Below are 72,089 nucleotides of genomic sequence, written 5' to 3'. Positions count from 1 at the left end.
GGAAACAGTCAGTGGTTAACCTAATCAGCTCCTGTAATTCCACCAAATTCAGCTGAAACTGTTTTCCTTCTGTAGGAGGAAACCTGAAGCTTAATAGCAAGCATCCTGATTTTTAAAATGTGATTGAGAATAGTTTTGGCTCCGGTATTCAGAGCAAAACCTAAAAGCAGTGTCAGGGCATTGGTTACTGCTGGTGCTCAGCAGCTGGGTCCTTGTGCTTCCTATGTGTTGTGATGCCTCCTGCTTAGTATTATGTAATAAAGGGTGATTCTTTGGCTTAGAGTAGTTGGAAATTATATTGCTGGTTTAAAAAGAAGTACAAAGGCAAGTTTGCAAACTAAAAATGGAGATTGAACTGAACTAAAAGCTTTACTGGTTGTCAGTGAAGTTTGATTTTTTTGTATATATGCATACGCTTAATGCCTCCAGAGCTTGCAGCCTAGAAAGGTCTCTGATCTATAAAGGCTTGTCCTCTATAGAACTCAGTGGCCCTGTGAAGCTCCAGCTGGTGGTGGTGCAGGGGAACCTGGGCAGGCACCACGTGAACCGGCAGCTTTTTGCCTGATGATGCCATTTCATCTGATCAACTCCAAAAGCCTTAAGACACACTTGGCAAAGGTCATTGGAAGGATTGGACATCTACTTCCACTTGTGCCTTTAAAACTCTTCTTTGTCTAGTGTCTCTACATGCACCTTATGAAAAAAGTTACTGGGAAAAGGCATAAATCAGCTTGTTTTGGGAGGCCGGGGTGCCACAGGCTTGGTATGTAACGGTGCTGCTGGCAGTCGCTGCTCTCTGCCTTCTCCAGTGCCCTGGTCCCACCGCAGCCCTGGCCTCATTGCTGAAAGGCATTTCTAAAGAAGTTTTTTTTCCCCCCACTTGCAGTGAACAGACTCCTGGTTGCATCCTGTGCCTGCTGAAGTAAGAGTCCGATGGGGCCCCAAATGTCAAGTTCTTAGGGCTTCTTTCTCTGCTTGGGGGAAAGGCCAGATGTTTGCAACTGTAGAATATAAAATGTAAAAGCACTTGGTTGTCACATACTATTAGCTGTTTAAAGCATGACATCTCAGGAAATGCTTCATTGTAATCCTCCAAATGAAGAAATCTGAAGTGAACTTCAAACTGATTGCTCAGTTTAGGTCTCGTGTTACAGGGTCAGATAATGAACTCAGAGTTGTACCTGCTCTCAAATTAGTTTAAACTGAAGTCAGACAGTTCAAATCATTATCCTGTTTCTCCTTTGCTTGTGCCATAGTATCCTGTTTGGTCTGAGCCTCTGGTAACCCATCTTCACAAGATGAAGGTCCCCTTAGAAAAGGGGAAGAGGGAGACTTGCATCTTACACCACCAGTAATAGCACTAAGTGATTGTAATGGATGCGACTGTGTGAATCATCTGCTTTTGCTTGCTTTCATACTTGAGACCAAGGGATGAGCAAAAGGATAAAGAGAATTAAGAGGTTTGCCTTAAATTTGTCAATCCCTTGTACAACATCTGCATGTTGTTTTGCTTCCTTCCCTGCCACTTTAGTGAGGAACAGATAGTTCAGTTCATAAAGCAGTGCTTCTATAATGTGCTTCTGGTGGATTTGTTCCATGAAATGCAAGGGAAGGATTCATGAGTACATAAAATAACAGCCTAATCAAAGAAATAAACAAGAACAAGCCTGTAATCTTCACAAAACTGGGGGGGGGGGGGGGAAGTGCTTCTGATGGACTTGCTCCTACTGTTTTCTTTGTAGCTGTTTCCAGAGCTCAGACCATCTGTTCCTTGTTGTAGGTTAGGTGAAATGTGCTGCCAATACAAATAGCTCTGCTTGATGTCTGTTTGCATAAATTATTTTGAAAGCTTCATGATGAATTTTAAGGATTACTTACAGGGGTAGGACTCTGTGGAGGAGGAAATATAAATTTGATGATGCATGTTGGAATCCATTAATTTGTTTGGAATTTATTATAAAAGTGAACATCCTATGCATTTGTTGAAGGGCAGGGGAGGGAAACAGTTTCATCTTGAGCCCAGAAGGCTATGGTGATGATATGCTAAGTTGGCCACATTGCAGTAAGTGTGATCAATCTGCCTTCACATCTTCTAAGCTTTGTTGCCTTTACTTACCCAACCAAACTCTATTCAGTATATTCAACTCAAAATTTCAATTAAATGAAATCTGTTTGGGTTTTGTCTGCCTTAGGAGTCTTAAAATCATTTTTTTTCACCCTCTTGGATATTGGACAGTTGTGTGGGATCAGTGGCCTTGAAATGAGTGACAAAGATAAGTGAGGTATGTGGAGGGGAGTTATACTGTTGATGATGTGGTGTACTGTGACTTGGGATTGGCAGCAATGTTGTGCCATGTATGCTATAGCACATGGGATGATAATTCCTGCTCCCCAATGTGGCGTATGAAAGGCACGGACTCAGAGCATCTTCATGCAGCAAATCACTTTATTGCCTATTGCTCTAGCTTTTATACCATTCTAGCAAAAGATATTTTTAGCCTATTGCTCTACCTTTTATACCAAGCTAGTTTTAGCACATCATGTTTAGTTCCTGGTTTACAGTTTTGTTTTTTCCAACATTCTTCGTCGTTTCACAAACAGTCCCAAAATAACCAGTTCCTTATATTTCTGTTCTCCTGCTCCTGTCCAGCTGGGTTGCTCTGCTTAATCACACAGTGTACTTTGCTGCTTCTTTAACTCTTTCTTCTCCAGCCAAGCAGTTACTTCTCTTTGGCAATAATCAAATAGTTTCCATCCTCTCCCACACCCCAAAACTGGTGATCTGAAGGCTGACTGAAGATGGTAGAGGAAATGTACATAAGGAGGAGAGAGAAAGGATTTGATTAAAGCCATCTAAGTCAGTGACAGCTTGTGTAGCCAGACTTCTTCATTCTGGCCTTGTATATGTGATGGTGCTGCTTGATATGTTTGCAAGCAGTGGGCTTGGGGCAGGTTATACAGAAACAACTCTTTTCTTGCAGTTGTGTACCTCCTCTTAGCAGAGATTAAATTCTGGTGGTTTATCGTTAGCCTTACTGCTTGGGAAGTTTGACTAGTTGAAAATCAAATGGCTACCTTCCTTCCCATCAGACCTTTGAATCTGGATTTTGAATAACTGGGCAGTCAGTTGTTCCTCTTGTCTCTATGAAATTGTACATTAAAACCACAAGCACACATGCACACACATGTGCTCCTTTGCTGCTCATCACAGCTTTGCAGCAGTAATTCTCTGGTTTTAAGTGAATTGACCTGGCTGCTTTAATCTTCAGGTAATGAAGCCCCAGTTTATAATTTGGACCAGGAGCTTATGGAGATTTAGAAAGAGGCACAGAGCTTTGCTTTACTGTGTCAGTTAAAGCATTTATACTGATGACAGTTAAATTGTTGAGGACTCTGTTATTCATTTACATCACAGACACTAAGGTCCTCTGACAACCTACTGCAATTGTAAGCCAGATGTGCCTAAACATATCTATTGTATGTTTTACTTAATTTCAAACACTTCTCATGACTTTGAACTCAAACCTTTTGTCTCTCTTGTCATGCTACAGTATTTAGTGATATTTTATTGCATTAGTTCACAAAATCCTTGAGTTTTTCAGTTGTCCTAAGCTAATGAACTGTATCTATACCCAGTCGCTAATACAAGATCTTATTTTGTAGGTAGCAGAGCTATTAAACATAAATCAAGGTTTCCAATAAAGTATTAGGTTTCTGCTGCATCTTACAAAAGGATAATCTGCAGTTTTACCTGATTATTATATCTTACAAGCTATAGTTAAAGCTCGTTTGGGGATTTACTGCATTCCATACCCAGTAATTTCATAGAAATCCATAATGGTTATTTTGTACGTTCCTTTCATTTAGCTCATAAAAGAAACCACATAGTTTGCTAGCTGTAGAAACAAGAGCCATCCCTATTACTCCTTTTGGAAGGATGCAATAAGAACAAAAGTATTTCTTCATTACTTAACCTGTGTATCAAAAATGAGGCAGTAAAGAGAGATCCTGCCTTAATAAGACAGAACTAATCTGGCTTTCTACAGGGAGAAAAGCAACACTACTTTGTAGCAGAAATCTTTATGTATTCTTTTGGAAAATAGGTTCAAATAGGATAAGTTTTGGGGAGATTTAGAATCTTGTTGTCATACCTTGAGGACTGAACAGGTGACTCCTATTCACCTTTAGAGCAGGGACTCTTCCTTTTGGAAGAAAAAGGCTGATTATTTGGCATGTTCCCTGGTCCCAGCTGTGGAAAGCAGTTGAGCACGGGCTTGGCTTTTGGTACATCCTTCCAAAGTGTCTCCAATCCCTACTGCTATTTTAAAGTACATGCTTAAGTCCTTCTGAAGCAAATGTGATAGTGGTTAGGGTGTCCTGAAGTATTGTTCTTGGTAGGAAAGCACCGAAGGATAAGATTCAGAGCATGTGCTTTCTCAGAGTATGAGGCAAGGGCTGTAACTGCACTGTTATTTTTGTATTATAGCAAGCTAAGAAACGTGCATCACAACTTGATCTCATTTTTACCTGTGTAAAGCTGGAGGATCTTTACAACAACCTTTTGTAGTTGGCTTAGAATTACACCTTGTGAAACAGAGCGCAGCGTGGCTTGTTTCTTGGCCAGAAGGTAAATCCAGTTGATTGGAGCTGGTCAGGAACTTCTGATAAAGGATTTTCTTTGGAAATGCTTATGCAATGAAACAAAGTTCTAGTGAAAATGGATCTGTCTGAGAGTATCTTGGGTCTACGATAAGGGAGGGAGCAAGATGGGGCTGTTCACCCAAAATAGCTGCAGGGATATCCCCTGGGATATGGGAGTCTCAGGCTCAAGTTCCCTCTGTGGGACTTGGAAAAATTTAGTCTCTCGTGACTCAGGCTTGTGGTTAGCCTTGCAGTTATAGTGAGGTGAATGTGTCCCATTGGTGATGGAAGGGTGAAATGGTTTGAAGCTTTGTACTGGAATGCAATGCAGAGAGAAAACCAACTTAGAAACCTCAAACACTTCCTTATGAAACAGCGTTCTTGTTGGTAGCTTGTAGAACAACTGGCTTTTCTTTCTTCAGACTTAGAGTTTACCCTGGTTTTGAGGTGGTGTTACCAGGCACTGTAATCCTTGTAATCATCTGCTGTTGCAGTATCTATTACGTTCTTAAACAACGCAGTGTATTAAAATGAGAACTCCAAAGAGTTGATCTGTGGTGCTATTGCAAAGGAGCAAGAAGAGAATCATGCTTTTATGTAGGTTTCATGACCCTGTTTTGCAGACCAAGTTTGGCCTGATGTTTTATTTGGGGAGTTTTTATTAGTTAAGCTTGCAATTGCATCTGTGTAGTGGTTGGAGTCAGGCTTGCGATATCAGATGCCTTTATATGAGGTGATAACACCAGAGTGACCTTACAGAGACCCTGTTTCTTCAAAGAAAAACAATGTTAATTGTTGACTGTACACTATCAATCATTTGAAATACAGTGCTGTCTAAACATATGGGATGTCATCCTGTGTCACTGAAAGAACAGAAGCAAGCATGGTGTATTTGCTGATCAGTAGGTTTTCTTTCAACATTTCCTCAGCTGAAGGGAAAACCCAAATCCCACATCTAAGATTCACAAGTAAACCACTAGAAATAACACTGCTAGAAATGTGATCATCTGAATGAGAATTTAGACAACATCACTTAAGGTCATCCTGGCTGGTACTGCAGTGTGCCATGGTCTGTGCAGTGAGGCTCGGAGTTTGTCTGTAATTCAAGGCATCTCCTACAGCCCTTAGACTGCTGGGGTGCTCCTCTCCACTGAGATGCTGACTTGGGGGCCATTGTGTTGGCTCTGGGGATGACCCCAGCTCTCCACTGGATGTCAGTGTTCCCCAGGAATGCAGCTGCCCCAGCGCTTATCTGGCAGTGGAAAAAAAAATAAAAGGAGGGGGGAGCTAAAGAAAACTAAAGAACAGAGCAACCTTGACTTTTTAAGAAAGCCACTTAGAAACAAGCTTTGTGACTGTTCAGCCTTAATTATAAGGCAAACCTCGGCAGAAAGATCATGTTTACACTAAAAGACATCTTGCGCAACTTCTGGGCTCGCATGCCAAAAAGAGTTGGGTTTGGTTTCAGAACAAACAAATGAACATTCTTCATTTCCCCACAGTCTTGATATTTTGATATGCTGCAAAGTGAGTGATTCCGCTTTTGTCTCTGACAGTTTTTCTTTTTTCAATAGCCACAAAAAAATATTTTTTCAAATTGGTGAAAGCAGAAGTGTGTCACTAAATGATTGATTCCTTGCTGGGTTTCAGTCTTTGATAATTAAGCTTAACACGATGTCTTCTCCTCACTAGAGAATGGTATTGTACCATGAAAACTTGAAATCAGAAAATAAAAATCTTAACCCCCCCCCAAAAAACAAAACAAAAAACAAACAAAAAAACCCCAACCCCTCCCAAACCAAAACAAACACCCCACACCACCACCCCCCCAAAAAAGCCAAACAACTGCTTCCATCTGTTGTGCAGTTCAGAAGGGAACATAGCAGTGGAAGAGGCCCAGAGCATGGAAAATGGGAGTGGTGAGCTCTTTCACAGGCTCCACCTTCCATGCTCACAGAAGTGCCTCCATGTGAAGTTCTTGTTTCTTGAAGATCTGTCTCTATTTGAACTTTTTTTTTTTTTTACACTGAAATGGATTCACAAAGAGGGAATGAGGGAATTTCAACAAGGATTTCCCTGAACAACTGAGTGGGATTTGTAGCACATGTCCAGCTGTATCTTTACAGACTCTAGTTGAGAATGTGTTGAGTGTGTAGTCCTGCATCTCAGTCAGAACATGTTGCTTTTTGATTCTCCTCCTTATCCCTCTGGGAGCAGGGGGAGAAAGAAGGTGGGAGTGAGCGAGTGGCTGCATGGTTCTGAGTTACCGGCTGGGCTTAAACTACGACAGGAGTGTATTTGAGGGCCCTCTCACCAATTCAGAAAAACCACCCCCGAACCTGAAGTGCGTTTTCATCCTGAGCTTGCTCAGCAATGTTAAGGAGCCTTGTGTTTCTTAGCAAAATTGCCTTCTTCCAGGCTGTGACAAGGTTAGCTCCTTTAGTCAGACTTCAAGGTTTAGGCTGGAGGTTTTAACTTAAAAAAAAAAAAAAAAAAGATGCAAATGTGTGAGAGGCCTGGCCGACCTGAGAATTACAGGGGAGCACCAGGGTGAATGTCCTGGTGTTTTGAGTTAAAGATATTTTGCCCTTTAAGTCTCAAAACAATAGTAGAGCACCAGGACCAGGGTTTGACCTTACAAAAACTGTAAGACAAGTCCCTATGCATCTCATGGGAAGCTTTACCTTGATAAAGGCTTTTGACTTGTTGTTTAACTCAGTTTAGGCAGTCAACCCAAGCTAAGGCTGTAGTCTTTTGCATTACAGAGCCACTTCCAGAGGAATGAGCCCCTCCTCTGGGGTCAGGAGTGACCAGCAGTGACAAACTAAGCCATGAACTGACCTTGCTGTGTGTCCCCCATGAGAGAGGTGATGTGCGTGCAGGAAGAAGCACTGGCAGAAAGAAGTCCTGAACTGGGAGAAACTCTGAAAGGTGGGTAAAGCTTGGGACTGACTGTCCCACATACCTGTGGCTTTCCAGAGAAGCTTGTCTACAACTGGGGTAGGTTCTTACTGTGACACTTAATTGTGCACAGCACAATGTGGAGGTAAAGCTGTGCTGGAGTTATGTGCTGAATAGGGATTGCATACCTTCCCCTGGAAGTAGCCTGTCTTGACATAAAGCAGTGAGCCCAGGTCATTAATTCTATTTGTATTTTGGGACAGAATGTATGGGTCTGACTTCTCAACTGTTTAAAGACATGAGAGAGTGCAAGCCACCTTTATCCAAAAGACATCCCAAACTCTCTCTGAGACTGGGAGCCAGATCTGATTCAAGAAAGGGGTTCTGAACAAAATTGGAAAAACCTGGGCAAAATTTTCTTTTGGACAAAGTAGCTGAGGTTGCTTCTCGGTCTGAGAGCCAGGAAGTGAATTAAACCATTTTCCTCTTGCTTTTGGTTGAAGGGCTGAGGTGCTTTTGTTCTTTAGAAGCTCTGCAACCTCTGAGCTCCTGGAAAGCTGAACCAGAGGGGCTGACTGATAAATGCTTCTGAAAAAACACATTACTTCATACTATTCCTTAAGGTTGTTAGTGCTGTCCAAGCTAAGTTTCTGTCTTGTCTTCTGTAAACTCCTATGAACTGTCATGTAAAAAGCCAAATGGAAATGTCTGCTCCATGTTTTTATCCCCCAGTTTATTCATTGCCTTGTTTCCTTGCTTAAACTGTCATAATATAGTGGTCCAGGAGTTATGGTATTTAATGTCCTGCAAATGTAGGCAAGCAAACCTGCAGGTAAATGGGTTACTGTGTTAGGTTGACTTTTCTCTAGTGATTTAAAGCAACTTGTGCACTTGTGACCTATGATGAATTTCAGCAGAGGCTATGGTGCTAAAAAAGTGAGATCATGCAGCTCCCAGTGGAGTTGCAGTCAGAGCTGTTTGAGTTGCAGTAGGGAAGACTGAACTTTGACGTTTATGTAGGATGTAAAGTTATTTGACTTGCTCTTAGTCTTGCAGATTAAATTATCATACGCAAGTAAGAGAAAATGGCAAACAACATAAATATGAGATGCTTGCCTGTAGCTGTAGTGATAAGTGTCAGTCAGACAATCCAAGTCACTTCTGCAGATTGCTAAAATACTTTCTGAATTGGATACAGCTGGGGAACTGTCTGATAGGAAGATGAAAACTGGCCCATCCTGTAGTGCCTGTGTGCCTGTAGTCAAATGTGCTGAGATTGTCCCCTTTTTCCCCACAACTTTTGAAGTGTCAAATACTTGTAAAGCTCTGAATGTGCCAGACCTGAAGGGATATAAACCTGGAGAACTATGCTGTATTCACTAAATTCCAATGATAATCTGAAGGATCAAACCCTGAAAGGAGCAGATTGATATAGCCTGATTGACTGCCTGGATGGATGCAGCACTTGCCTGCTGAGAAGCCAGGCCACAGAAATCCTGTTTAACTTACATCAGTGGGCCATTGGCATCTGGGCTGCTGAGTTTGGATGTGATTCTCTGTGAAATGTAATCTCTACCATTCACTCCTACAACATGTTTTCTTTCCTTGTGACCACCACACAGTGTTTATTTGATTGTGCTGAAAACCCACATCTTATCTGGTCTTCTAAATTTTTCCTTTTGAAAGAGAAAACAGAGGAAGGGGGGATCAGAGCAGGGAGAGAAAGTGGTTTTGTGGATAAATATCCTATTTGCATCTGCACAGTTAGTCACAGCTCATGTTACATTTCAGCAGCCTTTAAAATGTGAGTCTGAAATTATTTCATTTTTAGTGGAGGTGCAGTTTTGGCTCTTTTCCTCCCAGAAAGATACTCAAGTGGCTCCACAGTGGGAGGTTTACTGAGTGCAGGCAGTGCATACATGAATTAAACAAGTAGGCTTAACTTCCTAAAGTCTTGCAGGACTGTTAATGGTTAAGCCTTGCTAAGAGACTGTGCTTTCTTCCTTTACCAATTTTCTCACCTTCATCTAGAACAACAACATTTTTACTTCATACAGTCACTAGAAAACACAAACAAAACAAACAAACAAAAAACCCAACAAAACTTGCTTTGTAAGTGAACCTTTACTATATTGGCTCTTGTGGCTGACCCTAGGTTAAAGGATAAAGGCTCAAGCCTGCTTTTATGTCAGCATTTCCACTCTACAGGAACTCCTGGAGATGCCTTGGTGGGAATCCAGTGATAAAACTGGAGCTCATTTCTCACTTACAGAAAGGAAAACAAAACCAAGGAAAGAATGTTTCCTGCTATTCTTTGGTCAGTCGATAAGCTTAACTGGCCAGGCCTGCCTGCTGTGCATTGATTGTACCTACTAATAAAAGAGCTATTGATTGGCACTTCATTTAGGACTGGCTTGCATGGACTATAGTTCCTGCTAACATTATTACTGCATCAACCTTTTCCTGTTCCCCATCTCTTTAGTGCTATAAATTGTCAAATGCAACCAGTGTTTTCAGTATTCTTGGACTCTTGGACAGTTTTCTTTAAGTTTTTGACCTCCTTAGTATCTCTAATATGTGTGAAAATGCCTAATGTGATGAATCATAGAATCATAGAATAGTTAGGGTTGGAAAGGACCTTAAGACCATCTAGTCCCAACCCCCCTGCCAAGGGCAGGGACATCTCACACTAAACCATGTCACCCAAGGCTCTGTCCAACCTGGCCTTGAACACCGCCAGGGATGGAGCATTCACAACTTCCTTGGGCAAGCCACTCCGGTGCCTCACCACCCTCACATGGCATCCCTTCTCTCCAGCGTATCAACTGAACCACACAGGTTGGTGTCGTCAGCAAACTTGCTGAGGGCGCACTCGATCCCACTGTCCATGTCGCTGACAAAGATGTTGAACAAAATTGGTCCCCACACTGATCCCTGAGGGACACCACTTGTTACTGGTTTACAACTGGACATTGAGCCATTGACCACAACTCTTTGCGTGCAGCCATCCAACCAATTCTTTATCCACTGAGTGGTCCATCCATCAAATCGATGTCTTTCCAATTTAGAGACAAGGATGTTGTGCAGGACAGTGTTGAACGCTTTACACAAGTCCAGGTAGATGACATCAACTGCTCTGCCCCTGTCCATCAGTTCCATAGCCTCATCATAGAAGGATACCAAATTGGTCAGGCAGGATTTCCCCTTAGTGAGGCCATGTTGGCTGTCACTTACCACCTCGTTGTTTTTCATGTGCCTTAGCATGCTTTCCAGGAGAATCTGCTCCAAGATTTTGCCAGGCACAGAGGTGAGACTGACTGGTCTGTAGTTCCCTGGGTCTTCTGTTTTCCCCTTCTTGAAAATGGGGGTTATATTTCCCTTTTTCCAGTCATCGGGAACTTCACCTGACTGCCAGGATTTTTCAGATATGATGGACAGTGGCTTAGCAACTTCATTCACCAGCTCCTTCAGGACCCGTGGACGGATTTCATCAGGTCCCATGGACTTGTGCACATTCAGGTTCCTAAGATGGTCTCGAACCTGATCATCTCCTACAGTGGGCCTAAGGTCTTCATTCTCACAGTCCCTGTATCTGCCTTCCAAGACTTGGGCAGTGCAGGAGGAATGGAGATGCTGATTTGTTATGAAAAAGTTGCTGGAATCGCCCTACATCTTATATTTTAATTTGACCTCAGAAATCAGAGAAATTGATATTCCTTGACATCTATTTAATGTGACTGTGGTTAGTGGGCAGTGGTGGCAGATTAATGGAGATAAATAGCTGTATCTGGCAACTTGCACTATCTTGGTAACCTTGCTGTTACCAGGAGTGTTTGGCATGCAGGCTCCTGTATATGTGGAAGCCTCAGATAAAGTAAAGATGGGGAATTGGTTAAATAAACTTAGGAGACAAAAAACAAATTTCCCGAGCAGTCCAGGACCATGAAAGCATGGTACTTGGCTTCTTTGCTACCAATGCAAGGTCTGTCCTGGAAGCAGAGGTGTAGTTGGGATGAGGAAGAGTCTTGCTTGTTAAAGCACAGAGCAGTGGTCCTGTGCCCATCACAAGAGCAGATCTGGGACCTCATTGGTAAGAAGTGATGCTCTTGATCACAAGACAGTAGGCTTTGGGGCTCAGGCAGGTAACTGCCACAAAACGTCCCATTCCCATGGATGAATGATAGGATTTTCAGCATCCCATTGTGTCGTGGTTTAAGCCCAGGTGGTAACTCAGAACTATGTAGCCACTTGCTCATTCCCTCCCTTCTTCCCCACCCCACACCCCCACGGAGGGATGGGGAGGAGAATCAAAAGAATGTTAATCCCATGGGTTGATATAAGAACAGTCCAGTAACTAAGGTATAATACAAAACTACCATTAGTACCACCACTAATAATAATGATAAGGGAAATAACAAGGGGAGAGAATATAAAACTAAAAGGGGAAAAGGAAAAGAAAACAATAAACACAAGTCATGCACAATACAATTGCTCACCACCCACTGACCGGTACCCAGTCCGACCCAAACAGCGATCTGGGCCTTCCAGGTAAGTAGCAGCAGTTTATATACTGGGCAGGATATGCTGTGGTATGGAATACCCCTTTGGCTAGTTTGGGCCAGGTGTCCTGTCTCTGCTTCCTCCCGGCTTCCTGTGCCCATCCTGACTGGCAGAGCATGAGCCTGAAAAGTCAGTGATGGGGGTAAACATTACTTAGCAACAACTGCAAACATCAGTGTGTTATCAGCACTGTTCCCATACCAAAGTCAAAAACACAGCCCTGCACCAGCTACTAAGAAGGAGAAAAATAACTGTTACAGCTGAACCCAGGACAGTATCCACCCCTTATTCCATACCATTCACATCCTGCTGAGATCCCATGTTTTTAAATATACCATTGCTTTCATCTTACATATATATATACAAAAAGAGAGAGAGATCATTCCTTAGTCCATGGACCAATCCCTATAAAGTTTGCTGAATTCATTCAGTCCATGATGTCAGGCTCCATGTCTTGTAACAGTCTTTCAGGGCAGGAGAGACGGTGTGTAGTGTTGGATTGTTGCCTGCGGATGACACCACTGAACTCGTCTGGTCATTGCAGGGCATGTCTGGTTTCATCAAAGTTCATTCTTTGTCAGGATGATGATGGGAGGGAAGTCAGGGTCAGTCAGTGGTGACCTGAGGACAGTTCTGCTGATGGCTTTTCCCGTGACTCTATTCTCTGCTGATGATCATGACAGCACATACTGGCTTTTCAAAGCCCAGAGTGGTAGAGATGGGCATCTAGCTGGTGGGCTATAGAAGTGTTATATAGCAGGCAACAGTATATAATTGAGTTCATTGTCTCTTTTTCCCCAAAATTAAATCCCCTTGAGGTACACATCGGACTTCCCCATCTTCCCGCATTACCCACCAAGGATATTGAAGTGCCAGAGCAAAAACAATCCCACAAGTGGGTTTACCTTTACATGAAGCAGGAATAACCCAGACTGTCTTCCCCAACAAATTCTTTATGTGTACCACAGGAACATTATCCCCCTCTACGGTTTGTAAAAGTTCTGATTGGGCTGGGACAGCCCTGTTGGCAGATCCCCTAGTGTTGACTAACCAGGTGGCTTTTGGTAAATGTGTATCCCAGTGTTTGAAAGTCCCACCATCCATTACTCTCAGTGTAGTTTTAACAGCCCATTGTACCATTCGATTTTCCCAGAGGCTGGTGCATGGTAGGGGATGTGACATACCCACTCAATATCTAACCTAAACTTCCCCTGGTTAAGTTTGAAGCCATTACCCCTTGTCCTACCACTACAGTCCCTAAGGAAGAGCCTCTCTCCACCATCCTTGTAGGCCCCCTTCAGATACTGGAAGGCTGCTATGAGTTTTCCACGCTGCCTTCTCTTCTCCAGGCTGAACAGCCCCAACTCTCTCAGCCTGTCTTCATACGGGAGGTTCTCCAGCCCCCTTATCATCCTCATGGCTCTCGTCTGGACCTGCTCCAACAGCTCCATGTCCTTTTTATGTTGAGGACACCAGAACTGTACACAGTACTCCAAGTGAGGTCTCACGAGAGCAGAGAGGCAGGATCACCTCCTTCGACCTGCTGGTCACGCTTCTTTTGATGCAGCCCAGGATGTGGTTGGCTTTCTGGGCTGCGAGCACACGCTGAAGCCGGCTCATGTTCAGTTTCTCATCAACCAACACCCCCAAGTCCTTCTCTGCAGGGCTGCTCTGAACCTCTTCTCTGCCCAACCTGTAGCTGTGCCTGGGATTGCCCCGACCCAGGTGCAGGACCTTGCACTTGGCTTGGTTGAACTTCATGAGGTTGGCATCAGCCCACTTCAGAAGCGTGTTGAGGTCCCTCTGGATGACATCCCTTCCCTCCAGCGTATCAACTGAACCACACAGCTTGGTGTCATCAGCAAACTTGCTGAGGGCACGCTCGATCCCACTGTCCATGTCACCAACAAAGATGTTGAACAAGATCAGTCCCCACGCTGATCCCTGAGGGACACCACTCGTTACTGGTCTCCAACTGGACATTGAGCTGTTGATCACAACTCTTTGCGTGCGGCCATTGAGCCAGTTCTTTATCCACCGAGTGGTCCATCCATCAAGTTCATGTCTCCACTTTAGAGACTAGGATGTCTCCACTTGGTTACCTAAACCCCATCCTCAGTCATTAAATTCAGGGCAAGCTTTGTTTGAGTGTCCTGGGTTCATCTCTAACAGTCATTTTTCTCTTTCTTAGTAGCTGGTGTAGTGCTGTGTTTTTAACTTTAATCTGAGAACAGTGCTGATAACATAGCGATGTTTTAGTTGTTGCTAAGTAATGTTTACCCTGATCAAGGACTTTTCAGTCTCATGCTCTGCCAGGGAGGAGGGGAAGCTGGGAGGAAGCAGAGACAGGACACCTGACCCAAACTAGCCAAAGGGATACTCCATAGCACCGCACGTCATGCCCACTAAATAAACTGGGGGGAGTTACCTGGAAGGCCCAGATGGCTGCTCGGGTCGGGCTGCGTATTGGTTGGCAGATGGTGAGCAATTGTATTGTGCACCACTTGTATTTATTGTTTTCTTTTCCTTTTCCCCTTTTAGTTTTATATTCTCTCCCCTTGTTATTCCCCTTATCATTATTATTTTTGGTGGTACTAATGGTAGTTTTGTATTATACCTTAGTTACTGGACTGTTCTTATCTCTACCCATGGGATTTACATTCTTTTGATTCTCCTCCCCATCCCTCCAGGAGTAGGGTGGAAGAAGGGGGGTAGTGAGCGAGCAGCTGTGTGGTTCAGAGTTACCGGCGGGGCTTAAACTATGACATTGTGGAGACCTGACATCCCTTGTGACTCTTGGGGATTCTTCGATGGATTCTTCGATGGATTCTTTGATTCTAACTTCAGTGTTCATTCTCACTCCCATTATAATACATGCGATGAGGAACAAATTGCTTGTGCTTTGCCTAGTAGCGTCGTTACAACTTTTTAGTGGCTTTTGCATTGTAGTGTTTACTTTTAGTTTCACTGTCTGAGCTGTTAACTGCTGGTTACTGTCCTGCACTGAAGTGCTTTGATTGCATTTATGTATAGTAACACATCTCATGTCCCCTTGTACTTCATGAAGTCCTCCTTCCAGTTTTCCTATTGTACCATCTTCATCATAGTGTCTCTAATTTTATTTTTTTGTGTGTGTGGCAGGAGTTGTACATGGAATTGCATGGAGCTTGTCACTTCTTCTGTCAGAAGATGGTACTTGGAGGAAATGTGTGTGTACACAGGGAGAAAACTCTTGTATGATGCTATGCCATCTGGCCAGCTTTGTGACTGGGCTTCCTCTGCAAGCCATGTCCTGGTCTGGGTCAGGAGGCAGGGAGCAGCAGTGCTCACCTCTTTCCTGGGCAGAGATTTGGCACAACACTGACTCAGGTGCGTAGTGTTATTAGTGCCATTCACTGGGAGCCTCTTGTGCTTTACCTACTACCCATTAGCCTGACCATTGTAGTCACACAGCCCAAGCAGGCTCCAGAGGTTTTGCATGGTAATTAAAGACAAAACTTACTGTAAGCAAAGCAAAAATTAAAGAAACAAAGAATAATATAGGTGCTTTTCATTTTAGTTGTGTGTGCAATTCGGAAGTGTTATGAATCGGTCCCCGTAATTCCAGCTGCTGCTTATCTAGATACTGCAGATAACGTGACATCCCTGTGCCCTGCGCTTGTATGAATGCCAGCACTGAGATGCACATAGGGAATGCTCTGAGAAATACCTGTAACAACCCAGAACAAACTGCGGAATAGGATCCATAACGGGAGAGGTTAGGGAAGTGAGGGTGTACCAGCAAACAGCAAGACCACGGAATGTGAGCACGGGTTAGAAATTGGTGTCTTCTGCTGTTAGTACTCCTTCCTGCTGTTCTTCCACTCTGAGTTTGGTTCCTGGTGGAAAGGCTCTGTTCTTTAACTAGCGCAAGTTAAAAATCAGCAAGCTAATTCCATAATTATTTTTCAAGAAGCAAAATGCAGCCTTACAAGTTGCATTCAGATATACCAGGGTGTGCTTGTGTAACCTTAAATCTTAAACTAACAGTAGTGTGTGTGCCTTTAACATAGTAGAATAGGCCAAACTGTTCTAACTTACTTACTAACACGTAGAGAGAAAGGAATGTTCGGCTGATGGGGGAAGGAACATCATGGGACTGATAACAACTAGGAAGACAGTAAATAACACCAAGGATGTCAGCCTTCAAGATAACAGAGTGGCGCCCAGCGTGGAGCGAGACTGGAACAGAACAGAAGCAAGGACATACCAGCTGCTAACTCAGCACTAGGACCTTGCGAGCGTGCGCAAGCACTGAGGTCATTCAGTAAACACAGCGAGGAAGACTGTCGACGACCACCAAAGAAAGACCCCCACGCAGCAAGAAAGCGCATGCGCAGTTAGGATGCAAATATTATAATTAGTTCCCGAAAAAGATATGAATATGCATGAGTATGCTCTATATATATATAGCCGCTGTTGGCAAGTATCGGGTGTGCTCACCTTTGCGAAACGATTCGCGTGTGCGCCCAGCGCTGCAATAAAGAATGCCTGCTTTCTAAAACTCCAAATTGAGTCTTAGAGAGTTTCTGTGACCGACTTTTATGGTAGCAATTTGGCGCCCGAACAGGGACACTCTGCCATGTTTCCCGCGGATCCGGGGAGTCTCTGGGACCTTCACGCCAGCGTCAGGGGAGTTTCCCTGAAAGGAACCACAGCTCCCCGGACCAACTCAGGACCTCGGTAAGACCCCTGATTTTATTTCTTTAAAAAGGCATTTTTTCTGGTCCCTTTCCACGGGGACACCCCGCGTGGTGGGTAAAAGGTAGTTTGGTTCTGGTTTTGGTTGTCCGGACTCTGGTATCTGGGTGGAGGTCAGGATCATGGGTACCACTGCCTCCAAAGGGGGAGTCCTGAAAAGGTCCCCATTGGGTTGCATTTTGCAACATTGGAAACAAATTGGTGGACCCCTGAGTGGTTCAGTTGCTCGGGAGACTCTGGTAAAATACTGTAATCAATGCTGGATGTTATTCTTGAGGAGAGAAGGAAAGCGGGATGAAGTAGCGTATGCGGAAATGTTTTTCACTTTGAGATATCATCTGGAACAGCAAAAGGATTGTAGTTTTAATTTTGCACCCCAGGACCTGTTGGTATTGTCCTTGGAGAAAGATAGTAAAATTTGCTTAAACGCTGTTGCTCTTTGTGCAGCATAGGACAGTTATGCACTAAACATTTGAGGAATGCGGAGGAGGATTTGGATTTGATGGTAGCCTCCGGAGAAGGGGTATTGTGAATAATGGGGCCAAAGGTGCTGACAATGAGAATCAAGCACAAGCACCGGAAAGGGAGATGTTAGAGGGGGGCTGAAGGATTTTGCCCTACAGCAGGGCGAACTAGGGAAAAACGAGTGGAAACTGTGATTGCACCTTTAAGACAAGCTGTGGGCAATGATGGTCTGGTCATGATAAAGATTCCCTTTATCATTATAGATTTGAATATTTGGAAACAAGTGGCTGGTAATTATGCATCATGCTTTCGAGAGTGTTGACAGGAATATGATTATTTGTACGGCTTGGACCGCAGTAGAGCAACAAATAATGGCAGGCACAGTGGCAGGTACAGTGAATCTTCACGTACCTACCGCCGATCCTAACTGGGACCCTAATCGGGACCAGGACAGGCAGGCTTTGAAACAATATCAGAGGTGGATTTTATTCGGTATTAAGAATGCGGTCCCCAAGGCAGTGAACTGGTCTAAGCTATATGAAATAAAGCAAGATATAAATGAATCACCTTCTGGATTCGTGGAGAGATTAAAAGAGGCGATGCATAAATATACCACTATTGATCCCGAATCGGAGGAAGGAAGGAAAGGACCAATATGATTTGGGAAAGATAATGAATGTGGCCTGGGAGACCTATCGCAATTGGACCACCATTGCTCTGGTGCAAGTTCCCTGAAATGGTTCAAATGGTGGTGGAAAGGGGTTTGAGTCCCCGGTTATTAATATAGATATTATTAATATAATTATTAGTATAATACAATATGGTGTATTGTGGGTTATAGTGTGTCGGGTTTCAACTAGGAATCAGTTATTGTATATGTGGGGGGCATAAGATAAGCTCCAGAGCAAAACTGGAATGTTTAGGGAAAAAAAAAAGAGAGAAAAACTGTTGGCTGTAGCTATCACCCAGGAAAGCAGGAAAGGGGGGAGTGGCCCAGGAGGAGGAAAGAAGGATTACATAGAAAGATTTGTGAACAGACTCCACGGGTTGCACTGGAAGAGAGAATGCCCTCAGAATCAAAATAAACACCGGAGATTTAGTGGAATGTCAGGACAGGCAGACAAAATTATTACTTTAAATGGGGGCTGAGGAGGACCAGGGGAAGATTCAAAACCCTCTCCAGCAGAACCCCTGGCTACAGTTAGGTTGGGGAATGATAAGATAAAATTTCTTGTAGAAACAGAAGCTACTTATTCTGCTATAAATACTTGTAAAGGGCAATTAAGCAAGCAAACAGCTTCAGCCATTGGTGCTACAGGGTGGAAAGGAAACCGGCCTTTCTTTAAATTTTAAAAGTTGGCAAACATATGTTGACCCACCAATTTCTTTACATGCCTGAGTGCCCCGTGCTGTTATTGGATAGAGATATACTGAGTAAATTACATGCATAAGTTAGGTTTAAAGAAAGAAAATTCAGATACACGTTCCTGATGAAAAGGCTGTGGAGGCCCGAGTTTTTATGTTACAGAAACCAGCCACTGAGACGGATATACCAGAGGAAGTGGAGAATACACCCCGCAAGTATGGACTGCTGGAGAACCGGGATGATCACGAAATGCAGAACCAGTAACTATTCATCTGAAACCAAACATCAGACCGGTAAGACAGAAACAATATCCTATAAAACCGGAAGCAAGAAAAGGACTAGAGCCTCTAATAGAAAATTTTGTCAAATACTTTGGGACAAAAATGGACAGTATTTGTACCTCACATGCTAACAACCATCCTGGAACAGAAAAGCAGTCATTGGCTTTCCCCAAGCAGGCTGTTAAAATATCAGGCTGTGCTTTTAGAACAAGAGGACGTAGAATTGAAAGTAACTAACCTTTTGAACCCAGCAGTGGTTTTGACAACCGATCCAGAAGCAGGAGAGCTGACTCACAACTGTTTACAGACTATTGAGCAGGTGTATTCCAGTCACACTGACCCGCAAGATACATCCCTGAAGGATGTGGACTATGAACTGTTTGTGGATGGTAGCAGCTTTATGAAAATGGAAACCAGAAAGCAGGATATGCTGTGGTAACCAAACATAAGATAATAGAGGCTAAAGCCCTGCATCCTCCTCCCCCCCCCCAACACATCAGCACAGAAAGCCGAGCTGATGGTGCTACTGAGAGTTCTGGAATTGTCAGAAGGTCAAAATTTGCTTTTAAGGCACATCAATTTGATAACACTCCAGTGAATATTGGTAATCACATTGCTGACAAAGCAGCCAAAGAAGCTGTGGGTGGGGACCTTTTGTTAATATTGCCTCATAAGTATCAGTGCTTGGATAATGAAGTTCCAAGTTATCAAACAGAGGATGAGAAATTACCTGGTCTATTAGGAGCCAAGAAGAATGATGAAGGATGGTGGGTTACACCAAACGGGCAAGTAATAATTGCCCAGCCTCTTATGAGAAGAAAACCACCAGGCAACTCATGGGGGAACAGAATCAATGACTGAGGCTTTAAAGCTCCAAGTTCTGAGTATGCAAATGGCTGGAATTATACAAGTGTTATAAAGAAGTGTGAACCTTGTTTACCATGCTAAGATACCCCCACCTGGAACAACAAAGGCAATTGTCCAGGAGACTACTGGCAAGTGGACTTTACAGAATTGCCACAGCACAATGGGCTCAGGTGTGTGTGTATATATATATTGGTACTAATAGATATGTTTTCTGGTTGGCCGGAGGCTTTCCCTTGTCATACCAATATGGCTCGTGAAGTAGTAACACATTTATTGAATCAAATAATACCCCGATATGGTGTACCAGCAGGCTTGTCCTCAGACAGAGGTCTGCATTTTGTTGCAGAAGTAGTTAGGAAGGTGGGAGAGTGTTTGGGAATCAAGTGGGATCTGCATACCCTATGTAGACCTCAGGCTGGTGGGAAAGTGGAACGTATGAATCAGACACTCAAGTTACAATTAAATTATGTCAAGAAACTTGTTTAACTTGGTTACAAGCCCTACCAATTGCTTTGTTAAGGATATGAATACAGCCAGGAAGGAATCATGTGAGTCCATATGAACTGATGTATGGGTGGCCTTACCAGCTGCCTTTCGTTCCTGGTGATATGTCTTTGCAGGGAAAACAGGATCTCAGACAATACCTGCTGGCACCGAGTAAAACTCTTAGCTCTGGTAATATCTTGGTAGGACATAACCCAGACTGTAGCTGGACAATGCAACTCCCGACTAAGGGACCCCAAACCGGCTATTGGAATGCTCCAGAAGGGAAAGGGTGATACTGATTGTGTAATAATACTGCTAGAAAGGCCCCTTCCCCCAGGATGGACTGGAACATGTATGGTGGGTGTTGTACTCCCGGATATTACAATAATCAAAACCCTAAAAATAGAAAAAGGATGGATAAGAACCTTCTTTAAAAGGACCAAGAAATCCCATAATGCTATTGCAGATCGCCCTACAAAATTTCACGGTTTTGTCAGATGGTTTCTCCCTTGGTTGGGGGTGAGTGAATTAGAAAAGACGATCGTAAATATATCAGCGGTAATTGAAAACATCGAAGACAACATTATAGATGCTATACAGGCATTACAGGTTGAGGTATCCAGCTTATGTGTTCAGTAAACACAGTGAAGAAGACTATCGACGACCACCAAAGACCCCCACTCAGCAAGAAAGCGCATGCGTAGTTAGGATGCAAATATTATAATTAGTTCCCGAAAAGGATATGAATATGCATGGGTATGCTAAATATATATAGCTGCTGTCGGCAAGTATCAGGTGCGCTCACCTTTGCGAAACGATTTGCGTGTGCGCCCAGCGCTGCAATAAAGAATGCCTGCTTCCTAAAACTCCAAATTGAGTCTTAGAGAGTTTCTCCAACCGACTTTTACGGTAACACTTGACAGTGCTTCATACCACGCAGTGCTCCCAAGGCAAGTATTAATTGCCCCATAAAACACACTCTGTCATGTCTTGTGGCTTAACATGTTATGTGTCTGTGCAAACTTGTTTTATAGCCCTAACAGCCCACTGTTGCTTCTGAGAAATGTTTTCCTTTTAATGGGGGAAAGAAAAACAACATTTGAAAGTATTATAACAGTGACAGGGAAGAAAGACCATTATAGATTTTCCACTGCCCAGAAAAGCTGTCATGGATTAAATACCTGTTATAAATGGGTGCCCATATGTTATTTTGTATTAAGGAGTCTTCTGTCTAGAGAACAAATCCATCTCCCCTAATTTGAGGCTTTACCTGATATCTAGGACAAACATTGCCTTGATTTGACTTGGGGCAGAAGTAGGAGGGTATGTGCAGCTGTGGCCACATCCCGTGGCTCAGTGGTGCTCCAGCAAAGCCGTACTTGGTGCTCTAGAACATGCCATGGGCTTCATAACCTCATTGCATGCGAAAGCCAGTTGCTGTGGATCTGTTATTCATCTGTTTCCACAGTAATTATGGCAACTGAAAACAATTAGAGTGGACCTTCTGACTACTGAGAATTTAATTGTCCTTTCCAAGTCTTCTAGTTCCCACTCACACATCTCCAGGAATGAGAATGAGCAAGCCAGTGAGCAGATTACAGCCTAGCCCTGAAGATTTACACATGGTATAGCCTCACCGAGGTCAAAAAGGATTATTTCCAATGTCGAATTGCAAGCATGTGGCTGAGTGTGTGGTGCCAGGTTCCAAATAAAGGAGAGAGAGGATCCCTGTATATACACACTAATAGGTGTATAGTAATAGTACCTGCAGGGGTTTGTGAGAACATGTCCTCCTACCTAGTTTAGGTGCCTGCACTGCAGGACAAGTCTCCCTCTATGCCGAATAGGAAGAGATGCTTTTCCCAATCATAAGGAAGATTACCTTAGGTTTCCTTCCTCAAAATTATTTCTGGAGTTAATCTTTATGATCAGAGTAAGCTTAGTTCCTTGCCCCATTCCTTCCTGGTTGTCTTCTGAACTGTAATCGTGAGCACACTTGTAGTCAAACCCTAAAAAGGGTATCGGAACTTGCTGTTCCCCTTTAAAAGGTGTTTTTAGCCCATTCCCCCCTGTGCAATAAGTAGCTAATACTAGATTTAGTACCTGCTGTGCTGTGAGCTATTACCTTTGTGATATGGGAGCATTTTATAGCCACTTTTCACTCCATACTGCTGGCAGAATGATTTCATGATGTGTATAGACGTTGAAGATTCAGACCTCGGATTTGTCAATGTGTTGCCAAGTATCTAGCATAGGCACCCAATTAAACTGTAATTCAGTTTTTCTTGGTTTGTGCTTTGCTAAATCTGGATGATTTTTCTACTTTTAGCTCAAAAGTGAGGAAAGATCCAAAGATATCCAAGTGACAAATCTCTGGCAAGGAGATCTGACTGAAGTTTACTCATTAAAATCTGCAAAAATACGATTTTCTCTACCAAAACTAAGCTGAAGGTCTTGCCGAGATTGGGGCTGGAATTTTTGTGTTGCTGCATATGCTATATAACATACATAACTTCTGTGTATAATAAATACATGATATTTTCAGGCACTGCTGCTACACAGTAGTTGAGCAGGAAATTGTTTTTATTCTTAAGTAATGCAATGTGAAGTGAAAGGATATTCTAATTTATGAATAAGTAAATCTTGCTTTTGCAAGAGTTAATTCCATTATGTATAAATACTTTTCATTTTACAGTTGTAAAATCAGTTGAAGTTAGAACCTAATTCATAAACAAACATTTTGAAGATTTATGAAGCATTCCCTTTGTGTTCTCCTTGGGATGCACAAGGAACATGCTCCCCCCACCCATGTAAATTATCCCTTGTGAAAGTTAGTTTTCTATACATGTCCAAGCAAAGCATAGGCCTTTTTTAGTGATGGGGTTTAGCAAGGTGACTTTAAAGTCCCATGGTAAGTCAACTGTGTTGCTACACACTGGCCATAGAAACTACATCTGTTAGCTGTGGGATGGTGTGTGTGTGTATGCAGCTCATCAGGACACAAAGTTAAAGCTTTGGCTGAATCTGCAACAATAAAAAGAATTCTTTTAAAATGGTGAAGTGCCTTTGTTCAGTTTGGTACTGTTTGCTTTTAGACTGTGGTTATGTTTGAGTATATGAAGATGCATACAGTAAGCAGATACTTCTCTTTAGAAATACCATAACTTCTCTGTTAGGCACTTGTAAATAATGGCAACGTAATTTGCCTGGTAAATTATTGGAGGTGAAGTAGTCTGTAACTTTCATAGTCCGGAGCAGCAATTGAGGCTACAGTGTGCTAAGTGCTGCTTGGATTTAGAATTAAAAATTGCTTTTGCTGACTAGAAGGTACAGCCTACAAAAACATAAACCTGCTCCTTCTCTGACAAAGCATTTCAAATAATCTGGTGGCTGATGGCTCGGATAGCACTTACGATGAAAGGAAAACAACATCACAGAAATAGGAATGATATAAAGTAGTGAATTGCAGGGAGTTTGTCATGAAGGAAAGGAAAATGTGTGCTTGAAATTAGTTACTGCAACTTTGGAGTTGCAGTTTGTTGCAGTGGTTTTGGAGATGAGATGAATTAGTGTATAACAGAATCCCTGCTCACTGCGGGTCAGGAAAGGAACTTTCCTTAGGTACAACTTACTGCAACTTCATGTTTCTTCATCACTAGCGCCAAGTGCCCAGGTCTATTCCATGGTGATTTGGGGCTTTGAGCAACCTGGTCTACTGGAAGGTGTCCCTGCCCATGGCAGGGGGTTGGAACTAGATGAGCTTTAAGATCCCTTCCAGCCCAAACCAGTCTATGATAATTCCCCAAAACATTTTTGTATGTAAAACTTGCACAGGTGACTGTACACATGGATTATAAAAAAATTATGGCATTAATTTGAGAAATGGGCTCTGGAATATAAATGGAGATAGGAAGATGTTTGGTAGCAAAATGTTCTTACCAAATTCATTTACTGGGGCAGAGGAAATGAGCCGCTAACATATATGTATATGCTTACGAATGGAAACATTTATTGACTAGTTTGAGACAACTCAACATTTAAATCACTAGTAGCATCTTTTAATATTGATTAAGGTAAATACTCCACTGGTAGCATTAGTCAATATACATGTGTAAATCAACACGTGATGTTTTTACTGTATGCTTAATGTTTCTGAGTTATGTGCTTCTGGTTCTGAAACGATGAACTGGAGGCTGGAAATCATTTTGGTACTGACAAAAAGTTCTGCCTTTCTTAAAACATTTACATCTTGGGTAATTGTCTGCAGCACCTGACAGCACCGCTGTAGCCTAATTGAAGCTGTGTCTCAGCAGTGTCCCCGTAAACCGCACTTCCTTGAGTTCATAACCAGGGCACATTTGGAGGGGGGAAGGGAGGGCACCAAGTTTTTCAAGCTGCAATATGATACTTAAAGTCTCAGTAACTGGATCATTTTGAAAACATCTCCTTAAATATACCACGTCACATTTAGGGAAATGCTTAGCTGTAAGAATTGTTTGGCTAGAAGTCCGAAGCCAGGCAGTCAGGGGGAGCCAAATTCATGAATGTTTAATGTGGGAACTAATATAATTCACATGGTTTTGCTGCTTTCAACTCTCTAGACCAGCTTCCACATTCTTGCCCAAAGCATCAGTGCCCCCACAGGGGAAATATCATGCATCTCGTGTCTCATGATGCTATCACGTACATTGCTTACCTAAGTATCACACTTACTGCTCAGCATTACACGAGCTCATGATTACCCTGAAAAATGTTTTTTGGTATCTGCTTCCTGATGCGGGATATGGGTGAGGCTGAGCCCAGACTGTGGTTTGGCCCAGGCTAGTATGCGGCTGAAGATTTGTTACTCACAGTTGCACTTCAGTAGTATTGCTGTGGAAGAATGAGCTTGTACCAGAAAAGTGACTTTTTTCTGTTCTTGGTTCCTTAAAGAAGCTTCAATCTTCCTGTGAATAACCACAAAATATTTCCAAAAGCCTCAAAGCAGGCAAATATACCGAAACAGAGAAGAAACTCAAACCCCAGCAAGTCCAGGGCAGCTTGCCATTCGTCTTTTACAATTATATGTTCACGTTCAGTGGCATATTCATATGATCTGGCTCTCCATGGAATTGTAATTTGATGACACTAATGCTTATCGAGGAATAATTTTTTCACTCGGGAGAAAAATGTAGCACAGCCAATTTGGGTGATGGCAAAGTGATTCAATGGTTTAAATACTAATAAAAATTGAAATACCTTAGGGACTTTTTTTCAAGCCCACTTAGCTAAAAGTAATTAAAAATGAGACGAAACCCAACATAATTGAGGCTATCGATATTGGTGATGGTTAAAAAATGAAAAATGCTGTGTCAGTTTCTGTCCTTGGAGAGCCTGCAGAACCCTCAGGCACCACATTCAGTCATTTCAGGGAAGTAAATAACAACAAGAGAAAAATATCTTAGGCCATTTCCTGGAGAGGGGCTTAAAAATATTAAGAAAGAAGACAAGAACAATAAACAGTCCTTTCAGCTTTCCCTGAAGCAGGAAGGCTGTCAGGAATAGCTTAAAAAAATATATCCGGGAACTTCTGGGCATGAATGAGCTTAGCTCTGGTGGTGTTTCAGTGACACACATCAAAGCATACCTTCTATGTGTAAATTTGCCTGACACATTTTTAAAGCCTCCATGGGGTATTTGCTGCTGTTATCAGTTAAACCTGAGAACCTTACTTATATTACATTTGAAATTTGATGGCCTGTTTTATGCAGGAGGTCAGCCCAGACTGTAATGGCCCCTGCTGTCCTTCCTATTTATGAATGTAATGAGTAAAGGATCTCATCCTGCAAATGCACAGGCAGCTGAGTGTATTAACAGCATACAGTATGTGACTTCAATCACATTAACCACAGGGCTCAGTAAAGTTGTATCTCGAAATATTTGGAAACTCAAACCTGAAGTATCTATCACTGTTTCTTTAAGCTGAAATATTTACTGCAAAAATACAAAGCTACAAAACTTCTTACATGTGTTTTATGTAAGGGATGGGTTTAAGTTACTCCTTAATTCTGATCATGTCTGTTTAGACACATGCTGTTAATTCAGTGTGAATCTGTGTAATGAAGATGGATTTGGACTGGACAGAAACTGCTACAGTGTGAATCACGAGCTCTCATCTTTGTTTTATGGCCTGTTAGCAGACATATTCGTCCTCTGTCATCTCACACTGTTGTATCTACAACTTCTAAGAGTTACTAAAGGGAGAGGTGGTTTTGATAGGAGCTCATATTTTTCACATCAAATCCTCTGCTGCTCCCATCCAAATAAAACCATGAGACTTGGACTGGTAAGGACATTTCACTCTCATATCTTGGATCTGCTCTATAAGGAAGCTGACACCGTTTTAGCTTTGTCACTTCAGGATGCTGCTAATGACTAGGAGGTTGTAAGATGCATCTTCCCCTTGATGCCTCTTCTAGGTTATTGACTTCTTTGATGGATCAGTGTCAGGAAACACTGTCAAAACCCAATCTTCTTAAAAGCCTATTGAGGGAGTTGAAAGAAAACAACAGGAATACAGAAAAGTTGAGTAAAAGATCTTTTTCTCATTCAATTTAATATGCAGTCAGAACTGAGCCAATTTAATGACCTTCTTGTTTATAAGCATATAAAATTAAGAGCTACTGGTTCTCTTACTTATGGAGATTACTTTAATATCAGATGTAAACCCTAATGTATTCTCTACCTTAGCTTTTCTCAATAGTTGCATGTATTTCAGTCTTTTCTGAATAAGTCTCTTAATTGTGAATAGATCAAGAGTCACTTTGTGTTATAATTCCCATCCAATCTCATAAACTAAGCGGAGTGCTTGGGTGTTGGTTCTCCAAGGAAAACCGAAATGGCGCAGCACCAAAGGTGGCACCGCCCTTCCTCTGGCACTAACCATAGATCTGACTTGTTCTTAGCAAACTGTTTATTGGCAGAGCAGACTAGAGAGCAAGCTCTGCTGTGGCAAGGATTTAAGAAGTGTTGGGTTTCCGTAAGGCAAATACACAGTCCTGGTTGTCATATCTAACTCCAAACTGTGTGATCGGTACTTAATCTCCTGTGTGATGAAACTACTGTGATTTGAACACAGAAGACAGCTTGAGGGAGGCTGGAGTTTCAAACATGACAGTAATCTGAGTGTTTTAGTTCACAAGCCCAAACTTGCATGCATCCCCAAAAGGTCCGATGGTAGAAGTATGTGTTCAAAGATTACTGGCAGTCAGACCCCTGAGTATCTGTTAGGTTGGAGACTCCAAAAGGGGAGGCTACGAAGATTGCCCCAGTCCTTTATGGAAACTTTCATCTGGTGCCTAAAGAAGCTTAAAGATAAAATAAAGGAAACATTCGTAATGGGGGCTTATGAGAAACATGGGGACAGACTTTTTAGCAGGGCCTGTTGTGATAGGACAAGGGATAATGGTTTTAAACTAAAAGAGAGGAGATTCAGACTAGATATAAGGAATAAATTTTTTACAGTGAGGGTGGTGAGGCACTGGCACAGGTTGCCCATAGAGGTGGTAGATGCCCCATCCCTGGAAACATTCAAGGCCAGGTTGGATGGGGCTTTGAACAACCTGATCTAGTAGAAGGTGTCCCTGCCCATGGCAGGGGGTTGGACTAGATGACCTTTAAAGGTCACTTCCAACCCAAACCATTCTGTGATTCTAGGAACTGAAAAGGAATGGGAGGGAACTCAAGTTCAGACTCCGTACTGTTCAAACTGCATGCGTGTTAATGCTGTTGCTTATTGGTTCCTAAATTGAGCTGCTCCACCAGTGTTGCTTGCAAATAGTCCACAGAGCTTGTGTGTAATTCTGCCCATGTTAATGTGTAGGAAAGAAGAGAGAAGATGAGGCGGAGCCAGAAAAGTGGAAGCTGCAGATACCCACAGACTTCTTGGTACCAAATATCCATTTATGCACACAACACCCATGGAAGTTGGTTTGTGTTGGGCACATAAATGCATTTACAGGTCCTGAGCTGGGCTCCAGTGAGGAGCAGTTAAAGGAGGAGCCTCAAAGGCATTGCCCAAACTTCCCTGGGAGCATCCAGGTTTTCTTGGAGATAACTTGGAGATATTCTTAGAGATAACTTGGAGTTACTAGTAACCCCTAAGCACTGACTGGACACAGTCTGCAGGACCAGTTCTCCTCAGTACAGGTGTGAACTTGCACCAGGGAGGGGAGGTGGGACTTGGGGGGTGTGAGATGGAGGTTAGGAAGAGCTGAAGTGGGCTAAAAAACCCGAGGTCAGAAGGCAACTTTCGCCAGGGAAAGTGGCTTGCAAGTGCTCCATCTTTGAGATTGGCTTGATGCCACAATGTAAGTCTAAATAATTTGTGATAGAATGACAAAAGCTTCTTTGGCTTTCATGTTACACTGCACCTTCCGAATTTTTTTAAGGATTCAGTCCTAGCTGCTTTATATGTGGATGGCTTTACATTTAGTGAGGTGCTGCTTATTTTCAGTTTAGTCTATTTATTCTTCGTTATGAGGAGCAGAAGCAGCTGCTAATTCCCCCTGAGACTGTTCATGTAGAGAGTACCTGCACCCACCCATGTATCCTCATAAATTGTTTCCTGAACTAAAGTGAGCTCTCAGCATTCATTTACTTGTTTGTGGCAGATTTAAGTGGGAATATAAATCTACATCCACTTTTTGATTCACAAATGCATTTTATTCCATGAAGAATATGAAAACTGCTAAGTTATAGTCTTTCCCTTCTGTCAGATTGTTTCTCTCCCCTGCCCCCATTTGCCTGCTCCCATATTGCTAAATAATGGTAGTTTTAGTATTGCCAGAACAGAATATCCACTAGCAATTCTCAATTCTGACATCCTAAAGCCCTAGAGTCATATTTCAGGCCTGCATGGCACTTAAAGGCCCATAATCTTTTGCTGAATGGGTTTTGCAATACTGTACTGGGTTCAGCTATAGCAGTCATTTTTTCTCCTTCTTAGAAGCTGGTGCAGGGCTGTGTTTTTGACTTTCAGCCTGGGAACAACGCTGATAACACTCATGTTTTTAGTTGTTGCTAAGTAATGTTTACCCCGATCAAGGACTTTCTCAGTCTCATGCTCTGCCAGGGAGGAGGGGAAGCCGGGAGGAAGCAGAGACAGGACACCTGACCCAAACTAGCCAAAGGGGTATTCCATACCACAGCACGTCGTGCCCAGTATATAAACTGGGGGGAGTTACCCGGAAGGCCCAGATCGCTGCTCGGGTCAGGCTGGGTATCGGTCGGCGGGTGGTGAGCAATTGTATTCTCTCCCCTTGTTATTCCCCTTATCATTATCATTATTATTATAGAGGTGTGTGCAAGGCCACGGGAATATGATGTCATTGGTATCACAGAAACATGGTGGGATGGCTCCTATGACTGGAGTGTCAGAATGGAAGGTTACAGGCTGTTTAGAAAAGACAGGCCAGGCAGACGGGGAGGGGGCGTTGCTATCTATGTCAGTGATAGGCTAGAGAGTATGGAACTCTGTCTGGGGACGGGTGATGAGGTAACAGAGTGTTTGTGGGTCAGGATCAAAGGGAAAACAGCAATGGGGGACATTACGGTGGGGATCTGTTACAGGCCGCCTGATCAAGAGGACTCTGTGGATGAAGCGCTCTACAGACAGATAGGAGCAGCCTCACGCTCGCAGGCCCTTGTCCTCATGGGGGACTTCAACCATCCTGACATCTGTTGGAGGGACGGTACGGCCCGGCACAAGCAATCCAGGAGGTTCCTCAATTGTGTGGAAGACAACTTCCTCTTTCAAGCAATAGAGGAGCCAACAAGGAGAGGTGCCATGCTGGACCTCGTGCTCACCAACAGGGAGGGACTGGTTGGAAATGTGACGCTCCAGGGCAGCCTTGGCTCTAGTGATCACGAGATGGTTGAGTTTGAGATCCTCAGGACAGTGAGAAGAGCATGCAGCAAGCTCACTGCCCTGGACTTCAAGAAAGCAGACTTTGGCCTCTTCAGGAACCTCCTTAGTAAGGTTTCATGGGATACAGTCCTAGAGGGCAGGGGGGCCCAAGACTGCTGGTCGATATTCAAGGATCACCTGCTACGTGCTCAAGAGTGTTGCATCCCGACTAGAAGAAAGTGCAGCAGGAGGGCCAGGAGACCTCCATGGATGGACAAGGAGCTGCTGAGGAAACTTAGAGGGAAAAAAGAAGCTTATAGAAGGTGGAAGCGAGGACAGGCGGCCTGGGAAGAATATAGGAGCATTGCCCGGGAAGCTAGGGACCAGGTTAGGAAAGCTAAGGCCCAGCTAGAATTAAGTTTGGCAAGGGATGTGAAAGATAACAGGAAAGGATTCTATAGATACGTAGCAAATAAAAGACAGACTAGGGACAACGTGGGCCCTCTCCGGAAGCTATCAGGAGAACTGGCTACCATGGATTTGGAGAAGGCTGAGGTTCTTAATGACTTCTTTGCCTCCATCTTCACCAGCAAATGCTCTGACCACACCACGAAAGTCTTGGAAAGCAAATGCAGGGACTGTGAAAATGAAGACCTTAGGCCCACTGTAGGAGACGATCAGGTTCGAGACCGTCTTAAGAACCTGAATGTGCACAAGTCCATGGGACCTGATGAAATCCATCCACGGGTCCTGAAGGAGCTGGCGAATGAAGTTACTAAACCACTGTCCATCATATTCGAAAAATCCTGGCAGTCAGGTGAAGTTCCCGATGACTGGAAGAAGGGTAATATAACCCCCATTTTCAAGAAGGGAAATATGGAAGACCCAGGGAACTACAGACCAGTCAGGCTCACCCCTGTGCCTGGCAAAATCTTGGAGCAGATTCTCCTGGAAAACATGCTAAGGCACATGAAAAACAACGAGGTGGTTGGTGACAGCCAGCATGGCTTCACTAAGGGCAAATCCTGCCTGACCAATTTGGTGGCCTTCTATGATGGAGCCACGGAACTGATGGACAGGGGCAGAGCAGTTGACGTCATCTACCTGGACTTGTGCAAAGCGTTCCACACTGTCCCGCACGACATCCTTGTCTCTAAATTGGAGAGACATCAATTTGATAGATGGACCACTCGGTGGATAAAAAACTGGCTCGATGGCCGCACTCAAAGAGTTGTGGTAAATGGCTCGATGTCCAGTTGGAAACCTGTAACGAGTGGTGTCCCTCAGGGATCGGTGTTGGGACCGGTCCTGTTCAACATCTTTGTCGGCGACATGGACAGTGGGATGGAGTGCGCCCTCAGCAAGTTTGCCGACGACACCAAGCTGTGTGGTTCGGTTGATACGCTGGAGGGAAGGGATGCCATCCAGAGGGACCTTGACACACTTGTGAGGTGGGCCGATGCCAACCTTAGGAAGTTTAACCAAGCCAAGTGTAAGGTCCTACACCTGGGTCAGGGCAATCCCAGGCACAACTACAGGTTGGGCGGAGAAGAGATTCAGAGCAGCCCTGCAGAGAAGGACTTGGGGGTGTTGGTTGACGAGAAGCTTCACATGAGCCAGCAGTGTGTGCTCGCAGCCCAGAAAGCCAACCACATCCTGGGCTGCATCAAAAGAAGCATGACCAGCAGGTCAAAGGAGGTGATCCTGCCCCTCTACTCTGCTCTTGTGAGACCTCACTTGGAGTACTGCGTACAGTTCTGGTGTCCTCAACATAAAATGGACATGGAGCTGTTGGAGCGAGTCCAGAGGAGGGCCACGAGGATGATAAGAGGGCTGGAGCACCTCCCGTATGAAGACAGGCTGAGAGAGTTGGGGCTGTTCAGCCTGGAGAAGAGAAGGCTGCGTGGAGACCTCATAGCAGCCTTCCAGTATCCGAAGGGGGTCTATAAGGATGCTGGGGAAGGGCTCTTCCTTAGGGACTGTAGTGGTAGGACAAGGGGTAATGGGTTCAAACTTAAACAGGGGAAGTTCAGGTTAGATATAAGGAAGAAGTTCTTTACAGTGAGGGTGGTGAAGCACTGGAATGGGTTGCCCAGGGAGGTTGTGGATGCTCCATCCCTGGCGGTGTTCAGGGCCAGGTTGGACAGAGCCTTGGACCACGTGGTTTAGGGCAAGGTGTCCCTGTCCATGGCAGGGGGGTTGGAACTAGATGATTTTAAGGTCCTTTCCAACCCTCACTATTCTATGATTCTATGATTCTATTGGGGGTAGTAGTGGTAGTTTTGTATTATACCTTAGTTACTGGACTGTTCTTATCTCAACCCGTGGGAGTTACATTCTTTCGATTCTCCTCCCCATCCCTCTGGGAGCAGGGGGGCGAGAAGGGGGGGAGTGAACGAGTGGCTGCGTGGTTCTGAGTTACCAGCTGGGCTTAAACCACGACAGTTCCTTTTGGCGCCCAACGTGGGGCTCGAAGGGTTGAGATAACGACAGATCTGACCAGAGTGTGTCTAATCGTATTTGTGGAAAGCATTCATTGTTTCGGATTAATAGTCACTCGTTACAATGTTGATTTATTTGCTCTCAGAGTTGTTGCGCTTGATCTCCGAGTATCAGCATGTCATACCTTACTTGCAGCCAATATTTGCTGTTTTAACGTTTATCGGCTTTGGGGCCTGGGCTAAGGTCATTGTTTCACTGTACTTCATGGTAATGACTTGTAATACAATAGACTCCTTGATCATGAAACTGGGCTGGTATGCCTCCTCAGTGTGGTCATCACCTCTATACTATGGGAGGCATGCAATGGGAATTTTTAACAATTACACATCTTTCTTTTTCCTTCCCTCGGAGGGTCAACCTATCGAGGAGATAGTCCCTCACACCCTCCACTCCCCCAACAGGCCATTTACAGAAGGAGTAGATTCTGGAAAAGTTAAAGATCCTGAATATCCTTTCAATGCCCTTGAAAGCACCCTGCTCCCTTTGCTGGGAACCAGCTTGTTGCTGCATATGTTCTTGTGGTTTAAGCCCAGCCGGTAAATGAGAACCACGCAGCCACTCGCTCACTCCCCCTCCTTATTCCTCCCCCCGATCCCAGAGGGATGGGGAGGGGAATCGAAAGAATGCAACTCCCACGGCTTGAGATAAGAATAGTCCAGTAATTAAGGTATAATACAAATCCCTATAAGGATGATGTGAGGTGTCGCTTAGGTAAGTGAACCACGAAAGAGAGAGGCATCCAGTCCCTGAGGGAATCAGCCATTCTAGGAAGATCTATCATAAGCCAGATGCCGGGAATGCATCCGTAGATCCAGATGCAGTCAAATGTACAAGACTCATGTGGCAGAACCTTACATGGAGTGCGCCGTCATCATGTACCCACTCATTAGCATCGATGACCTAGAGTGAGGTAGCACAACCAACAATCGATAAACTGAGTCGTCAACTCCGAGAATGTGAAGACAGTCTCACCCCTTCCATCATTTCAGCTGCGGAAAAACGGTCCCAGGAGGTCAAACAATTGAGAGACGATCTATCTGATCTATCCATCTCCCCACATGCACTAACCCATGACTCGGCTATTAAAAAAAGGCGCCCTATAGCCCAAGAGAGAAGACATAGGAGGTACATGCCATGGGCCACCCTATGGTTTTATCTGCAGGATCACGAAGAAGACATGAGAAAGTGGGATGGAAAACCTACCTCAGTTCTGGAGCAACGGGTGCGTGAATTGAAGAGGAGAACGGCGGTCAAGGATGATCCTCCCAGGAAAGATGCTGCTTCAGTCTTCATTGAGCAGTGTCCCAGATGGACTAGAAGAGATGATTTTACTCCAACTCCTGTGATAAGGAATACTAATCCCTTTCTACAAGACAGAAGTGGAGAATCTTATGATCACTATTAGAGGGGCCTCCAGCCAGGAGGAGGAGAAGGACAATCGGGTTTCTGGACTGTGTGGATCAGATGGCCTGGCACATCAGTCCCACAAGGAGTATAAGGCTCTAGCAGATACTGGTGCACGGTGTACTCTGATGCCATCAAGGTATCAAGGGGTGGAACCCATTTGTGTTTCTGGAGTGACAGGAGGATCCCAAGAGCTGACTGTACTGGAGGCTGAAATCAGCCTGACTGGGAAGGAGTGGCAAAAGCACCCCATTGTGACTGGTCCAGGGGCTCCATGCATCCTTGGCATAGACTATCTCAGGAGAGGGTACTTCAAAGACTCAAAAGGGTACTGATGGGCTTTTGGTATCACTGCCTTGGAGACAGAGGAAATTAAGCAGCTGTTGGCCTTGCCTGGTCTCTCAGAGGATCCTTCTGTTGTGGGGTTGCTGAAGGTCAAAGAACAACAAGTGCCAATCGTGACCACAACAGTGCACCGGCGGCAATATCGCACCAACCGAGACTCCCTGATTCCCATCCATAAGCTGATCCGTAGACTGGAGAGCCAAGGAGTGATCAGCAGGACCCGCTCACCCTTTAATAGCCCCATATGGCCAGTGCAAAAGTCTAATGGAGAGTGGAGGCTAAGAGTAGACTATCGTGGCTTGAACGAAGTCACACCACCATTGAGTGCTGCCGTACGAGACATGCTAGAACTTCAATATGAACTGGAGTCAAAGGCAGCCAAGGGGGATGCCACAAGTGATATTGCCAGTGCATTTTTCTCAATGCCTTTGGCAGCAGAGTGCAGGCCACAGTTCACTTTTACTTGGAGAGGTGTCGAGTACACTTGGAATCGACTGCTCCAGGGGTGGAAAAGGAGCCCTACCATCTGCCATGGATTAATCCAGACTGCACTGGAACAGGGGCAAGCTCCAGAACACCTGCAATACATTGATGACATTATCCTGTGGGGCGATACAGCGGAAGAAGTTTTTGAGAGAGGGAGGAAAATAATCCTAATATTTCTGAAGGACGTTTTTGCCATAAAACGGAGTAAGGTCAAGGGACCTGCACAGGAGATTCAATTTTGGGGAATAAAATGGCAAGATGGATGTTGACAGATCCCCACAGATGTGATCAACAAGATAACAGCAATGTCTCCACCAACTAACAAGAAAGAAACACAAGCTTTCTTAGGTGTTGTGGGGTACTGGAGAATGCTGAGGGCTCCTTTCTCTTTTGCAATCGCTTTGTCACTTCCCCCTTTCCTAGCAAGTGATCCCAGCTGCTTGGCTTCCCTACCTTCTAGTTCATGACTGTCAGCCCCATTGTCCTGGCATCAGAGCAAGTGGGTGAGGATGTTCTCCTGTGGAAGAGAGGCGAAATCTTTTTGAATATTCTGCAGTTCGGTAGAGGTCTAGGATCAAGAAGTTACCTCTTCTTCTTCTTCCTCTTCCTCTGATTCCTGTTTTAATAACTCTTGTTCAAATGCTGTCCCCTGTAGTAAGTGCATAGGGTCTTCATCTTTCTTCACCGCACGGGTTGCTCTTTGTGGCTCACGTTTGCTTTTCCCCTTGCTTATAGGGGCAACTGATAATGGCACAGATTGGTCCTGTGGTTTATCTGCAGAAGAAGTTTTTGAGCAAGGGAGGAAAATAATCCAAATCCTTCTGAAGAACATATGCAGCAACAAGCTGGTTCCCAGCAAAGGGAGCAGGGTGCTTTCAAGGGCATTGAAAGGATATTCAGGATCTTTAACTTTTCCAGAATCTACTCCTTCTGTAAATGGCCTGTTGGGGGAGTGGAGGGTGTGAGGGACTATCTCCTCGATAGGTTGACCCTCCGAGGGAAGGAAAAAGAAAGATGTGTAATTGTTAAAAATTCCCATTGCATGCCTCCCATAGTATAGAGGTGATGACCACACTGAGGAGGCATACCAGCCCAGTTTCATGATCAAGGAGTCTATTGTATTACAAGTCATTACCATGAAGTACAGTGAAACAATGACCTTAGCCCAGGCCCCAAAGCCGATAAACGTTAAAACAGCAAATATTGGCTGCAAGTAAGGTATGACATGCTGATACTCGGAGATCAAGCGCAACAACTCTGAGAGCAAATAAATCAACATTGTAACGAGTGACTATTAATCCGAAACAATGAATGCTTTCCACAAATACGATTAGACACACTCTGGTCAGATCTGTCGTTATCTCAACCCTTCGAGCCCCACGTTGGGCGCCAAAAGGAACTGTCGTGGTTTAAGCCCAGCTGGTAACTCAGAACCACGCAGCCACTCGTTCACTCCCCCCCTTCTCGCCCCCCTGCTCCCAGAGGGATGGGGAGGAGAATCGAAAGAATGTAACTCCCACGGGTTGAGATAAGAACAGTCCAGTAACTAAGGTATAATACAAAACTACCACTACTACCCCCAATAGAATCATAGAATCATAGAATAGTGAGGGTTGGAAAGGACCTTAAAATCATCTAGTTCCAACCCCCCTGCCATGGACAGGGACACCTTGCCCTAAACCACGTGGTCCAAGGCTCTGTCCAACCTGGCCCTGAACACCGCCAGGGATGGAGCATCCACAACCTCCCTGGGCAACCCATTCCAGTGCTTCACCACCCTCACTGTAAAGAACTTCTTCCTTATATCTAACCTGAACTTCCCCTGTTTAAGTTTGAACCCATTACCCCTTGTCCTACCACTACAGTCCCTAAGGAAGAGCCCTTCCCCAGCATCCTTATAGACCCCCTTCGGATACTGGAAGGCTGCTATGAGGTCTCCACGCAGCCTTCTCTTCTCCAGGCTGAACAGCCCCAACTCTCTCAGCCTGTCTTCATACGGGAGGTGCTCCAGCCCTCTTATCATCCTCGTGGCCCTCCTCTGGACTCGCTCCAACAGCTCCATGTCCATTTTATGTTGAGGACACCAGAACTGTACGCAGTACTCCAAGTGAGGTCTCACAAGAGCAGAGTAGAGGGGCAGGATCACCTCCTTTGACCTGCTGGTCATGCTTCTTTTGATGCAGCCCAGGATGTGGTTGGCTTTCTGGGCTGCGAGCACACACTGCTGGCTCATGTGAAGCTTCTCGTCAACCAACACCCCCAAGTCCTTCTCTGCAGGGCTGCTCTGAATCTCTTCTCCGCCCAACCTGTAGTTGTGCCTGGGATTGCCCCGACCCAGGTGTAGGACCTTACACTTGGCTTGGTTAAACTTCCTAAGGTTGGCATCGGCCCACCTCACAAGTGTGTCAAGGTCCCTCTGGATGGCATCCCTTCCCTCCAGCGTATCAACCGAACCACACAGCTTGGTGTCGTCGGCAAACTTGCTGAGGGCGCACTCCATCCCACTGTCCATGTCGCCGACAAAGATGTTGAACAGGACCGGTCCCAACACCGATCCCTGAGGGACACCACTCGTTACAGGTTTCCAACTGGACATCGAGCCATTTACCACAACTCTTTGAGTGCGGCCATCGAGCCAGTTTTTTATCCACCGAGTGGTCCATCTATCAAATTGATGTCTCTCCAATTTAGAGACAAGGATGTCGTGCGGGACAGTGTGGAACGCTTTGCACAAGTCCAGGTAGATGACGTCAACTGCTCTGCCCCTGTCCATCAGTTCCGTGGCTCCATCATAGAAGGCCACCAAATTGGTCAGGCAGGATTTGCCCTTAGTGAAGCCATGCTGGCTGTCACCAACCACCTCGTTGTTTTTCATGTGCCTTAGCATGTTTTCCAGGAGAATCTGCTCCAAGATTTTGCCAGGCACAGGGGTGAGCCTGACTGGTCTGTAGTTCCCTGGGTCTTCCATATTTCCCTTCTTGAAAATGGGGGTTATATTACCCTTCTTCCAGTCATCGGGAACTTCACCTGACTGCCAGGATTTTTCGAATATGATGGACAGTGGTTTAGTAACTTCATTCGCCAGCTCCTTCAGGACCCGTGGATGGATTTCATCAGGTCCCATGGACTTGTGCACATTCAGGTTCTTAAGACGGTCTCGAACCTGATCGTCTCCTACAGTGGGCCTAAGGTCTTCATTTTTACAGTCTCTGCATTTGCTTTCCAAGACTTTCGTGGTGTGGTCAGAGCATTTGCTGGTGAAGACTGAGGCAAAGAAGTCATTAAGAACCTCAGCCTTCTCCAAATCCATGGTAGCCAGTTCTCCTGATAGCTTCTGGAGAGGACCCACGTTGTCCCTAGTCTGTCTTTTATTTGCTACGTATCTATAGAATCCTTTCCTGTTATCTTTCACATCCCTTGCCAAACTTAATTCTAGCTGGGCCTTAGCTTTCCTAACCTGGTCCCTACCTTCCCGGGCAATGCTCCTATATTCTTCCCAGGCCGCCTGTCCTCGCTTCCACCTTCTATAAGCTTCTTTTTTCCCTCTAAGTTTCCTCAGCAGCTCCTTGTCCATCCATGGAGGTCTCCTGGCCCTCCTGCTGCACTTTCTTCTAGTCGGGATGCAACACTCTTGAGCACGTAGCAGGTGATCCTTGAATATCGACCAGCAGTCTTGGGCCCCCCTGCCCTCTAGGACTGTATCCCATGAAACCTTACTAAGGAGGTTCCTGAAGAGGCCAAAGTCTGCTTTCTTGAAGTCCAGGGCAGTGAGCTTGCTGCATGCTCTTCTCACTGTCCTGAGGATCTCAAACTCAACCATCTCGTGATCACTAGAGCCAAGGCTGCCCTGGAGCGTCACATTTCCAACCAGTCCCTCCCTGTTGGTGAGCACGAGGTCCAGCATGGCACCTCTCCTTGTTGGCTCCTCTATTGCTTGAAAGAGGAAGTTGTCTTCCACACAATTGAGGAACCTCCTGGATTGCTTGTGCCGGGCCGTACCGTCCCTCCAACAGATGTCAGGATGGTTGAAGTCCCCCATGAGGACAAGGGCCTGCGAGCGTGAGGCTGCTCCTATCTGTCTGTAGAGCGCTTCATCCACAGAGTCCTCTTGATCAGGCGGCCTGTAACAGATCCCCACCGTAATGTCCCCCATTGCTGTTTTCCCTTTGATCCTGACCCACAAACACTCTGTTACCTCATCACCCGTCCCCAGACAGAGTTCCATACTCTCTAGCCTATCACTGACATAGATAGCAACGCCCCCTCCCCGTCTGCCTGGCCTGTCTTTTCTAAACAGCCTGTAACCTTCCATTCTGACACTCCAGTCATAGGAGCCATCCCACCATGTTTCTGTGATACCAATGACATCATATTCCCGTGGCCTTGCACACACCTCTATAATAATAATGATAATGATAAGGGGAATAACAAGGGGAGAGAATACAATTGCTCACCACCCGCCGACCGATACCCAGCCTGACCCGAGCAGCGATCTGGGCCTTCCGGGTAACTCCCCCCAGTTTATATACTGGGCACGACGTGCTGTGGTATGGAATACCCCTTTGGCTAGTTTGGGTCAGGTGTCCTGTCTCTGCTTCCTCCCGGCTTCCCCTCCTCCCTGGCAGAGCATGAGACTGAGAAAGTCCTTGATCGGGGTAAACATTACTTAGCAACAACTAAAAACATGAGTGTTATCAGCGTTGTTCCCAGGCTGAAAGTCAAAAACACAGCCCTGCACCAGCTTCTAAGAAGGAGAAAAAATGACTGCTATAGCTGAACCCAGTACAGTATTGCAAAACCCATTCAGCAAAAGATTATGGGCCTTTAAGTGCCATGCAGGCCTGAAATATGACTCTAGGGCTTTAGGATGTCAGAATTGAGAATTGCTAGTGGATATTCTGTTCTGGCAATACTAAAACTACCATTATTTAGCAATATGGGAGCAGGCAAATGGGGGGCAGGGGAGAGAAACAATCTGACAGAAGGGAAAGACTATAACTTAGCAGTTTTCATATTCTTCATGGAATAAAATGCATTTGTGAATCAAAAAGTGGATGTAGATTTATATTCCCACTTAAATCTGCCACAAACAAGTAAATGAATGCTGAGAGCTCACTTTAGTTCAGGAAACAATTTATGAGGATACATGGGTGGGTGCAGGTACTCTCTACATGAACAGTCTCAGGGGGAATTAGCAGCTGCTTCTGCTCCTCATAACGAAGAATAAATAGACTAAACTGAAAATAAGCAGCACCTCACTAAATGTAAAGCCATCCACATATAAAGCAGCTAGGACTGAATCCTTAAAAAATTCGGAAGGTGCAGTGTAACATGAAAGCCAAAGAAGCTTTTGTCATTCTATCACAAATTATTTAGACTTACATTGTGGCATCAAGCCAATCTCAAAGATGGAGCACTTGCAAGCCACTTTCCCTGGCGAAAGTTGCCTTCTGACCTCGGGTTTTTTAGCCCACTTCAGCTCTTCCTAACCTCCATCTCACACCCCCCAAGTCCCACCTCCCCTCCCTGGTGCAAGTTCACACCTGTACTGAGGAGAACTGGTCCTGCAGACTGTGTCCAGTCAGTGCTTAGGGGTTACTAGTAACTCCAAGTTATCTCTAAGAATATCTCCAAGTTATCTCCAAGAAAACCTGGATGCTCCCAGGGAAGTTTGGGCAATGCCTTTGAGGCTCCTCCTTTAACTGCTCCTCACTGGAGCCCAGCTCAGGACCTGTAAATGCATTTATGTGCCCAACACAAACCAACTTCCATGGGTGTTGTGTGCATAAATGGATATTTGGTACCAAGAAGTCTGTGGGTATCTGCAGCTTCCACTTTTCTGGCTCCGCCTCATCTTCTCTCTTCTTTCCTACACATTAACATGGGCAGAATTACACACAAGCTCTGTGGACTATTTGCAAGCAACACTGGTGGAGCAGCTCAATTTAGGAACCAATAAGCAACAGCATTAACACGCATGCAGTTTGAACAGTACGGAGTCTGAACTTGAGTTCCCTCCCATTCCTTTTCAGTTCCTAGAATCACAGAATGGTTTGGGTTGGAAGTGACCTTTAAAGGTCATCTAGTCCAACCCCCTGCCATGGGCAGGGACACCTTCTACTAGATCAGGTTGTTCAAAGCCCCATCCAACCTGGCCTTGAATGTTTCCAGGGATGGGGCATCTACCACCTCTATGGGCAACCTGTGCCAGTGCCTCACCACCCTCACTGTAAAAAATTTATTCCTTATATCTAGTCTGAATCTCCTCTCTTTTAGTTTAAAACCATTATCCCTTGTCCTATCACAACAGGCCCTGCTAAAAAGTCTGTCCCCATGTTTCTCATAAGCCCCCATTACGAATGTTTCCTTTATTTTATCTTTAAGCTTCTTTAGGCACCAGATGAAAGTTTCCATAAAGGACTGGGGCAATCTTCGTAGCCTCCCCTTTTGGAGTCTCCAACCTAACAGATACTCAGGGGTCTGACTGCCAGTAATCTTTGAACACATACTTCTACCATCGGACCTTTTGGGGATGCATGCAAGTTTGGGCTTGTGAACTAAAACACTCAGATTACTGTCATGTTTGAAACTCCAGCCTCCCTCAAGCTGTCTTCTGTGTTCAAATCACAGTAGTTTCATCACACAGGAGATTAAGTACCGATCACACAGTTTGGAGTTAGATATGACAACCAGGACTGTGTATTTGCCTTACGGAAACCCAACACTTCTTAAATCCTTGCCACAGCAGAGCTTGCTCTCTAGTCTGCTCTGCCAATAAACAGTTTGCTAAGAACAAGTCAGATCTATGGTTAGTGCCAGAGGAAGGGCGGTGCCACCTTTGGTGCTGCGCCATTTCGGTTTTCCTTGGAGAACCAACACCCAAGCACTCCGCTTAGTTTATGAGATTGGATGGGAATTATAACACAAAGTGACTCTTGATCTATTCACAATTAAGAGACTTATTCAGAAAAGACTGAAATACATGCAACTATTGAGAAAAGCTAAGGTAGAGAATACATTAGGGTTTACATCTGATATTAAAGTAATCTCCATAAGTAAGAGAACCAGTAGCTCTTAATTTTATATGCTTATAAACAAGAAGGTCATTAAATTGGCTCAGTTCTGACTGCATATTAAATTGAATGAGAAAAAGATCTTTTACTCAACTTTTCTGTATTCCTGTTGTTTTCTTTCAACTCCCTCAATAGGCTTTTAAGAAGATTGGGTTTTGACAGTGTTTCCTGACACTGATCCATCAAAGAAGTCAATAACCTAGAAGAGGCATCAAGGGGAAGATGCATCTTACAACCTCCTAGTCATTAGCAGCATCCTGAAGTGACAAAGCTAAAACGGTGTCAGCTTCCTTATAGAGCAGATCCAAGATATGAGAGTGAAATGTCCTTACCAGTCCAAGTCTCATGGTTTTATTTGGATGGGAGCAGCAGAGGATTTGATGTGAAAAATATGAGCTCCTATCAAAACCACCTCTCCCTTTAGTAACTCTTAGAAGTTGTAGATACAACAGTGTGAGATGACAGAGGACGAATATGTCTGCTAACAGGCCATAAAACAAAGATGAGAGCTCGTGATTCACACTGTAGCAGTTTCTGTCCAGTCCAAATCCATCTTCATTACACAGATTCACACTGAATTAACAGCATGTGTCTAAACAGACATGATCAGAATTAAGGAGTAACTTAAACCCATCCCTTACATAAAACACATGTAAGAAGTTTTGTAGCTTTGTATTTTTGCAGTAAATATTTCAGCTTAAAGAAACAGTGATAGATACTTCAGGTTTGAGTTTCCAAATATTTCGAGATACAACTTTACTGAGCCCTGTGGTTAATGTGATTGAAGTCACATACTGTATGCTGTTAATACACTCAGCTGCCTGTGCATTTGCAGGATGAGATCCTTTACTCATTACATTCATAAATAGGAAGGACAGCAGGGGCCATTACAGTCTGGGCTGACCTCCTGCATAAAACAGGCCATCAAATTTCAAATGTAATATAAGTAAGGTTCTCAGGTTTAACTGATAACAGCAGCAAATACCCCATGGAGGCTTTAAAAATGTGTCAGGCAAATTTACACATAGAAGGTATGCTTTGATGTGTGTCACTGAAACACCACCAGAGCTAAGCTCATTCATGCCCAGAAGTTCCCGGATATATTTTTTTAAGCTATTCCTGACAGCCTTCCTGCTTCAGGGAAAGCTGAAAGGACTGTTTATTGTTCTTGTCTTCTTTCTTAATATTTTTAAGCCCCTCTCCAGGAAATGGCCTAAGATATTTTTCTCTTGTTGTTATTTACTTCCCTGAAATGACTGAATGTGGTGCCTGAGGGTTCTGCAGGCTCTCCAAGGACAGAAACTGACACAGCATTTTTCATTTTTTAACCATCACCAATATCGATAGCCTCAATTATGTTGGGTTTCGTCTCATTTTTAATTACTTTTAGCTAAGTGGGCTTGAAAAAAAGTCCCTAAGGTATTTCAATTTTTATTAGTATTTAAACCATTGAATCACTTTGCCATCACCCAAATTGGCTGTGCTACATTTTTCTCCCGAGTGAAAAAATTATTCCTCGATAAGCATTAGTGTCATCAAATTACAATTCCATGGAGAGCCAGATCATATGAATATGCCACTGAACGTGAACATATAATTGTAAAAGACGAATGGCAAGCTGCCCTGGACTTGCTGGGGTTTGAGTTTCTTCTCTGTTTCGGTATATTTGCCTGCTTTGAGGCTTTTGGAAATATTTTGTGGTTATTCACAGGAAGATTGAAGCTTCTTTAAGGAACCAAGAACAGAAAAAAGTCACTTTTCTGGTACAAGCTCATTCTTCCACAGCAATACTACTGAAGTGCAACTGTGAGTAACAAATCTTCAGCCGCATACTAGCCTGGGCCAAACCACAGTCTGGGCTCAGCCTCACCCATATCCCGCATCAGGAAGCAGATACCAAAAAACATTTTTCAGGGTAATCATGAGCTCGTGTAATGCTGAGCAGTAAGTGTGATACTTAGGTAAGCAATGTACGTGATAGCATCATGAGACACGAGATGCATGATATTTCCCCTGTGGGGGCACTGATGCTTTGGGCAAGAATGTGGAAGCTGGTCTAGAGAGTTGAAAGCAGCAAAACCATGTGAATTATATTAGTTCCCACATTAAACATTCATGAATTTGGCTCCCCCTGACTGCCTGGCTTCGGACTTCTAGCCAAACAATTCTTACAGCTAAGCATTTCCCTAAATGTGACGTGGTATATTTAAGGAGATGTTTTCAAAATGATCCAGTTACTGAGACTTTAAGTATCATATTGCAGCTTGAAAAACTTGGTGCCCTCCCTTCCCCCCTCCAAATGTGCCCTGGTTATGAACTCAAGGAAGTGCGGTTTACGGGGACACTGCTGAGACACAGCTTCAATTAGGCTACAGCGGTGCTGTCAGGTGCTGCAGACAATTACCCAAGATGTAAATGTTTTAAGAAAGGCAGAACTTTTTGTCAGTACCAAAATGATTTCCAGCCTCCAGTTCATCGTTTCAGAACCAGAAGCACATAACTCAGAAACATTAAGCATACAGTAAAAACATCACGTGTTGATTTACACATGTATATTGACTAATGCTACCAGTGGAGTATTTACCTTAATCAATATTAAAAGATGCTACTAGTGATTTAAATGTTGAGTTGTCTCAAACTAGTCAATAAATGTTTCCATTCGTAAGCATATACATATATGTTAGCGGCTCATTTCCTCTGCCCCAGTAAATGAATTTGGTAAGAACATTTTGCTACCAAACATCTTCCTATCTCCATTTATATTCCAGAGCCCATTTCTCAAATTAATGCCATAATTTTTTTATAATCCATGTGTACAGTCACCTGTGCAAGTTTTACATACAAAAATGTTTTGGGGAATTATCATAGACTGGTTTGGGCTGGAAGGGATCTTAAAGCTCATCTAGTTCCAACCCCCTGCCATGGGCAGGGACACCTTCCAGTAGACCAGGTTGCTCAAAGCCCCAAATCACCATGGAATAGACCTGGGCACTTGGCGCTAGTGATGAAGAAACATGAAGTTGCAGTAAGTTGTACCTAAGGAAAGTTCCTTTCCTGACCCGCAGTGAGCAGGGATTCTGTTATACACTAATTCATCTCATCTCCAAAACCACTGCAACAAACTGCAACTCCAAAGTTGCAGTAACTAATTTCAAGCACACATTTTCCTTTCCTTCATGACAAACTCCCTGCAATTCACTACTTTATATCATTCCTATTTCTGTGATGTTGTTTTCCTTTCATCGTAAGTGCTATCCGAGCCATCAGCCACCAGATTATTTGAAATGCTTTGTCAGAGAAGGAGCAGGTTTATGTTTTTGTAGGCTGTACCTTCTAGTCAGCAAAAGCAATTTTTAATTCTAAATCCAAGCAGCACTTAGCACACTGTAGCCTCAATTGCTGCTCCGGACTATGAAAGTTACAGACTACTTCACCTCCAATAATTTACCAGGCAAATTACGTTGCCATTATTTACAAGTGCCTAACAGAGAAGTTATGGTATTTCTAAAGAGAAGTATCTGCTTACTGTATGCATCTTCATATACTCAAACATAACCACAGTCTAAAAGCAAACAGTACCAAACTGAACAAAGGCACTTCACCATTTTAAAAGAATTCTTTTTATTGTTGCAGATTCAGCCAAAGCTTTAACTTTGTGTCCTGATGAGCTGCATACACACACACACCATCCCACAGCTAACAGATGTAGTTTCTATGGCCAGTGTGTAGCAACACAGTTGACTTACCATGGGACTTTAAAGTCACCTTGCTAAACCCCATCACTAAAAAAGGCCTATGCTTTGCTTGGACATGTATAGAAAACTAACTTTCACAAGGGATAATTTACATGGGTGGGGGGAGCATGTTCCTTGTGCATCCCAAGGAGAACACAAAGGGAATGCTTCATAAATCTTCAAAATGTTTGTTTATGAATTAGGTTCTAACTTCAACTGATTTTACAACTGTAAAATGAAAAGTATTTATACATAATGGAATTAACTCTTGCAAAAGCAAGATTTACTTATTCATAAATTAGAATATCCTTTCACTTCACATTGCATTACTTAAGAATAAAAACAATTTCCTGCTCAACTACTGTGTAGCAGCAGTGCCTGAAAATATCATGTATTTATTATACACAGAAGTTATGTATGTTATATAGCATATGCAGCAACACAAAAATTCCAGCCCCAATCTCGGCAAGACCTTCAGCTTAGTTTTGGTAGAGAAAATCGTATTTTTGCAGATTTTAATGAGTAAACTTCAGTCAGATCTCCTTGCCAGAGATTTGTCACTTGGATATCTTTGGATCTTTCCTCACTTTTGAGCTAAAAGTAGAAAAATCATCCAGATTTAGCAAAGCACAAACCAAGAAAAACTGAATTACAGTTTAATTGGGTGCCTATGCTAGATACTTGGCAACACATTGACAAATCCGAGGTCTGAATCTTCAACGTCTATACACATCATGAAATCATTCTGCCAGCAGTATGGAGTGAAAAGTGGCTATAAAATGCTCCCATATCACAAAGGTAATAGCTCACAGCACAGCAGGTACTAAATCTAGTATTAGCTACTTATTGCACAGGGGGGAATGGGCTAAAAACACCTTTTAAAGGGGAACAGCAAGTTCCGATACCCTTTTTAGGGTTTGACTACAAGTGTGCTCACGATTACAGTTCAGAAGACAACCAGGAAGGAATGGGGCAAGGAACTAAGCTTACTCTGATCATAAAGATTAACTCCAGAAATAATTTTGAGGAAGGAAACCTAAGGTAATCTTCCTTATGATTGGGAAAAGCATCTCTTCCTATTCGGCATAGAGGGAGACTTGTCCTGCAGTGCAGGCACCTAAACTAGGTAGGAGGACATGTTCTCACAAACCCCTGCAGGTACTATTACTATACACCTATTAGTGTGTATATACAGGGATCCTCTCTCTCCTTTATTTGGAACCTGGCACCACACACTCAGCCACATGCTTGCAATTCGACATTGGAAATAATCCTTTTTGACCTCGGTGAGGCTATACCATGTGTAAATCTTCAGGGCTAGGCTGTAATCTGCTCACTGGCTTGCTCATTCTCATTCCTGGAGATGTGTGAGTGGGAACTAGAAGACTTGGAAAGGACAATTAAATTCTCAGTAGTCAGAAGGTCCACTCTAATTGTTTTCAGTTGCCATAATTACTGTGGAAACAGATGAATAACAGATCCACAGCAACTGGCTTTCGCATGCAATGAGGTTATGAAGCCCATGGCATGTTCTAGAGCACCAAGTACGGCTTTGCTGGAGCACCACTGAGCCACGGGATGTGGCCACAGCTGCACATACCCTCCTACTTCTGCCCCAAGTCAAATCAAGGCAATGTTTGTCCTAGATATCAGGTAAAGCCTCAAATTAGGGGAGATGGATTTGTTCTCTAGACAGAAGACTCCTTAATACAAAATAACATATGGGCACCCATTTATAACAGGTATTTAATCCATGACAGCTTTTCTGGGCAGTGGAAAATCTATAATGGTCTTTCTTCCCTGTCACTGTTATAATACTTTCAAATGTTGTTTTTCTTTCCCCCATTAAAAGGAAAACATTTCTCAGAAGCAACAGTGGGCTGTTAGGGCTATAAAACAAGTTTGCACAGACACATAACATGTTAAGCCACAAGACATGACAGAGTGTGTTTTATGGGGCAATTAATACTTGCCTTGGGAGCACTGCGTGGTATGAAGCACTGTCAAGTGTTACCGTAAAAGTCGGTTGGAGAAACTCTCTAAGACTCAATTTGGAGTTTTAGGAAGCAGGCATTCTTTATTGCAGCGCTGGGCGCACACGCAAATCGTTTCGCAAAGGTGAGCGCACCTGATACTTGCCGACAGCAGCTATATATATTTAGCATACCCATGCATATTCATATCCTTTTCGGGAACTAATTATAATATTTGCATCCTAACTACGCATGCGCTTTCTTGCTGAGTGGGGGTCTTTGGTGGTCGTCGATAGTCTTCTTCACTGTGTTTACTGAACACATAAGCTGGATACCTCAACCTGTAATGCCTGTATAGCATCTATAATGTTGTCTTCGATGTTTTCAATTACCGCTGATATATTTACGATCGTCTTTTCTAATTCACTCACCCCCAACCAAGGGAGAAACCATCTGACAAAACCGTGAAATTTTGTAGGGCGATCTGCAATAGCATTATGGGATTTCTTGGTCCTTTTAAAGAAGGTTCTTATCCATCCTTTTTCTATTTTTAGGGTTTTGATTATTGTAATATCCGGGAGTACAACACCCACCATACATGTTCCAGTCCACCCGAGGAAAGGGCCTTTCTAGCAGTATTATTACATAATCAATACCACCCTTTCCTTTCTGGAGCATTCCAATAGCCGGTTTGGGGTCCCTTAATCTGGAGTTGCATTGTCCAGCTACAGTCTGGGTAATGTCCTACCAAGATATTACCAGAGCTAAGAGTTTTACCCAGTGCCAGCAGGTATTGCCTGAGATCCTGTTTTCCCTGCAAAGACATATCACCAGGAACGAAAGGCAGCTGGTAAGGCCACCCATACATCAGTTCATATGGACTCACATGATTCCTTCCTGGCTGTATTCATATCCTTAACAAAGCAATTGGTAGGGCTTGTAACCAAGTTAAACAAGTTTCTTGACATAATTTAATTGTAACTTGAGTGTCTGATTCATACGTTCCACTTTCCCACCAGCCTGAGGTCTACATAGGGTATGCAGATCCCACTTGATTCCCAAACACTCTCCCACCTTCCTAACTACTTCTGCAACAAAATGCAGACCTCTGTCTGAGGACAAGCCTGCTGGTACACCATATCGGGGTATTATTTGATTCAATAAATGTGTTACTACTTCACGAGCCATATTGGTATGACAAGGGAAAGCCTCCGGCCAACCAGAAAACATATCTATTAGTACCAATATATATATACACACACACCTGAGCCCATTGTGCTGTGGCAATTCTGTAAAGTCCACTTGCCAGTAGTCTCCTGGACAATTGCCTTTGTTGTTCCAGGTGGGGGTATCTTAGCATGGTAAACAAGGTTCACACTTCTTTATAACACTTGTATAATTCCAGCCATTTGCATACTCAGAACTTGGAGCTTTAAAGCCTCAGTCATTGATTCTGTTCCCCCATGAGTTGCCTGGTGGTTTTCTTCTCATAAGAGGCTGGGCAATTATTACTTGCCCGTTTGGTGTAACCCACCATCCTTCATCATTCTTCTTGGCTCCTAATAGACCAGGTAATTTCTCATCCTCTGTTTGATAACTTGGAACTTCATTATCCAAGCACTGATACTTATGAGGCAATATTAACAAAAGGTCCCCCACCCACAGCTTCTTTGGCTGCTTTGTCAGCAATGTGATTACCAATATTCACTGGAGTGTTATCAAATTGATGTGCCTTAAAAGCAAATTTTGACCTTCTGACAATTCCAGAACTCTCAGTAGCACCATCAGCTCGGCTTTCCTGTGCTGATGTGTTGGGGGGGGAGGAGGATGCAGGGCTTTAGCCTCTATTATCTTATGTTTGGTTACCACAGCATATCCTGCTTTCTGGTTTCCATTTTCATAAAGCTGCTACCATCCACAAACAGTTCATAGTCCACATCCTTCAGGGATGTATCTTGCGGGTCAGTGTGACTGGAATACACCTGCTCAATAGTCTGTAAACAGTTGTGAGTCAGCTCTCCTGCTTCTGGATCGGTTGTCAAAACCACTGCTGGGTTCAAAAGGTTAGTTACTTTCAATTCTACGTCCTCTTGTTCTAAAAGCACAGCCTGATATTTTAACAGCCTGCTTGGGGAAAGCCAATGACTGCTTTTCTGTTCCAGGATGGTTGTTAGCATGTGAGGTACAAATACTGTCCATTTTTGTCCCAAAGTATTTGACAAAATTTTCTATTAGAGGCTCTAGTCCTTTTCTTGCTTCCGGTTTTATAGGATATTGTTTCTGTCTTACCGGTCTGATGTTTGGTTTCAGATGAATAGTTACTGGTTCTGCATTTCGTGATCATCCCGGTTCTCCAGCAGTCCATACTTGCGGGGTGTATTCTCCACTTCCTCTGGTATATCCGTCTCAGTGGCTGGTTTCTGTAACATAAAAACTCGGGCCTCCACAGCCTTTTCATCAGGAACGTGTATCTGAATTTTCTTTCTTTAAACCTAACTTATGCATGTAATTTACTCAGTATATCTCTATCCAATAACAGCACGGGGCACTCAGGCATGTAAAGAAATTGGTGGGTCAACATATGTTTGCCAACTTTTAAAATTTAAAGAAAGGCCGGTTTCCTTTCCACCCTGTAGCACCAATGGCTGAAGCTGTTTGCTTGCTTAATTGCCCTTTACAAGTATTTATAGCAGAATAAGTAGCTTCTGTTTCTACAAGAAATTTTATCTTATCATTCCCCAACCTAACTGTAGCCAGGGGTTCTGCTGGAGAGGGTTTTGAATCTTCCCCTGGTCCTCCTCAGCCCCCATTTAAAGTAATAATTTTGTCTGCCTGTCCTGACATTCCACTAAATCTCCGGTGTTTATTTTGATTCTGAGGGCATTCTCTCTTCCAGTGCAACCCGTGGAGTCTGTTCACAAATCTTTCTATGTAATCCTTCTTTCCTCCTCCTGGGCCACTCCCCCCTTTCCTGCTTTCCTGGGTGATAGCTACAGCCAACAGTTTTTCTCTCTTTTTTTTTCCCTAAACATTCCAGTTTTGCTCTGGAGCTTATCTTATGCCCCCCACATATACAATAACTGATTCCTAGTTGAAACCCGACACACTATAACCCACAATACACCATATTGTATTATACTAATAATTATATTAATAATATCTATATTAATAACCGGGGACTCAAACCCCTTTCCACCACCATTTGAACCATTTCAGGGAACTTGCACCAGAGCAATGGTGGTCCAATTGCGATAGGTCTCCCAGGCCACATTCATTATCTTTCCCAAATCATATTGGTCCTTTCCTTCCTTCCTCCGATTCGGGATCAATAGTGGTATATTTATGCATCGCCTCTTTTAATCTCTCCACGAATCCAGAAGGTGATTCATTTATATCTTGCTTTATTTCATATAGCTTAGACCAGTTCACTGCCTTGGGGACCGCATTCTTAATACCGAATAAAATCCACCTCTGATATTGTTTCAAAGCCTGCCTGTCCTGGTCCCGATTAGGGTCCCAGTTAGGATCGGCGGTAGGTACGTGAAGATTCACTATACCTGCCACTGTGCCTGCCATTATTTGTTGCTCTACTGCGGTCCAAGCCGTACAAATAATCATATTCCTGTCAACACTCTCGAAAGCATGATGCATAATTACCAGCCACTTGTTTCCAAATATTCAAATCTATAATGATAAAGGGAATCTTTATCATGACCAGACCATCATTGCCCACAGCTTGTCTTAAAGGTGCAATCACAGTTTCCACTCGTTTTTCCCTAGTTCGCCCTGCTGTAGGGCAAAATCCTTCAGCCCCCCTCTAACATCTCCCTTTCCGGTGCTTGTGCTTGATTCTCATTGTCAGCACCTTTGGCCCCATTATTCACAATACCCCTTCTCCGGAGGCTACCATCAAATCCAAATCCTCCTCCGCATTCCTCAAATGTTTAGTGCATAACTGTCCTATGCTGCACAAAGAGCAACAGCGTTTAAGCAAATTTTACTATCTTTCTCCAAGGACAATACCAACAGGTCCTGGGGTGCAAAATTAAAACTACAATCCTTTTGCTGTTCCAGATGATATCTCAAAGTGAAAAACATTTCCGCATACGCTACTTCATCCCGCTTTCCTTCTCTCCTCAAGAATAACATCCAGCATTGATTACAGTATTTTACCAGAGTCTCCCGAGCAACTGAACCACTCAGGGGTCCACCAATTTGTTTCCAATGTTGCAAAATGCAACCCAATGGGGACCTTTTCAGGACTCCCCCTTTGGAGGCAGTGGTACCCATGATCCTGACCTCCACCCAGATACCAGAGTCCGGACAACCAAAACCAGAACCAAACTACCTTTTACCCACCACGCGGGGTGTCCCCGTGGAAAGGGACCAGAAAAAATGCCTTTTTAAAGAAATAAAATCAGGGGTCTTACCGAGGTCCTGAGTTGGTCCGGGGAGCTGTGGTTCCTTTCAGGGAAACTCCCCTGACGCTGGCGTGAAGGTCCCAGAGACTCCCCGGATCCGCGGGAAACATGGCAGAGTGTCCCTGTTCGGGCGCCAAATTGCTACCATAAAAGTCGGTCACAGAAACTCTCTAAGACTCAATTTGGAGTTTTAGAAAGCAGGCATTCTTTATTGCAGCGCTGGGCGCACACGCGAATCGTTTCGCAAAGGTGAGCACACCCGATACTTGCCAACAGCGGCTATATATATATAGAGCATACTCATGCATATTCATATCTTTTTCGGGAACTAATTATAATATTTGCATCCTAACTGCGCATGCGCTTTCTTGCTGCGTGGGGGTCTTTCTTTGGTGGTCGTCGACAGTCTTCCTCGCTGTGTTTACTGAATGACCTCAGTGCTTGCGCACGCTCGCAAGGTCCTAGTGCTGAGTTAGCAGCTGGTATGTCCTTGCTTCTGTTCTGTTCCAGTCTCGCTCCACGCTGGGCGCCACTCTGTTATCTTGAAGGCTGACATCCTTGGTGTTATTTACTGTCTTCCTAGTTGTTATCAGTCCCATGATGTTCCTTCCCCCATCAGCCGAACATTCCTTTCTCTCTACGTGTTAGTAAGTAAGTTAGAACAGTTTGGCCTATTCTACTATGTTAAAGGCACACACACTACTGTTAGTTTAAGATTTAAGGTTACACAAGCACACCCTGGTATATCTGAATGCAACTTGTAAGGCTGCATTTTGCTTCTTGAAAAATAATTATGGAATTAGCTTGCTGATTTTTAACTTGCGCTAGTTAAAGAACAGAGCCTTTCCACCAGGAACCAAACTCAGAGTGGAAGAACAGCAGGAAGGAGTACTAACAGCAGAAGACACCAATTTCTAACCCGTGCTCACATTCCGTGGTCTTGCTGTTTGCTGGTACACCCTCACTTCCCTAACCTCTCCCGTTATGGATCCTATTCCGCAGTTTGTTCTGGGTTGTTACAGGTATTTCTCAGAGCATTCCCTATGTGCATCTCAGTGCTGGCATTCATACAAGCGCAGGGCACAGGGATGTCACGTTATCTGCAGTATCTAGATAAGCAGCAGCTGGAATTACGGGGACCGATTCATAACACTTCCGAATTGCACACACAACTAAAATGAAAAGCACCTATATTATTCTTTGTTTCTTTAATTTTTGCTTTGCTTACAGTAAGTTTTGTCTTTAATTACCATGCAAAACCTCTGGAGCCTGCTTGGGCTGTGTGACTACAATGGTCAGGCTAATGGGTAGTAGGTAAAGCACAAGAGGCTCCCAGTGAATGGCACTAATAACACTACGCACCTGAGTCAGTGTTGTGCCAAATCTCTGCCCAGGAAAGAGGTGAGCACTGCTGCTCCCTGCCTCCTGACCCAGACCAGGACATGGCTTGCAGAGGAAGCCCAGTCACAAAGCTGGCCAGATGGCATAGCATCATACAAGAGTTTTCTCCCTGTGTACACACACATTTCCTCCAAGTACCATCTTCTGACAGAAGAAGTGACAAGCTCCATGCAATTCCATGTACAACTCCTGCCACACACACAAAAAAAATAAAATTAGAGACACTATGATGAAGATGGTACAATAGGAAAACTGGAAGGAGGACTTCATGAAGTACAAGGGGACATGAGATGTGTTACTATACATAAATGCAATCAAAGCACTTCAGTGCAGGACAGTAACCAGCAGTTAACAGCTCAGACAGTGAAACTAAAAGTAAACACTACAATGCAAAAGCCACTAAAAAGTTGTAACGACGCTACTAGGCAAAGCACAAGCAATTTGTTCCTCATCGCATGTATTATAATGGGAGTGAGAATGAACACTGAAGTTAGAATCAAAGAATCCATCGAAGAATCCATCGAAGAATCCCCAAGAGTCACAAGGGATGTCAGGTCTCCACAATGTCATAGTTTAAGCCCCGCCGGTAACTCTGAACCACACAGCTGCTCGCTCACTACCCCCCTTCTTCCACCCTACTCCTGGAGGGATGGGGAGGAGAATCAAAAGAATGTAAATCCCATGGGTAGAGATAAGAACAGTCCAGTAACTAAGGTATAATACAAAACTACCATTAGTACCACCAAAAATAATAATGATAAGGGGAATAACAAGGGGAGAGAATATAAAACTAAAAGGGGAAAAGGAAAAGAAAACAATAAATACAAGTGGTGCACAATACAATTGCTCACCATCTGCCAACCAATACGCAGCCCGACCCGAGCAGCCATCTGGGCCTTCCAGGTAACTCCCCCCAGTTTATTTAGTGGGCATGACGTGCGGTGCTATGGAGTATCCCTTTGGCTAGTTTGGGTCAGGTGTCCTGTCTCTGCTTCCTCCCAGCTTCCCCTCCTCCCTGGCAGAGCATGAGACTGAAAAGTCCTTGATCAGGGTAAACATTACTTAGCAACAACTAAAACATCGCTATGTTATCAGCACTGTTCTCAGATTAAAGTTAAAAACACAGCACTACACCAGCTACTAAGAAAGAGAAAAATGACTGTTAGAGATGAACCCAGGACACTCAAACAAAGCTTGCCCTGAATTTAATGACTGAGGATGGGGTTTAGGTAACCAAGTGGAGACATCCTAGTCTCTAAAGTGGAGACATGAACTTGATGGATGGACCACTCGGTGGATAAAGAACTGGCTCAATGGCCGCACGCAAAGAGTTGTGATCAACAGCTCAATGTCCAGTTGGAGACCAGTAACGAGTGGTGTCCCTCAGGGATCAGCGTGGGGACTGATCTTGTTCAACATCTTTGTTGGTGACATGGACAGTGGGATCGAGCGTGCCCTCAGCAAGTTTGCTGATGACACCAAGCTGTGTGGTTCAGTTGATACGCTGGAGGGAAGGGATGTCATCCAGAGGGACCTCAACACGCTTCTGAAGTGGGCTGATGCCAACCTCATGAAGTTCAACCAAGCCAAGTGCAAGGTCCTGCACCTGGGTCGGGGCAATCCCAGGCACAGCTACAGGTTGGGCAGAGAAGAGGTTCAGAGCAGCCCTGCAGAGAAGGACTTGGGGGTGTTGGTTGATGAGAAACTGAACATGAGCCGGCTTCAGCGTGTGCTCGCAGCCCAGAAAGCCAACCACATCCTGGGCTGCATCAAAAGAAGCATGACCAGCAGGTCGAAGGAGGTGATCCTGCCTCTCTGCTCTCGTGAGACCTCACTTGGAGTACTGTGTACAGTTCTGGTGTCCTCAACATAAAAAGGACATGGAGCTGTTGGAGCAGGTCCAGACGAGAGCCATGAGGATGATAAGGGGGCTGGAGAACCTCCCGTATGAAGACAGGCTGAGAGAGTTGGGGCTGTTCAGCCTGGAGAAGAGAAGGCAGCGTGGAAAACTCATAGCAGCCTTCCAGTATCTGAAGGGGGCCTACAAGGATGGTGGAGAGAGGCTCTTCCTTAGGGACTGTAGTGGTAGGACAAGGGGTAATGGCTTCAAACTTAACCAGGGGAAGTTTAGGTTAGATATAAGGAAGAAGTTCTTGACAGTGAGGGTGGTGAGGCACTGGAATGGGTTGCCCAGGGAAGTTGTGAATGCTCCATCCCTGGCAGTGTTCAAGGCCAGGTTAGATGGAGTCTTGGGCCACATGGTTTAGTGTGAGGTATCCTTGCCCATGGCAGGGGGGTTGGAACTAGATGATCTTAAGGTCCTTTCCAATCCTAACTATTCCCTCACCACCAGCTCCCCCACCAGGCTATTTACAGCAGTATTTGAGAATTCTAAAGGTTTTGGATGGCCTTTGGATACCCTTGAAACCTGCCTGCTGCTTGTGTTGGGGATCAGCATGTTGCCACACATGCCACATGTGTTTTACCCATGGCCTTCACATCTTGAGAACAGCCTATTTTGTCTGATCTTGAAAGTTGATCAGGGTCAGGCTTGGGTCTTGTCTAAGGTTAAACGAAAATCTAAAAGGACCACCAAGAGATTTTCCCCAAGGCTGGACAGTATTGAGTGGCAGGGTGTGTGGGATAGTATGGGCAAGCACCTGGGCCAGTGGGCCCCTCCAGTGCTCTGGAACCTCACCCTGAACAAGTGGAAATCTGGAAAAATTAGCAGAACATTTAAAGGAGGTGTGCTGTCATCCTGGCAATACCACAAAGGGACAAATCACGGCAACATGCTGGGGCTTGGCCTATGCCTCCAGAGCCCAGCTCAACACTATCCAGCACCTTCAAGAGGAAAAAGATGTCTCTGGATCTGATGGGAAAGCAAAAGACAATGCAGCTACCCAAGACGCAAGCACAGCAGCTACACCGACCCAAACAACAGACACTTCAGCCACTCCAACCCCAGTGACAGGCACTGCAGCTGCTCCAACCTCAGAGAAAGACACTGTAGCCACTCCAACCACAGTGACAGACAGTGCAGCTAAACTAAAGGACCAATCAGTTGCCCCTATAATCAAGGAGAAAAGCAAACGAGAACCACAAAGAGGAACATGTGCAATGAAGGAAGATGAAGACCCAAAGCACATACTAGAGGAAATGCCATCTGAATGAGAGATATTACTACAGGAATCAGGGGAAGAACAAGAGGTAACTTCTTGATCCCAGACTTTGACCGAGCTGCGGAATATGCAAAAAGATTTCACCCATCTTCCACGGGAGCACACTGTCACCTGGTTGCTCTGATGCTGGGATAATGGGGCCAATGTCTGTGAACTAGAAGGCAGGGAAGCCAAGCAGCTGGGATCACTTGCTAAGGAAGGGGGAATTGACAAAGCAATTGCAAAAGAGAAATGAGCCCTCAGCCTTTGGAGGCAGCTCTTGGCAGCTGTGAAGGAAAGGTATTCCTATATGGACGATGTTATGTGTCGCTTAGGCAATTGGGCTGCAATAGAGAGAGGCATCCAGTCCCTGAGGGAATCAGCCATTATAGAGATGATCTATTGTAGGCTGGATGCCGGGAATGCATCCGTAGATCCAGATGAAGTCAAATGTACACGACCCATGTGGCGGAAACTTACATGGAGCGTGCCATCATCATATGCCCACTCACTGGCATCAGTGACCTGGAGTGAGACATCACCATCAACAGTGGATGAAAGGACTTGTCAACTCTGAGAGTTCGAAGACAATCTCACCCCTTCCATCCTTTCAGCTGTGGAAAAACTGTCCCAGGAGGTCAAACAATTGAAAGATGATCTATCTCATCTATCCAGCTCCCCACGTGTACCAACCCACGTCTCAGCTGTTAAAAAAAGGCACGTTATTGCCCAAGAGAAAAGACATTGAGATATATGCCATGGGCCACCCTATAATTTTATCTGTGGAATCACGAAGAAGACATGAGAAAGTGGGATCAAAAAGCTACCTCAGTTCTGGAGGAACAGGTGTGTGAATTGAAGAGGAGAACAACGGTCAAGGATGATCCTCCCAAGAAAGTTGCTGCTCCAGTCTTCGGTGAGCAGTTTCCCAGATGGAGTGGAAGAGATGATTTTACTCCAACTCCTGTGATAAGGAATACTAATCCCTTTCTACAAGACAGAAGTGGAGAATCTTATGATCACTATTAGAGGGGCCCTTCCTCCAGCCAGGTGGAGGAGAGGGATAATCGGGTTTACTGGACTGTGTGGATCAGATGGCCTGGCACATCAGTCCCACAGGAGTATAAGGCTCTAGTAGATACCAGTGCACAGTGTACCCTGATACTGTCAAGGTATCAAGGGGTGGAACCCATTTGTATTTCTGGAGTGACAGGAGGATCCCAAGCGTTAACTATACTGGAGGCTGAAATCAGCCTAAGTGGAAGGAGTGGCAAAAGCACCCTATTATGATTGGTCCAGGGGCTCCATGCATCCTTGGCATAGACTATCTCAGGAGAGGGTACTTCAAAGACCCAAAAGGTTACTGATGGGCTTTCGGTATCGCTGCCTTGGAGACAGAGGAAATTAAGCAGCTGTCCACCTTGCCCGGTCTCTCAGAGGATCTTTCTGTTGTGGGGTTGCTGAAGGTCGAAGAACAACAAGTGCAAATTGTGACCACAACAGTGCACCGGCGGCAATATCGCACCAACTGGGACTCCCTGATTCCCATCCATAAGCTGATCCGTAGACTGGAGAGCCAAGGAGTGATAAGCAGGACCTACTCACCCTTTAATAGCCCCATATGGCCAGTGCGAAAGTCTAATGGAGAGTGGAGACTAACAGTAGACTGTCGTGGCCCAAATGACGTCACACCACCATTGAGTGCTGCCATACCGGACATGCTAGAACTTCAGTATGAACTGGAGTCAAAGGCAGCCAAGGGGGATGCCACAGCTGATATTGCCAATGCATTTTTCTCCATGCCTTTGGCAGCAGAGTGCAGGCCGCAGTTCGCTTTTACTTGGAGAGGTGGCGAGTACACTTGGAACCGACTGCCCCAGGGGTGGAAACACAGCCCTACCATCTGCCATGGACTGATCCAGACTGCACTGGAACAGGGGCAAGCTCCAGAACACCTGCAATACATTGATGACGTTATCCTATGGAGTGGTACAGCAGAAGAAGTTTTTGAGCAAGGGAGGAAAATAGTCCAAATCCTTTGAAGGACAATTTTGCCATGAAACGGAATAAGGTCAAGGGACCTGCACAGGAGATTCAATTTTTGGGAATAAAATGGCAAGATGGATGTCTCCAGATCCCCACAGATGTGATCAACAAGATAACAGCAATGTCTCCACCAACTAACAAGAAAGAAACCCAGGCTTTCTTAGGTGTTGTGGGCTTTTGGAGAATGCACATCCCAAATTATAGTTGGTTTTTACTTGTTGCTAAGTAATGTTTACTCCTACCAAGGACTTTCTCCGTCTCATGCTCTGCCAAGGAGGAGGGGAAGCCGGGAGGAAGCAGAGACAGGACACATCATGCCCAGTATATGAACTGGTGGGGAGTCACCCAGAAGCCCAGATCACTGCTCGGGTCGGGCTGGGTATTGGTTGGCGGGTGGTGAGCAATTGTATTCTCTCCCCTTGTTATTTCCCTTATCATTATTATTGGTGGTGGTGGTAGTAGTTTTGTATTTTACCTTAGTTACTGGACTGTCCTTATCTCAGCCCATGGGAGTTACATTCTTTTGATTCTCCTCCCCATCCCTCCACGAGCGGGGGGAGGAAGAAGTGGGGGAATGAGCGAGCAGCCATGTGGTTCCGAGTTGCTGGCTGGGTTTAAACCATGACAAATACGCAAGCTGAGGCAAATTATTCAGTTTAAGGACCTGAGCTGCTCCAGGAATTCATGGCTGGAACGTGGCTTAAATTGGTTTAAATTATTTATTTATTTAGAAAATGTTTGAGCAGGGAAACCTGTATGGATGAAACATTTCTCATATTGTCAGTTCCTGGCACCACAGCCTTGGAAAACGCAGCCATTACACCATCCTTGGCCTTCAGATTCAGGCACAGAGCAGAAAACTCACCTGGAAAAAAAATAGTGAAGATGACTGGGAGATGGTTGGAAGGAGAGGAAGATCCTTGGATGGGTCGGTCAAGGAGTGTGGGATTTCATAACAATAAATACAAACCACGGACCATGCTGATAACGATGCTTTGATTTGTTTGATGCAGAAAACTTTTATTGAGGAGAAAATTAATGACTGGGCTGGTGAATCCTGGCAGGTTTCCCTGTATGACTTAGGGAAGGCTCTTTCGTACAATCATAGAATATTCGAAGGGGCCTTAAAGATCATCTAGTTCCACACCCCCTGCCATGGGCAGGGTTTTGGGTCCTCTGATACAATTAGAAAGTGGTACCAAGGTGAATTTATAAGCCCTTTCTTGTACTAGAAAAGCTCTGTGATGAGGGGTTGGCCTTTCATATTATCTGGAAAAATTTTCCAGGATATTGCAAGGATATATCAGAGTTAATAATTGTATGCTATGTCTAATAAAAGATTCCCAACAGTGCTCCAGTAAGTTTAAGGATTCCTCTTGTGAGCTGAGTCTGCGATACAACATGGTACATGATTACATATGGTAGCATTGCTGCCTTCTAGATAAGATGTAAAATAACTCTTTGACTATGGGAGGACAGAAGATTTCTTTAAGCCTCAGATAAAAAAAGGGGATATATGTTTTGTATACTTAGTACTATGAATATATTAAAATATAAACAGTCTTTATTTCCTCAGTTTTTATAACTTAGTCTGTTTCTACATATATTTTTATTCTAATGAACCCAGTAATTATTTTCTCTTCCTCTTCCCTTCCCCTAATGAATTTTATGGAGCATTACCTCAGGGTTAACACATTGGTTACTCCAGGATCCTGCCCTTATTACAACATGGGTAAATATTTTGGGTTGTGCTTGCAGGCAGCGCAGGTCTGTTAGGAAATCAGCCCTGAGCATCCAGATCTTCAGCAGAATATGTTGCTATCTTTTATTTCCTCTGCTGGAAGAGTTCTGTCCTGTAACAAAAACTTCTGCATTGAAAGCAAAATATGGGAGTATTTTGGAGGCAGGTTTGTAAGCGTGAAGTCTTCCAAATCAAAATGCATGAACAAAATTGGATAATCTTACATTTAGCAAGGTTAATGTTATACATACCTTGTAAAGATATCCAAAGGCCAGTGTAATAGACATAAATATAGCATGTATTATAAAGCCCGGAATCTGGTGCAAATTTCCAATCCCTTTGGCATGCAAGCTTTGTAGCTCAGTAATGCTGTTCAAACACATTACATACATCTATTCCTTGTGCTCAGTTGTTTTTTTCTGTTGCAGGAATTACCTAAAATTACAGGAGAAATCATCATTTCTAACCTTATTACTCCTCTTTGTAGTGTTGCATCCACTCAGTGGCCTCACTCCTGCTGGTGCTGGTGTCTATGCTCCAGATTTCACCAGCCTACCCAGGGACCGAGCAGTTGGTGCTGCTTTCTAGAAATGCCAGTGTAGTTTAACTTTAGCAACCTGAAGGACCAGGCAGGGGTGCCAACAGTTTAAAGGCATAGCTCTCATTGAACATGAAGTATTTAAACTCGCGTGGCTTTCTACCCCCCGGTAAGAAAGTGTTGACAGCTTTCACCTTGGAGCTCTGATCATCTCCTCCTCTTTTTTCCTCCTCAAAGTTTGTGCAGGCTAAGCTAGTGTGGGTGGAAGTTTTATTTATGAAGTTTACATATCTGAAAGGCTAGGTGATGAGTTATCACCAAAATACGTCTATTCAGCATTGGCGATGCTCACCCAGATACTCCTGACAGGGGAAAAAACTGTTTCACTGAAGTGGGCAAGACAACCTGCCCCTTTTCTCATCTAAGACAAGGCAAAAATGTAGTGTTTTATTAAAAGGAAGACATAACATACATTACTTGTTCTCATTTTCTTGCTTTATCGTCATCTTTTAATATAGATTGATGTGAAAAGTTGTGTTATTAAAATCATGGCTTTAAGTTGGCCCTCAGCTGGTGATAGATTTATTAACCAGTACATCTTGTGTGCCTGCTCATATAGTAGGTTACCGGGATTAGTAAGAAGAATGATGCAGAGGGTGTTTGCCATCACAGTTTCAAAGGCATCTACACAAAGCACTTGTCCATCAAAATTAGCTTCAGGCATTTAATGACAACCACCCTAACATACAAATGTAACCTTTTAGACTCATTTCTAGCAAGGCACTGGAGTGTTCTCCCAAATGCATGGCTGGGAGTTCTAGTGAGGTAGCAACAGGAAAGAATATTGAACATAAAAGAAAATTGAATAGTTAGGAGATTCTTTTTTTTGTACATATTTATTATTCCAGCTTCTGGTTTTGGTCTTCCCATTTTGTGTCATTATAAGAATCAAATCACTGAAAACATTTTGGCCTAAGTTCCTCAGTAACATAAGTACGATGACCATAAATTAACAGGTCCAGCTGGAATGTGAACAATTCTTTATTTACGAAGGTGGTAATCTGCAATTGCTCAGTTCAGCATAAATAAGTTTTATTTTTATAGTAGGTTTCATTAATCTAATTCTGTATGTCAGAGCCACAGTATTGTCTGGAATATTCTGCATTATTAGTGACATTTTATTAAATGCATAATAATGTTGAAAATGGTAATTTGAAGTAGTTTATAGGGATTGGTCTTAAAATGCATGTCTATCTGTGCATGTGTGTGAGAAGGAGAGAATGAGCCATCAAAAAAGGGAAAGTAAATTACTTTAGGAGCTACATCTCCTTTCAATAAATAGCAATTTAAATACAGGACCTCTTTAGGGGCTTTGGAAATGAGGCCACTGAATCTGTTTTGATCTGGATTCTTTACAGCCGACAAAAGTATTAACTGCCTGGAAGAAGGTGGGCATTTTGAGGCACATTTTGCCTATGAGATAAAGATCATATGAAAATTTACATGTTAATGGAACATTTAAGGGGAAAAACATTGCTCTTTGTCAATTGATTGTATAAATGTTTTATCTAGTGTAATATTAAAGGAAGGCAAGCATGAAGACATTCAGTTTGAATAGTTTTTGAGAGAAAAATTAGGACATTAATGTTGAAGAAATAATATAAAATAGGGAGTTACAAGCACTTGATCTAAACTGTAAAAACCTTTCATGCACTCTGGCAGAAAGAGCAGATTAAATCCATAATGAAATGGGTAACTTTAGGCCTGCATAAATTTCCAAGCAGTCTCAGTTTCCCAGGAATCTCTCTCTGCTAGATTAATGGCTAGCAGCCTGCCACATAATGAAGTAGTTTGCCTTGGCAATGTGCTCGTGAATTTATTATGGTGTCCACAAGTGTGCTATATGGCCTAGACATCTTTATAAATCCTGGATTTAGAGCTGCAGCGATGAGCCATTTCAGTCCTAATAGTGAGGTTGATTTATCACTGTGGTCTTCCACTCCACTTCACCCTCCAACCCCTTCCCTGACAGTTATAAAAGGAAAATACAGGTCATATCATTGATGGAAATGAAATGCGAAGGTAATTAGATAATGCCAAATGGATATGGGAAAAGGTGCACTGCTGAATTTTTAAATATGTTGGTAATTTTTTCCTTGGAGCAATTATATCAGGTTGTTTTATTTTTACAGTTTATAATCACTTAACTACCTGTGGCTGATTTTAACCAGAGCTTGTGCCTTTGGAGACACAAGTAGAGCTTTTCAGTCCAGGATTGTTTATTGTAAAACCATTTATCTCAAAATGCCTAATTTATTATGCAATTTACTCAAGTCACAGCTCATTGCTGATGGGGAATAATGATTACCCATTTGGCTCCTTGTAAACTCTGTGGCTTTATAAAATAATCAACAGTCAAAGCTGCAAGGATTTAAAGAATCCTCTATATTGAAACTAAAACCTGGGTTGTTTTTTTTTTCTCTAGAAGACACTGGAGAACAGTAGAATGCAAAGTAAATTGTCTAGAGATGTTTCAAATCAATGCATGAGTAGTCCAGAAATTACTATATTGGATATTTATAACTCATATTTGTGTTACAGGGGGACCAGGGCTTTTGATGGGAATTTGGATGTTTCCAAAAGAAGCAGTAAAGTTTTTTGGCAACCAAGGTAGCGGAGCTTTGAAAACAAAAGCACTACCATGTAGTAGTGTGTTATGGACCAAAAGAAATAGATCCATCCTGGGATTTTCAAAGGGACCTCAAGGAGTAAGAGGAGAGCACTGCAGTTCTATGGCAGCCCTGTTGTCAGGAGCATGAAGACTTCTTCAGCAAATCTTGTGCTGCTGTAAACTGAAGCTTCCAACATGTTGCTGAGTTCTCGGTCCTGAGGACGTGGATGCTGTGAAATGGCAGTTAATGATTTTTGTGATCTGTAATCTGGGGAGAGTGGGTGGCCGAGCTGGGTATCACAGGGCTTTGAATTGGTTTTGTCTGAGTGATAAAGTACTATTGGGTTTGGTTTGGTTTTGTTTTGTTTTGTTTTTTTAATGAAGAAAGTGCAGTACTAATCACCTAGAGACAGGCAGTTCTGAAAGTGATATTTTGCTTTTAAAAGAGCGCAAGTCATCACATTCATTTTGGACTTGATACAAAGCTCCCTCCAGTCCCCAGCACAACTTTCATTGCTGGCTGGTTGTAGACCAGGCATGTGAAAACTCCTCCTGGATGGTCCAGGCTTCCTTGGTCTCTTCTAACTCGCTTAGATTTGATGGTAACAGTTGAAATGCCTGGTGACAGCTCATCAGCTGAAGGGATATTTTGGTAATCAAGGGGCTGGTAAGCACTTGAATCACAAAGGCAGGAAAAGGGAGCCAGGTTGGTTGGGCGGGATCAAGTCCAAAGTCATCTTCTGATGCTCGAAAATAATTTTGAAGCTCTGCCTTTACAGAGAAACTCTCTTGCAGCTTACAGAGCTCCCTGTGTCTGGTCAATCTGCAACTTTTGTGGACATGAATTTTGTTGGGCTTTAAACAGCATTATGCCTGCAGCATAGTTGTCATTTTCTCTCTGAAGCAATTGGATTGAATGAAAGTCCTTTCTCAGCTGGAATAGTTTTCACTTGTAGTTTATCCTACTTTGTGAGGAACAAACTCTAAAACTGGGCAAGGATTACACTATGCCAACAGCTTGGAGTTGTACTGAATAACTCTATTTCTTTGAAAGAGATGCAACTTGTCTGTAGTGTCTTGAACTCAGGAAGGTGAGAGCTACCAGATCTCCATTATGTGTTTGGTAAATCTCTCTCTCACCATTCCCGATTTGTGTCTTGTCACCCTGGAACATCAAGTCTAGATTAAAACTGAGCTCAGTGAGCCTGGGCATACATAGCCATTGAAATGTAGCACTGTGTTCAGAGCACAGTCCTTCCTTCTAGGGCTACCGATGAGTAGAAGAAAAAAGAACCTGCCTTGCTTTTTTTAAAAATATTTCTGCATTCCAAAAGCAGTATACAAAGTGGCAGATTCAAAGTGAAGCCTAAATGAATCTACTGAGGCTTAAGCTTCTTTTCTGAACTATAATTACATTTATTCACTTCTGGGTTTGATTTGATTTATTTTTTTATTTGTCAGCCCTGCTACACCATGATGCTAATAGAAATGTTATTGCAGCCAATATGGACTAAAATGATGTCTGATGATTATTAATGAGAGCAATAAGAAGGCATCTTCATTTAAAGTCAGCATTAAAGGAGTAATTCATTTTAACTGATATAGTTGGATTGTAGCATTTAAATAGCCTGGGACTTCCTCTTAATTGTGATTATTTGTAGCTTCTTCCTCTTAGTACAGTATTTAACTTTTTCTTCACTACTACTTCTGTTTCTTTTAGGAAGTAATTAAACATGAATCACTTGGTGTCTTTTAATAAATATATCCAAGGATTTTGTGGCTGTTAAATGAAATATCTGCCTGGTAGAAATACTTATGCACAGTGCCCATAGCTGGAGGTGTGAACTATCACTGCACTGTAATATTTTATTTGGCAAATCATTATACAAATGCATCAATTGTTCCTTCGGTTGCAAGAATCACAGCAGGTGTCTTTGTCAGGAGCAATTGTAAATCTGAATTTTAAGAGAATCAAATGAGAGAGGAGTAATTATCATTATTTCACCCAGGGATAAGCATGATCCACAGAGGCTTGTCTAGAACTGTGGTCACCAAAGGAGCTGGTCTGAAATGTCAGTGTGCTGAGCCCCAGGCTCCTGTGTTCTCCTCTGTGGTGCAGGACTTTGGGTGACTGCACAGTATGTTATGGGAGGTGAATCTTGTTCTCCAGTACTGCCCCGTTTTGCTGTCTCAGGAAAAATTAACTGTTCTAAGTGAAGTCAGTCCAGCTGTTCACTGCCCAATATTTTGTGGATAAATTTGAAGATTCATCCCTCTTTTTTTTTAAAAAAAAGTTATTTTGCCACCGTGAGCACACTGAGCATGACAGGGTGGGGGGAGCATGTTTGTAGTACTCCAGATCCACAGCTTTTAAGGATTTGAAACCAAACCTTGTTTCACCCTTCTATTAATTTAACTAGGTTTTGAAGAGCTCTAATAATTCAGAATTTAAAAGGATGGTCACTTGGGATCTATGATATAAAAGTCAGCCCATATTTATGACATACTACTGTAAGAAATGAGCATCTATCAGGAGAACAGTAAAGCTGATACATAGGAGGGCTCTCTGAGGACAAATTAGAACCGTTTATCCCTTACTGAGAAATGCACATATTTCTTTCTTACACCTACTAGTGCACCTGGAGAGACTCTCAGAGTCTTGCTGCTGCTGCTTCCTCCCAGCTAATATACATTGATTTACTTTTACTCCAGAGCACATGAGGATAGAGAAGAATCTGCCGATCAGTCTTCCATGTTCTGTGCTATGTCTATACCTTGCTTAACTATTAAGACAGCCGAGCATTTAGTGTGTGTAATTCCTGTCTCCTCTTTTGCAACTTCTATGGTGTTTTTCCATGTTAACAAGATGCAATTTGAAAACATTTGGGCGTATTTCCATACATATCACTGTATTCTGTCCAGTATTTTGAGGTGTGAGGGAAATAAAATACTGATTGCTTGATGTCATCAATGGCTGGAGGTGTTGCACAGTTGAGGACTGCTTTCTCTGATGTTTAAATGTAGTCTCCTTCTCAGGCATTTTTTACACCATATTATTTTGCAGCCATGAAGTCTGGTGGCAGCTATTTTGTTCCTATGGCATGGACAAAGCAGTTGCTTTCTCTAGCATAAGTAATATCAATTCTGTTTGGAGTGAGGTTTCTCCAGACTCTATTTTTGATGGCTTTGACACGTGTTAGTGACAGATGTGTAAAATCTTTCTTGTAGTCTATGTTTATTGCATAAATTGAGCTGGTGAGAGTTACGAGTGTGGAATGTGAATCCAGTGTGTACACGAGTGCCTGTCCCCTCTTCAGCTATGCCTGGCTTTGTATTTTAATGAAAAATAATTAATGGACTTTGAGCAACCTGGTCTAGTGGAAGGTGTCCCTGCCTGTGGCAGGGGGTTGGAACTAGATGAGCTTTAAGGTCCCTTCTAACCCAAACCATTCTAGGATACTATGCTATAACTTCAGATATGCCCAGGATAAATAATGAATGAAATTAGGCTACCAGTAATCTATTCCAAAGGCTGTAATGTGTTAAAAGGAACTGCAGAGTTAACTAAAACTTATTCTTTTAAGGCTGACTCGAAAGAACCATTAATATTAATGACACTTTCAAAACCCATACAGAATTTTTCAGGGAGTATGAGCAGAGGGGAGGAATTGAGCCGATGGGTATTTTGGTTTTCAGAAACTGGTGAGCAGTACTAGAGCACCAAAGACTGGATGAGCTGCTCTGCCAACACAGCCTACTCCCGGTGTGCTGATATCCCTGCCCATGAACCTTCCAAGAGTAAAAATGGATGGTCGGGTTGAAACGTACCAAACTCTGTAGTGGTTTGTTTGGGTTTTATGTGGATAAATGTCCAGTAGAGATTGCTGAAACCACTAAATTTACTTAGACTTGAGACCCAAAGGCAGGCTTCAACTTTGGTTTCCTGAGGATACTCAGACTGCTCCACTTCAATCTTTCTGAAAATCTATCTGCACCAATCCAAGATATATTGTGATTTCCACTTTTGTCTAGGATTAAGCTCTTTTCATTTTCTCTACAAAGGCAGATCGTGTAGGGAAGTCACACTGCATTTTCTTTTGATCAGTTTTTCTGAATGCAAATTGATAGAATATGTGAAAAGACCTGAAATATCAAGCCAATTTGACATATTACCACTATTGCAAAATTTCAAGGGTTCATGACTAAGGTATGCAAGAATGGATAGTCTTAAAAATCCTACCTGTGTTGACTTTAAAATAGAGATACCATTTGTCAAAGTTGAAATCAGCAATTGATGAAAATTCACATTTATATAGTAAATTTAAAAATTCAGGTACGTTGTGATTACAGTGTTCCAAAATTTGAAGTGAATTTGTCTTCCATGCTCACACTGCTATTTGAAAGCAGGTAGAAGAGAACTTTTAAGAAGAAAATCATAGAATATCCTGAGAAGGAAGGGATCCATGAAGATCAAAATACACAAAATGAGTTGTTTTAGGATGGAAGACTGAGTTTCTAAGTCCTCAGTTGCTGCTGATTTGGCTTCTGGTGAACTGTAGAGGCTCACCTTGGAGAGGTGGTAATGTCCCCTGCACAGAGGCGAGTTGTCTTGAAAATAATGGGAAAAATCCAGGAATGGAGCAGTTTTAGTTTTAGAAGGGAAAATTTGGGAAGCTTAAATAAAGCAATGTGGATGACTAAGAACAAACGCCTAATTAGTATACAGGTGAAAGTCCTTGGAACAGGTTGGGGTTTTTTTAAGTCTGCATATTCTAGATGCCCCCTGTTTTTGCATTCCATTTGGAGGACAATCTGACACTTAAGCCTTCATATCCTGGTCCTCAGAACACACCTTTGAAATTAGAAAGTCAGTACCTGCTTATCTTGGTATGTGCTATTTTTTTCTGTGTTAACCTTGTGTTTTCAAACGTGTTTCCTGAATTGGGATGTGGTTTTAGGCAGCTCTGGTGGATTTCTGTTCCCAGGAAGCCAAGCAAACTTTTGCCATTGATTGAGGGGTAGGGTTGACTGAACAGCTGCAGCTCCACTCTAAGTCAGTTAAGACTGCAAGCTTTCACTGCCTTTGAAATCAAAACCTGTGTTGTCTCAAATCAGGTACCTACTAGAAAAAAGTTTTATGGAAATGTTAGGTGTAAGTGTTCCCTTCCAGGATACTTCTGGTATCTGTTCTGTGACTGAGGACAGGTAAAAGTGAATTTTTTGCTATCTAAAGAAACCTATCTCTTTCAAAAAAATGCTTCTGCTATTTTCAAAAATGTTGGGTTTATATAAAAAAAATGAGTTTATTCCACTTGCATTTCTTAAACCAACCAAATAACAATTGCACTGTTACTTCTCAAGCTGTTTTAAACATATGCCACAGAATTCTCTCTTGAACCCCTAATTTGAATACCAGAATCTCTCCTTTTTCTTGTGCCCCATTCATACCCCCTGCATAATAAATGTTAACATAGGTAGGACTTTGCATCATCACAGAAAACATGCTTCATGAAATATCATGTGTATAAAATATATATAATCTTCATCAGAATGTGACTGCATGTTTTCTCCCTTTCTGCCTTGTATTTTGTCAAACATACATTGTATATTAATGTAATGCTTCAAAAACTAGTAGATTGTTTCTGGTTCATTTAGCCATGCCTATGTTATCTCATTTTACAAAGCATATGCATGTCTTTTAATCTGCTTTTAACATTTTCTTCAACTTTGCCCCCCGTCTGTCTCATGCTGGTGGTAGGTGAGGGAGGTTTGTTTATCTTGCTCCGGTTCTGGGGTGTTTTCATCTTTAATTGTAGGCCAGGGAGCAGGGACCTCTCCGGCACTTGTGTTTTCCCTGGCTATGTAAATGCGACCGTACCAGCTGTGCTGGTGGGACCTTCTTTCTCTTCAGGGTTACTTATGCAGCAGACACATTGCCAATCCTCTTACTGTACCGATATTGATCCCACCTCCCCATAATGAACCGTAACAGCAACTCTATTATTCACAGGTACCTGATTGGCTGAGGATATTATGAAATTAGCTGGTGTGCATCGGGCCTGTCAGTATCAATTTCCCTACCCAGATTACTTGTTACAAAAGAATAGAGCTGTCTGCACCGTAATTGAACAAGTTAACTCCTAGTCTCATAAAATGTAAGCCCATATTGATTGCCTATTGTAGTATGCAGAAGGAGGAAAGTTATAATGGTATTTAATCGCCATGGTGCTGAGAGGCCTTTTTTTTGCGAACCAAGTGACAGCTGCTGAGAAAAGACTCGAGGCTTCCTTGCAAGCAGAGAAAACAGCAGGATTTCTCCAAGTGGTATGCAATGAGGGGCCACAGTGAATAGAGAGAGCTCCTTGCTGCTGTTGCCTGGCTCACAGTGCTTCTGCCACTGCTAAATGCAGTAATTTTTATTTTAATTGCTTTGTGAATGAATGGCAGGGCACTCTCCGGTGTGCGTTGGTTGGTGTCCTTAAGCCATGATGTGTCCTTGAAACTTGTGCTTTAGGTACGCCCTCCTTTTAGGCTTCAAGAAATACAGCTCAAAATTCAAAGTGGAAGATGTTTTGTGAACATGGAGGGTCCAAGTTACACCATCAGGCCAGTTTTGAGAGGAAGGGGATGGCATGTGATGTTTTGGGGAACTGCTGGGCATCTCCTGGCTGCAGAATGAGGTTAGATATTTGCAGGGTCTGCCGGAATGCTGCTGCTTGTCTGAATTTGTAAAAGAGCTGCCTGTGTGCAGTGACATTTTAAAAAGAACAAATCACTGCTAGTCCACCCAGTGGGTGTTTCACTACCAGCCCATGTCATGGGAAATGCAGTTTGTGAGGAAATGATGGAAGGGATGGGTTCTTCCGGTGGGCTCTGCCCTGCGGGCTGGGACTGTGGTGGCTTTGCACTACAGGAGGCTCTGGCCACAGGGTTTCAGAGATGGGCAAAGGCCTTGGAGAAAACACCTTGTTGTCAGGGACTGACTGGCTCTTGGGCTGCAAGATCTTGCTGTGCCATTGTTTGGTTTTGTCTGTTTTCACCACTTTATTTGTAGCTTCCTGTTCAAACTCACCTCTCCACATACTGATAGCTTTCTTCTCCTCTGCTTTTTGTTGCTCTTTCCATTCCCTTGAGTTCTGTTTTCAGTTTTTCAGTTTTGTGCCATTTTGGGTTTTTTTTCCAGAGATATAACAAGAATTAAATACAATACCTAAACATGTTATGCTACTCCCCCCCCTCCCCCCGGTATTCCGGTATTATATTTATTCCTCCCTGCTTTAACCTGGTAAATTTGACAACTTGTCCTTGCCACTCTTCTCATGGACCCCTAAGCACTGCTGGAATTGACTTAGCTGTTACTTTTCCAATAAATTCAAGGGAAGCAGCAGTTTGTTTTCACCTGCTTTCCATTCCATCATGCTTTCCCATCAGCTAGATTGCTTAGATTGTTCAGAAGTGCCATGTAGGTTCCTCTTCTCTCCCTTTCCAACCTTAATTTTTCATGATGCATAATTTATTAGGCAGCATTTAATAAGGATACAAATGTGTGAACAAAGGCACCAGATTTGTTGGGATTTATTGCATTTCACTTTTTCTCAAGCAGTAAGGGGATAAGACCAGATGATTCTGTTTTCTGGAAGAGCTGTGCAAGGCTAGAGAGGTCCTAAATAAAAGTATAAGTAAGTGATCATGGAAAGAGAGAAATTGAAGAGCAAGTGATGCAAAGCTGACGGTGAGGAAGGTGTTGCTCCAAATCACAGAATCTGGGTGTGGAGCATGGGGAGGGAAGCACTGATATCAACTTGCAGAGACTCACCACAGAGGAAAGTAATCCAGATAAAGAGATAGAGGTTAGAAACATGGTGCAAATTGAAAGAAAAAAACAAAGCACAGAAGGTCACCAGAGTTACCAAAGTGAAGGAAATACACTCATCTTCGTCCACCTTAGGGTTCAGCATGAGATGCAAATCCACAGTTATGCCTGCAGATGTTATTCATTTTATCCAAAATTTGTGTGTCAAAGTATTTTAAGAAAATTTACAGATGTATTTATGTTCTCAAATATATTAAAGAGAAAGGATGTATATTAGTCCAGAATGCTTTTTCAGTCATCTTTGAATGCCATGTTAGTTTCATTGCCTTAAAACTAGTCTTTGCAGACTGAATGTATAACTTAATCCAGCTACATAGACTGTCTACATGGGTACAGTAGCAATTGCTACTGGAGAAGGTGCCTTCCTATGTCCATGAAACTCTAGGAGAAAAAGGCAAATGAGTCCTCATTTCTGTGTCCATGTAACTATCCACACCGAAGGGGATTAGTATGGAAACTGCTGCCAATTTGCCATGACTGCCTATAGCACAGCTAGAACAGGCTGCATGACATATGATATAATGGAA

Source organism: Strigops habroptila, chromosome W (assembly GCF_004027225.2).
Source record: "Strigops habroptila isolate Jane chromosome W, bStrHab1.2.pri, whole genome shotgun sequence".
Taxonomy (NCBI): Eukaryota; Metazoa; Chordata; class Aves; order Psittaciformes; family Psittacidae; genus Strigops; species Strigops habroptila.
This window is presented reverse-complemented; position numbering follows the sequence as displayed.